Source organism: Xenopus laevis, chromosome 2L, assembly GCF_017654675.1.
Source record: "Xenopus laevis strain J_2021 chromosome 2L, Xenopus_laevis_v10.1, whole genome shotgun sequence".
Lineage (NCBI taxonomy): Eukaryota > Metazoa > Chordata > Amphibia > Anura > Pipidae > Xenopus > Xenopus laevis.
Genome location: NC_054373.1, coordinates 65,712,434 through 65,784,522, shown reverse-complemented (window position 1 = coordinate 65,784,522; position 72,089 = coordinate 65,712,434). Strand labels below are relative to the sequence as shown.

Here is a 72,089-nt window from a genome sequence, read left to right as displayed (position 1 = left end):
GTAGCATTCACTTTCAAGGTATTTGACAGATTACCTACAACATTTTCTGTTTTTGCAGATAAGATAGGGTCATGGATGGTCTGGCAAAAATTACCCCCCCAAGTGACACATTTTCAGATCATACAAAAAAATGGCTGCCACATAAGGTTGCCACCTTTGCCAGCACCACAATCCAGACAAAAGGGGTTGGGTGATGATGTTGTGGGGCTGGTGACTTTGGGGTGAAACCATGACATCAAGCATTGTGTGGTTTGACAGGATTTGTTCAGTTTTTGCATCCCTAAAATCTGAGCAGGTGATTTGAACTCGACAGCCCCTTTAAAGTAAGACATTTGGCAATCCTATCCGGACCATCAATACAGTCATATGAAAAAGTTTGGGAACTCCTCTCAGCCTGCATAATAATTTACTCCACTTTTAACAAAAAAAAAATAATAGTGTTATGTCTTTCATATCCCAGCACTGGGGTGTTTTCTGAACAAAGATTTTTAGTGAAGCAGTATTCAGTTGTATGAAATTAAATCAAATGTGAAAAACTGGCTGTGCAAAAATTTGGGTAGCCTTGTAATTTTGCTAATTTTAAAGCATGTTACTGCTCAAAACTGATTACTGGCAACACCAAATTGGTTGGATTAGCTAGTTAAGCCTTGAACTTCATAGACAGGTGTGTCCAATCATGAGAAAAGGTATTTAAGGTGGCCAATTGCAAGCTGTCCTTCTGTTTGACTCTACTCTGAAGAGTGACAGCACAGGATCCTCAAAGCAACTCTCCAAAGATCTGAAAGCAAAGATTGTTCAGTATCATGGTTTAGGGAAGGCTACAAAAAGCTATCTCAGATGTTTAAACTGTCAATTTCAACTGTAAGGAATGTAATCAGGAAATGGAAGACCACAGGCACAGTTGCTGTAAAACCCAGGTCTGGCAGTCCAAGGAAAATACAGGAGCAGCATATGCGGAGGATTGAGAGAATGGTTACAGACAACCCAAAGCCAGAGGGGCTACTCTAAGGTCAGGGCACACAGGTACATATGGGGAGATTAGTTGCCCAGCGACAAATCTCCTTTTCTTCGTTGTGACTAATCTCCCCGAACTGCCTCCCCTTCCTTCCCGAAGTCTAAAATGTAAATCCCTGGCGGGATGACACTCAGAGCTATTCATTTTCCGAAGTCGCCTGAAGTTTCCTCGTGAGGCAACTTTGGGCGACTTCGGAAAATGAATCGCTTCGAGTGCCATCCCGCCGGCAATTTACATTTTAGCCAGCGGGAAGGCAGGGGAGGCAGTTCGAGGAGATTAGTCACCCCAAAGAAGAGGAGATTTGTCGTGGACGATTAATCTCCCCGAATCTACCTGTGTGCCCTGACACTAAGGGGCAAATTCACTAAAGGACGAAGCGCCTAACGGTAGCGTTAATTCGCTAGCATAGCGCATTTTTCGTTATTTCGCCGATTCACTAAAGGACACTAGCGTAAATTCACTAGTGTTACTTCGCACCCTTATGCCTGGCGAATTTGCGCAACGGACGTAACGACTAAAATTCACTGACGCGCGCATTTTTCTGAACGCTACCTTTGACGCCAGACTTCCTTCCCCACCTCAGACCAGGCAAAGTGCAATAGAGTAGATAGGGATTGCTTCAAAGAATGTTAAGAAATTTTCTAAGTCCCAAAAAACGCTGGCGTTTTTTCTTTTTTTTGGGTGATAGGCTGAAAAAGATCGAAAAAATTTTTGGGGCTACCCTCCTTCCCCCCTACATTTCCTAACTCATGGCACCTTAACTATACAGTGGGCACATGTGTAGGGCAAAATAAAAATGTTATTTGCTGTTTTGAAGGTTTCCCAGGCTTGTGTAGTGATGCTACATATACCTCCATTGTAACTTCAATTTGGCGCCGTATGCAAATAAAGCATCGCTAGCATAACTTTGCTTTGCTTGGCGAATTAATGCTAGTGCAAGTTTGCAACCTTATGCTTCCCCTGAGCGCAACTTCGGATTTTAGTGAATTTGCGTAGCGCTGGCGAAAATACGCCTGGCGAAGTGCGGCGACTACGAATCTTAGTGAATTTGCTCCTAAGATGCATAGACAGTTTATTTGGCCTGTTGGGGGCCTATTTTAAAAGCAGTCTGGACCTGGCCTGCACTCATTCTACCAGTAGCATAAGTAACAGTGGTAAGCCCCCCTCCCTCCGCCAACTTCCAACAAACAAAGTTGTACTTGAGCACACTTGTGCATTAATTACATTTTTATTAACTGACAAATACCTGACTTATGTCTGTGCTATGGAAAATCTGCTACTATGAAATGGACAAACCACAATTTATTGGTTTTGTTGAGTGCAAAATTTAATGACCAGATAGCTTTCATTATTGAATACACCTTCACCATGCCATGTTATCTTCTTCTATCTGTGAGCATTTCTCACTTCATTCTTTGCACTCCTCACTTTATCACCTCCTTAATAACTCCACTCCCATTCTCTTCTAGGGTGTATTCCCAGCAGCCTACCCATGTTGTCCTTAGATGTACAGTAAATATACCCTGCCTTTTCCTCTCCATGTTATAAAACAAAAATAGTCATTTGGAAGAACCCATAATAGTACTCTGAAAATGACTCATGGTAGAAAATGTATTTTTATAGTTCATATATGGTACAAGTCACACTTACTGAAAATCATGGTTACTTTAATACCATGCACAACCTCAAATCATGGAATTAATTTAAAGGAACCATCAACAACAGATTCACAACCTGGTTTAGGGCTGGTAGGAGTGTAAACAGTGAACACAATGAGGACTGATCTATGCTTAATTACAATATGTGTGCAAACAAGGTTTGGGAGTACAGTGTGCTGTGCGTGTGTGTGTGTGTGGGGGGTCAAAATCTTTTGTTTTAATTGGTTGGTAAACTGGAATGTTCTCTGCAATAGAGGGAGAACAGTGGGGATAATTATACACTAGCATGCTGCTTGTTGCTGTTTTGCCATGTTGGTTGCTACCTAAATAGGATATTTCTGTGCTTCTTTCAGCAACTCTTAATATTAGACACTGGCTGTCGGGATGTCAGGGAACCTGTGCCCTTTTCCAGGTTACTCAATAACTTCCCACACAGATTTGCTCCTAAAACAAAACTAGAAAATAGGTAGTCTTTTCCTCGAACTCAGAATAACCAGAAATATATAATCAGAATATCATAAATATATAATCCAAGGTCACCCCAAAATAAATATCATTTAACAATGTGCCAAACAAGCATTTTGGGATTATGATTATGAATCCTCCAGAAAATATTTATCTGAATAGCTAGCCTATTCCTAACCCTAATACGCATAATCAAATTTAGGCTACATTGCCACCCAAAGAAATCCCTATTCTAATATTCTAACATGCCGCTAAGGAAACATAAATGGTGCAAAGATGCCCAAAGTTTCCTGGCAAAGCCTCTGGGGAAGCATTTGGAGGAGCTTAGTTGCCTGTGCTAGAGGAGATTAATTGCGGGTGACTAGTCTCCTCATTTGTCATTGCCCTAAGAGGTTGGATTCAGTTCAGCTATTTTAGCATTTTTTTTAACATGTTGACACTGTTGATTGCCTCAAGCAAGTATAATATCAATATATATTAATAGTGAATAGTGAATGAGCGGAGAGAGAAAAATAACTATAAGTGCCCTATTTATTAAACCGATACTTTTAAGAGGAGAATTTTTTTAATTGTATTTATTATACCCCAAAGCTGCTAAAAATCTGAAATCCGAAAACACTCCATCTCAAACCAGCTGAGGTCATGTAGAAGTCAATGCCAGATGTCTCTGAAGATGTTTCTTGACATGTTTGTTGATTTTCGTCCAATAATTTGATAAATTTAAGTTTTCGCGGTAACACTTTGATGGAGTAGAGTTTTCAGAGAGTCAATCATACAATTCAATTGACAACCTTTTTTTGCACCGACTTTTTGAGAAGAATTGTTGATAAATGAGTTAAATTCGTGGATAGTAGTTAGGCTGATTTTTTAATTAAAAAAGAGATAAACTCGAGTTTTTGTAAATACCCCCCAAATGTATTTGTTTCTATAGTCCCAGTGTACAAGTAGCCTCTTTGTTGTTATGGCACTGGCCTGTCTTGTCATCCCATCAGAGTACACATAATAAAGGATGCAGAGAAAGAATCTTTGGTAAGTTGAAGGTAGTAAGAGTATGCCAAGTAATAAATTAGCAGGTAGCATTTACTATTTAAAAAGCAAAGATCATATAAGTTCCTGCACCTTCACAAATGTAGTACCTTTGCTAACATATAAGGGGAATGACTGTTGATCTGGAGAGAAAACCAAGATGAAAAAGTTAAAAAAGAAAAAAAAAGTTGGGTTACTTCTTTCATTGCATGCGGTGGTGTAACTACCAATAGGCAGAGGGTGCAAAAACACTATGGCCCATTTGGAGACCTGCAGCACTGCAGTGGGAAGCTATCAAAATTCGGAGTAAATGAAATGTTGAGGTTTTCGTATTCTAATTTGGATTGGTTCTGCATTTTTATTTGTTCAAGTTTTTCATATTCATACTTTTTAATGAATCAGTAGACACTCATACAGTATTTAAACTGTGTGTCGATAAAACCTTTAAAAAATATACAAATTTGAATTTTGATAAATAGGCCTCTAAGGGACAAATTTACTAAGGTTTGAAGGTTTTCGAATTAATTTTTTAGTCAAAACTCACAAAAATCTAATGTAAAACCACCATCTCAAATTTGAAAACGAAAGTGAGAATTCTCACACCTTGACCCTGGAAATAGTTCTAATTCGACTATGCTCCACCTAAAACCTGCCGATTTCATGTAAAAGTCAATGGCAGAGGTGCCTTGAACTAGTTTTACTTCGAAAATTATGCTCCATAGACTCCAATGGGAGAAAAAAAAGTTGTTCATCAAAAAAATTTTGATGCACAAAAGTGGCCTATTTGATTGAATTTTAGATGTTCACATTTTTCATTCATAACATACCATTCATATAAAATCAAATTTATTACAGTTTTAAAAAAATACACATTACGCCTAAATTCGACCTTTGATAAATAACCCCCTAAGAGTCAGTCCTTGTGAGTCTTTATTTTATGTGCAGTGCCAGATGGACTGACTAGATTCCCATGGGTATTTTCATATTTATACAAATATATGCACCTTTATGTAATGAGAAAAACCTTTTTCTGTAAGACAAACAATCTCATGATATTTTCTGTGCAGATACATTCCTTAAATGCTGGTGGGTGATTTTTTTTCTGTTTGACACAAAGTTAAGACTTTGTGAAAAGTGAATAATGCGAATAATACCTTAAATGTCAACATAACATAACCCAGCGAAACTATTTGTTCACCAGTATTACCTCTTTTTAACTGTTTGATCAAAAATCATCTTTTGAGCACAGTTTGAAAACCATATGTTCACTTGTGAAAACTGTGCAGAGAGGTGGATGGTACAGAATTAGTACACAATTATGTTTCACACAAACATTTTTGGGTGCATCAAAATTTGTTCTGTGCACTGGCCTCAAAATATTTAGAGCTGGTAAACAAGGGCTGTGAGTGCGTATTTGATTTATTTACCTAAAATGAAAGCATTTCCCCCACACTTTGTAAGCAGCATCTGAGATGGAAGCACTGTACAATATATAACTTATTCTTGCCTTTCCTCATAGCAGAGACACCAACCCCCAGAAACCCCCACAAGGGTGCTGGTTAAAGAATACAGTATATAATTCAAGCCTAAATCTTATCACATATGTACTTATTCAGCATTCCAAAAAGGTCAACCACAGATTGATCTGTTCAAATTATTCAGCAACTTATTGATCCCCCTGTGCCCCATTTGGGTGGGGGTAGAGCTAAATTTGAGGCTAAAATGCCTCAAATAAAGATTAATTGAAAGCTTAGCATAATTCCTAACATTTTCAGTAATTTGGGGATTTAATTGTTGAGGTTCTTTTCAATGTGTGTACTTATACTGCATATTATGACCGTAGATATCCATGCCACTATCATTGGAACCTTTGTCAGTGTCTTTGTTGTGGTTACTGCAATTAATGTGTTACTAAGACTGACAAGGTTTTGAATAATTTGATAGGACAATAGTTTCCTGTCATTGTTGCCAGTAAAGGCGTTACATAGGGTACAATAAAATAACCTGATACAGTGAAGATGAGTCAGAAATTAGGGAGATGACATATGCAAGGCAGGTAGAGAACAGCGAAAAAAAGGGGGATTGATTAATGCACATTCCCTGGTCTCCTGTCTCATAAGTTATCCAGTCTCTATGCCCAGGTTAGAAGACACTTATCCTAAGAAATGCAACCATGCAGGGAGGTGCCTTTGAATACTATGACTGTAGGTAAATAGTAAGGGACCGCCATATGGGGTTTACCTTGACATGGTATTGTGGTTTACAAATTTTATGATCATAACTTTGTAACTAAAAACCCCTTTTTTGTAAATACATGCACTTGCATAGATACTGGATTAATTATGAGACAGGGGACCAGGGGATGTGCATTGATCAATCCCCCTTCTTTTTCTCTATGTTTGTAGTTAATTTGAAAAGATCAGTAGCAATTCCATTGTATTAAAATATATTTTAATTTAGCCTTGGAGTGCTTCCACAACCCCCCTCCTTTTTGCACTTTGTATTGTAGCAGAGTTATTCTGCCAGAAGTCTAGCAGTTATGCTGCAAGCAAAGAAAAAAAATACTACCTTTTTGACATGAGCTAAATCAGTTGGGCTTCATAAACACTAATAAACTGCCATATATATATATATATATATATATATATATATACAGTATATGACCAGCTCCATGTTGTAGCCCCCACCCTTCCCTGCTATATTCAGGTGATCCCACTAGTGTCTAATAAAAGGGCAGCCAAGTTTGGGCATTTTACTTTGAAAGCAGTGAATAAGTTGCAGGTAAAACTTAGTCCCTTTGTAAAATGCAAAAGGAAGCAATAGAATTCTTAATGAATCAAATGAAAATTAGGCGTAGGACTGGCCAGATATGGGATGACTTTGATGTAGTTGGCCAGCTTAAATATATTGCAATATATGGACAAACAATACCTGTTTTGTTTAAAGGGTAAGGCATTTTTCAGTAGCAGTATGCACAAGGTGTCTCTGTCTTAAATATATTCATAATGGGTTGAGTGCAGAGGACCTCTTGTATTTGTCTATATGTATTTTGTGGTCACAGCCTCATTGCATGGTATAAATAAGTGGTGAGCAAAACTTTTCCTTTTTTGTGATCAAAGGAGCTCTCCTAGCAGGTGAAACAAGCCATCCTTAAACTGCAAAAACAAAAAAAACCATCCAAGAAATTGCTACAATATTAGGAGTGGCAAAATCTACAGTTTGGTACATCCTGAGAAAGAAAGAAAGCACTGGTGAACTCAGCAACGCGCAAAAGACCCGGACGTCCATTGAAGTGATGGATAAAAAAAACATCTAAAAAAGCCAGCACAGTTCTGGAAAAACATTCTTTGGGCAGATGAAACCAAGATCAACCTCTACCAGAATGATGGCAAGAAAAAGTATGGAGAAGGTGTGGAACAGCTCATGATCCAAAGCATACCACATCATCTATAAAACATGGGGGAGGCAGTATGATGGCTTGGGCGTGCATGGCTGCCAGTGGCACTGGAACACTAGTGTTTATCGATGATGTGACGCAGGACAGAAGCAGCCTAATGAATTCTGAGGTGTTCAGAGACATCCTGTCTGCTCAATCCAGCTAAATGCAGTCAAATTGATTGGGAGGCGTTTCATAATACAGATGGACAATGATCCAAAACATACAGCCAAAGCAACCCAGGAGTTTATTAAAGCAAAGAAGTGGAATATTCTTGAATGGCCAAGTCAGTCATCTGATCTGAGGCCCACAAACAAACAACAACTGAAAGCCACTGCAGTAAAGGCTCACAGAATCATTCAACCCGTTCCTCACTTTGTTTTTATTGTTAAGTTATGGACGTAAGTCACTCTGCTTCCATTGTGGGTGGTACACATTTTCTCTAGAAACAGAGAAACTTCAAGTCCCAGAATCCATCACTTCACAATGGAACAAGGTGAGGGAGGGGTTGAATGACTATGAGCCTAAGGGAGGTTGGAAATGTCAAAGGCATTACCATTGTCTCCTTTTGATTACATAAATCATATATATATTTTTTAAAAAACCATATATTTTTGGAAGTTCAGATGTTTATGCGCAATGTTTACATAAGCCCAAAAAAGTGTTTTTCCCCCTTCAACAAGTTAGCCAGTATCGATAGACCACTTTTGATGCTTTTTTGGTCCTTCCCAAATAATTTTCAGTTCCCAGCTATGAGTGGAACTGATGATTTCCAAACAACCAAGTGGCTGCGGGTGGTGGGAAAGAAAAAAATAAGCCCTTGTTTCTTGTGTACTGGACACATTGCACTGTTTAATCTACCCTTCTGAGTGTCACTACGGGAAAACCATAAGAAGATTTGGAAAGTCAGCTGGCAGGACCTGGACATACCAATGAACACACAGGCTGATCCCTAAACAAAACAGCTGCACTCATATTTCACCAAGCGTTAATCATAGAGATCGCCAATGACATATTACTTACCTAGAACCTCAGTTCAGTTCAGATATAGACAGTTGATTTTTTTGTGCCCAAATTAACAGCATGCCAATTTTAAAAAAATGTTCAGTAACAAAATCAATAAAATAAGGCAATGCTATTTCAAATAGCATCAAACAAACAATGCTTCATTTTTGACCAGTTGCTTTCTGTAATAATACAATACCTTGCACTTGATGATAACTATATTAAAATAAATCAGAGCTGCTAGTAAAACAATCTGTTTTTGAAGAATGTTTTTAGTATCCTTAAAGCATGGTGTTCCAGATTATAAAAAGATCTGTAAAAGTACAGGATCTATTATCCAGAATACTTGGGAGCTTAGGTTTTCCTGGAAAAGGTTTTTTTCTGTAATTTGGAGCATTGTACCACTAAAACATCATTACAATTAAAAAAAAACCTAATATTGGATTGTTAAATATGGACTTAGTCCATCAAATACAATGTACTCTTTTTTTATTATTGCAGACAAAAAGGAAGACAATTCAAATTATGTGCTTAAAATGGACTCTGTGTAGATGCTTATCCCAAAAGTCAGAGCTTTCTTAATATTCTAAAGAATAGATCCTGTACCTGCATTATGCGTTATTATTTGCTTTCTTGTTTGATTACACAAGCAATACAAGTTAGGCTCAGAATAATTGAGTTGAACATAGGATATTATATATCCATGACTTGGGCCCTAGAACCATACAAAGCATTAACAAAGGTGTTTTCAAAAGTTCAGCCATCCTAGCTTCTTTAATAAACCTGTGTCCAGTGGAATGGCCCTACCTTTGGCAAGTTATGAAGGCTATGGGATTTGGTAACATATATTTACAAACGGTCCCGCTGCTGTACAAAAACCCTATGGCGTCACTACGCCTAAGTTCACTAAACACTCCTAGCTTCACACTATCTAGAGGTGCCCTCTTTCACCCCTGCTCTTTGCACTTGCCATAGAAACTTTTGCTCAAGCAGTTAGGACAGAGACCAGCCACTGTGGGCACTGGTGGAACTTTCGAGGGACTTCGGTCAAGTGTCAGGCCTACAGACAAACACATCTAAATCGGTGTTGTTCCTGGTAGATGAACAGAGACAAGGGGAAACACTAACTGAGTGCCCTCTACAAGTGGTGGCCACTTTTACCTACCTAGGAGTTCAAATAGCCTTGCCAATCTCAAAATTCCAAGCTCTAAACATTGACACATTTATTAAGTGGACCCAAAACTAACTCAAAACGTGGCCCGGCGGGTAGAATTCTGCTAATTAAAATGTTCATACTGCGAAATGGTTATACATACTATGGCACTTACCTGTGTACCTCCCTAAAAAATTATTATTCAATGGAATCAACAGTATGTTGAGTAAATTTATATGGGAACCTCCAGACCAAGGTTGAGAATGGCCAACTGAATGAGACCCAGAGAGGAGGGGGGCATGGCCCTCCCTGACATAAATTTACTTTGTTGCAGCTCAACTGCTGCACATTATGCCAATAGTTCATCAAGACATATACCCCCCATTATACAAACTGTGGGCTGATGCAACCAATAACCCATACACGCCCTGGGTTACTCTCCCCGCAAGTCTAGGTCGCCATTACCCACGTTGCAGGGCAGATTCATAAACATAGCACACAAGCTGATAGGCTATAATATGCTAGCCCCACAGACCCCGATCTGGGCAAACATGGAGTTTTCAAGGTTGGCGCCTGGGGCCCCCCCAGTAATTTGGCTCAGACTTAAATTAGAAACCTTAGCGGATGTATGGGAAGATGGCCAAATTATATCCCTACAGCAATTGCAGGATTCTAGGGACCTTCCCAGTACGCAATGGCTGACACATTGCAGGATCAGTGCATCCTTGACAGAGTTTTTTAGACAAACTGGCCAAGCAGTAGGAAAATCTCCAATCATCGAAACACTGGTGGAGCCTACCCATAGAAGGAAAATATCCACCCTATACAAACTGCTTAGTAAACCTCTATATGTAGACAGTGAAATGCTACTGTAAGCAGTTCATCACTAAGGCACTATTTCAGGCACGGCAACTAATCATGCTCCACTGCAAAGACCGAATCTCACCCTCAATACTAGAATGGAAAAAAGCCATGGAAGACTTGGCAAATCTTGAGCGGATTATTCTAGACAAAAGAGGACAAATGCTTAAATATATACAAATTTGGCGCCACTGGAATGACTCACTATAAATAAGGGCAACATAAAGGTGATGCTAGGTTACTAATGAGAATAAACAAGGTACTGGGACTATCATATAGGACAGGTCTGATGGGGCTGGGTGCAGGTGGTGGGAAATTCAGGAATGTCTAAAATTGTTGTATGCTTATAGATCTTTATTGTACTAAAGTCTACTAATGTACATGTTTAACACAACTGTATGTAATTTATGAACATGTTGAAAATGATCTCAATAAACCTTTCTTTGAGCAAAAAAAAAAAAATAAACCTGTGTCAATCCTGACAGTCAGGAACATTTCCCTGACATTCACGAAGCATGTTTTTATTTTTAAGAGCATCTAAACAGATGAAATAACATGCTGTTACATGTATGTATTATTTATTTATATAGCCTGACACATTTACACCATGAAATATCATGTGCAAAATATATATGCCCCTTAAGGGGTTAACAAATACATAAAAGCACAACTTCAAGAAAGGAAATAAGTGGACATAAAATAGCTCACAAAAGCAGGTACGTAGTTTTAAGGTGGGGAATGTAGCTGAAAGTGCTAACCTTTCTTGCCTAAGGCTTTTACTAAGGGAGCAAACCAGTTTAAAATAGCAATTAAAATGGGAGTATACACAACAAAGGAGTTAACTAAAAAGTTTTTACCGTACAGGACTTTGTTACCATAAAGGCCACACAAGGCATTTCTCTGCTGGGGTATCTACGCTAAGGGAGAAAATGCAGATCATCTTTCTTATGCCCTGAAATCATTGTACATTGACAAGCACATTATTGTCTAAGTATGCATTTTTGATCCTATATCTGTATTGTCTGTGCACTAATAGGCTGACGCTAAAAGGCACAGTGATTTCGGGCCAGTAGATTGGTGTTTGTGTGTCCGAGGAGAAAACCTTTTGTGTCACATTGGTTAAACCAGGAAAAGATCCCAAACAATGTAAACACTGACCAATCATGTAGGTATCCAGCCAAATGGTCACCTTTCTTTTGTTTAATTCATTTGGGTTGACAGCCCAGATATTTTATCAGTAGCTGATATATTACAGATGGGTTATCCCAACCTGTAAAATAAATAGCTTTAGTTCCTTTATCTATACATGATCATTCCAGTGGTAGAACCAGAAATCCAATCCGCATTATTACTAACAGGCGTAGAGGACAATTCATTAGCGAAACAGACCGTCGCTACCATAGTTTCGCACCATATCGGCAGGTGAATTATCGTCTAGGCAAACGACCGTTACTCCGCAAATTCGCCCGAGTTTCCTTCACCACCTTAGACCAGACGAACTGATAAGATGAAGCTACATCATAATCAATCTTATGTCAGTGAAATCATATCCTTTATGCCGGAAAGTCATAAAAGTTGTAAAAAATGCTAGAGGTTTTTCAGTTTTTAAAGCGGGATTGCCTTCAAAAGTCCTAACTATTAAAGATTTTTGTGTTAACATTTTTTTCCCAATGATTTGAGGGACATGCCACATTTGTTTTAGGGTGGGCTTATATCTAGGGCATGTGTAATAATAAGTAGCAAGCATTTTAACCAACATCTCTAATAAAGACGTTGTGACAAATAGTTACCCGGGTGGTCTAGTGGCCTACCAGGTTTATGCGCCGGTGTGATGACGTCATTGCGCAATGGCGAGAAATTCAAAGTATTTAAACAGGCTTTGAAAGAAGACTCATTGCCCGTTGTTAGGTTCAATTTAGTTTGTTCCTGGTGCTATTTCTAAGTGAATCCTATTCATCTTCTGGTGATTGACCCTTGACTTGCCTGAACTCTGTATCCTGACCCTTGCATGCCTGTTTATTCTGACCTCTCGAACCTGATCCTTGCCTGTCTGATTATTCTACGTTCTCCAATCCTGATTCTGGCCTGTCTAACTATTCTACGCTCTCCAATTCTGATTCTGGCCTGTTTGACTATTCTTAACTCTGCTTCTGCTGGCCCAGCCTGCCGTCCATGCTGCATTGTCTGGTCTGCCTTCCAAGCTGTGTTTCTTCCATCCAGTATCCTTGGTGAAACGATCATGCCCCTTTGCTCATCCAGAACCTTTAGCTTTGCTCCTCTCTTAGTAAGACCTGGCAGCATCCAATTAGCCGAGGGCTCCTCCCGAGGTGAAAGGCGGCTGTTAAAGGCAGAAGCAAGAGCTGAGACCAGGGAGCCTAACATTGGTTCTGGAGTTATTGTGCCGAACGTGACAGACGTCTATACGACCTATATGTACCCGTCCTATTCAAATTGACCTAATTGTAAGAGTACTAGCGAAGTTTCGATAGGCAGAACTAAACTCAGGCCCATGATTTGTGGTGAGGCCATAAAGGCCCGGTCCTAGGGCAGCAGAATATTAGGGGCGGCATGTCGTCCAGCAGCCACCAGGGGAGCACAAGATTGCTAAGAAATGCTTGTGCTGACGAATTTACGCTAGCTAAACTTTGCCAGCGTTCGGCTGCTGAGACGCAAATTTGCATTTTAGTGAATTAGCGTAGTGGTGTGGTGGAGCGTGAAGTGTGGCAAAGTGTTTGCTAGCGAAAATTCACCCTCTAGTGAATTTGCCCTAGTGTCTTAAAGGGCGACCATATGGGACTATGAGTTAAGTTAGTTTGCTTTTAAATTTGACCTGTGTTTTAAGCATCAAAAAGCAAACTTAACTAAACAGTTAAGTCTGTGTGCCCCATCCCCATTCAAGTCACCCAGGTGTAAGTGTCCTAAATTTTCAAAAACCGTTCAAGCTTTGAATTCTAACTCAAAAATGTATTCCATTAGAAATATATGACCCCCCAGATATCCCACCTTCTATTCAGGATTGGGCAGCCCTTGGCCTCTAATCCTGACCTACTTAATACTCTGGCACCTGCAAGGGGTAAATTATTATTCCACAGACAGCAAAGCTAATGCATTACTGTTCTAATTCTATTTAAAAAGTGGGGAGAAAATGTTGGGTTTTGTCATTCATGAAGAGACACTGACTAAAATGTAAATTCTGCTTAGAGGGAGATTTCTCTTTTGGAACAACCCTGTACATCTAAGGTAACAAGTGTTAATCAAATTAATATCACTACTTATTAAATAATATTTGAAGTGGTTATATTTATTTTTATGATTTTCTTAATTGCTTAATCCTGACCCAGCATTATTGCACACATGCTAGGAGATATGTTAATTCATCCAAGGGGTAGATAAACTATTCCTTTGGCTCTAGGCTGTACCTCACCCCCACCTCTCCCGAACACTATACGTGGGACATAGTAATAGGAGAATTTGTCCTGTTTCGCTTTGCCACAAAATTCGCAAATTTCCTGTGAAACGCAACTTTTGACGCCGGTGACAATTCGCAGCTATTGATTCAAATTACATTTCCTTTCTTAATTTTTTTTTTGTTTGTGTGAAAATGTGTAAATGGCAAATGTCTGTCTTTTGCATACTTAGGGCTCTTACACATGAGCGTTCTGACCTGCGCTCCCCTGCGTTCCGTTTTTTGGCGTTCAGCCGCAGGGGAGCGCAGGAATAGACTCAAGTCATTATTTGAAATGGGGCTGTACTCACTCAGGCGCGTGTAGGCGCCGAACGCAGGAAAAATGCAGCATGTTGCGTCTGAACCTGCGTTCGGCGCCTACACGCGCCTGAGTGAGTACAGCCCCATTTCAAATAATGACTTGCGTCTATTCCTGCGCTCCCCTGCGGCTGAACGCCAAAAAACGGAACGCAGGGGAGCGCAGGTCAGAACACTCATGTGTAATAGCCCTTACATACTGTCTATTAATTACAGTTAATTACAATTGATGAGCTACCAGCACCCCTGAGGGTGTTTCTGTAATTTGGACCAATACCATAAAGGTGTGGTTCACCTTTACATTAACTTTTAGTATATTAATGGCTATAGAATGGCTGATTTTTAGCAACTTTTCCATTGGCCTTAATTTTTTTTTTTTTTTTAATTATTTGCCTTCTAAAAAACAAATGCTCTGTACAGCTACAAATTAATTATAATGCCTACTTTTTTTTACAAATTTTTCTATTCAGAACCTCTCCCATTCATAGTCCAGTCTCTTATTTAAAGCAATGCACGGTAGCTCCAGTCAAATGGACCCTAGCAACCAGATTTCTGAAATTACAAACTGGAGTGTTGCTGAATAAAAAGCTCAATAACTCAAAAACCACAAATATTAAAAAAAGAAAACCAACTACAAATTGACTCAAATAATCTCTACATCATACTAAAAATGTATTTGAAAGATGAACAACCCCTTTAAGTTTACTAAAAGGTAATTTAACATTAATTGAGTCCAACAGGGTTGTTTTAGCTCCAATAAGGATTTATTATATCTTAGTTGGGGTCAAGTACAAGGTATTGTTTTATTACTACAGAGAAAAAGAATAGAATTTGTTAAAACTTGAATTACTTGATTAAAATGGAGTCTATGGCAGCCATTCTGTAATTTGGAGCTTTCTGGATAATGGGTTTCTGGATAATAGATCCTATACTAGGGCCAGAATGTAAGAAGGGAGATGTAAGAAGGGAGATGATAACCTAGGATCAGATGGTGGTTTAGCAGTGTGTGTAATATACGGAGTCTCCAGAGGGCTTTGTATTTAAAGAAGTTACAGAAGCAAGCCAGTGGATTTGTAACAGAAACAAGCAAGTGTATAATTAGATGTTATTAATTAGAAGCATAGGTAAGGAGGACACGGGATTCAAATGGCTGTCAAAATCTCCTGCCCTTGCCTCCCCCCAAACTTTGCCACCCGAGGCCTGGACCTTTGTGATACTTTACCAGCTTGAGAAAGGACCTGGATGGTCCGAAATGTTCTAACTATTTTGGTTTCATATTTGGATCCCAATAGGAATTGATGTCACACAAACACATATCAAATCATACAGTCTCATGACCCTAAAAAGGGATATCATTCTGAACTCTCGTTGAAGCAGAAGCCCAAACAAAGCTTTTAATGAACTGCATTGCATTTTTAAAGGGTTTGTTAATCTCAATTATCATAAAAAGATTAAAAATAAATATAGGACCTATTAAAGAGAACTGAAGTGACTTCAGAAGTGTAATTGTGTTTGTACAGTACCTTGATATATACTGCCATCTGCTGGCTATGGTGAAATTTAAAATGTACATAACAGCAAGGGCACAGGAATGAAGATGTAAACATGCATATCCTTATACTTTCCCTTCCAACTCCACAGGTTTTTATATTCAATAAGATCTATGTAACATACATTATAAATATAACATATTGAAAGCACAGTTTGTAAAATGCAACCATTACTGAGCTTTTATATAACTCACCAAATAGTTCTACACTGGGGGGACCCATTTCCTAAGAATCAAATTTCGTTAGTTTTCCTGTTTTTTTAAAAAAAGCTCTAAAAATTTGAGATGTATTGAGTGTAAAAGCCACAAAAACTTCAAATGCAAAACTTTGCTAGGTAGAAGTTATCCAGGTCCTATAGAAGTCAATGGGAACTGAGCGGAACCTATTGGATCGTTTTATATCGTCAGACTAAAATCCAACCTTTGATAAATAGGCCTCCGGGTCTGCTACCTATGGGAAATCTGGTAATAGGTTTCTGGGTTCATAGGCAGGGCCGGAACTAGGTAGGCAGAAGAGGCACCTGCCTAGGGTGCAATGCTGTGGGGTGCTGGGCAGGTGCCTGTTCAAGATTCTTCTGCCTACACCTAGACTGAATTTGCTTCCCTCTATAGGTCTTGCCTACCCCATCTGTTGCTCACTCCTCTGTCCCCCCTCCCTACTCTGTTCGCCCCCCTTCCCCCCCGTCTCTCCCTTCCCCTACCCCAATCATCTCCTCTGCTTCCCCTTCGTAGCACCTATGTTATTGTGCACATGCCAACCAGTTTGCCTAGGGTGCTCAGTCGGCTTGGACCGGCCCTGTTCATAAGCACCAAATCTCTTCCGAACACCATTGCCTCCACATTACCTGAAGAAAAAAGGGTTGTTGCTAAGAGTATGTAGGTTTCAAGTATGGTGTGTACTAAAGAAAACACTGATTAAAACTCCCACAGTTATCAGTAAAAGTGCATATATCATGCAAAAAGTAAATGATTTTCAAAAAAGGTACCTATTAGGATCCCAAATGCATGCCTCCCAACATTTGATAAATAGAAAGAGGGACAAAAAGATCTGCCACGTGCAGTGCAGCGAAATTTATTGTACTATGCCCATTTTACCACATTCATTTTACAAAATTGGCCATGTTATGGCAAGTTTGAAAACATTTTTGGGGGTTTTAGTATCAGGTTTTATGTATTACAGTTTTGTTAATGAAGGTGAATAGCCCTTTAAGCTTCACAATCTTTTTCTGGTGTCAGTGCAGGAGATCAAAGAGAAACTTGTGTATTTCAGTAACAATCCGTGACTGCAGGTAGAGCTGTCAAAATGCAGGACTGTCCCATGAAAAACTGAACAATTGGGGGCGTGGCCTGACTGCTGATGGGATAGCACGCACTTGGTAGAGCTCCGCAGCACACCCGGCTTATATCCTGATTAACCTGCTCTATTACTTCTACTTTTGGAGCTGGAGCATTCCGACAAGCCTCCTTTACCCCAAAGAGAGCTCATGGGGCAGAATAAAGCGCAGAAAAGGGCATCGGAGGCTGCAGCCCGGCTGGACAAGTATGCCAGAAACTCGTCTCAAAATGGCGGCGGTAAAGGCCCAACATCGCAACGCTCAACCCCTGAGAGGGAGCCTGCGGCGGCAGACCCCAACAGTAATGACGAGGTCGGGGACCCACATCCCGCAGAGGAACCGCTGGGTGAGCCAACACTTCGCGACGTTTTGAAAGAAATCCGGGCTGCCAATGATTCCTGTACTACGCTCATAGAGTCCAAGACGGACAAAATCAAAATTGATTTGTCCATTATTAAGCACGACCTCCAAAAGCTGCGAGAGAGAACTACAGCAGTGGAGTCGCGGGTAAGCACTCTTGAAGACGCATGCGGTGAGTTGCCTGCACAATATCGTGAAATGCAAAAACTGATGGTGGAATGTCAGCGCAAGTCGGACGATCTAGAGAATCGTTTGCGTAGGAGTAACCTACGTTTCGTGGGCTTTCCTGAGAGGGCCGAGGGGGCCGCTCCCGAAACTTTTATTGAAACCTGGCTCAAAACAACCTTTGGGGCGGACCAACTCTCAGCGACATTTACTGTTGAGTGGGCGCACCGGGTACCTACCAGGCAATCCCCACCGGGAGCCCCACCTAGGCCGATGATCGCCAAGCTCCTCAACGCAAGGGACCGCGACAAGGTGCTTGCACTGGCTAGAGTTCGGGGTCAGCTGCGGTATCAGGACGCCACGGTTTCCATATACGCTGATTACTCCATGGAGGTCCAGAGGCAACGCGCGGGATTCTAGAGCTGCAAGATCCGTCTGCGCAATGCTGGGCTCACCTACGCCATGCTCTATCCTGCCAGGCTCCGGATACAGGCGGATGATCGTACCTTATTTTTTACTGCACCACGAGATCTTAACCAGTGGTTGGATGCAAGAGGAGTGAATTAGATCTTCAATGGATATGCTGCACTCTGTATGTGAGTACTGTGCATGACTGCCTTCTCTAGGGCCTTACGGGAGTCTTTCTGTTACTACCTCCGCCCGTTTGGGCACTTTTACACTACCTATGCCCGGGCATTGTTGGCCTATGTCAGTTATAATGGATCCCTTTGAGTTTACTGAAGGACCGCTATCAGTACCCTGCCGCATATGTCCTGGGATCTCCCGGAGTGGGTTAATGTTTATTTGCATGTCTGAAGCTGCGGGTTCAACAGATCTCTTTTTTTTTGTTCCAAGTTGCGTCTTTTTTCCCTTTGTTTTTTCTTTTCAGACTTATTTTTGACTTTTATTTTGCTTGTTGAAGCCACTACTTTTATTTACCTCTAGTGGCGCCAACGGAGTGGCACGGCACGCCCCCAACAGGAATGTACCAATGGGTTAACTTTGGGGTTCAAGTTCTACCTTTTGTCAGTTATGAGGTGGAAGGGGAGGGGGGTTTTTCTTTTGGGTGGCTTAGTGATGTTTTTGTGTTATGCATCCCTAAGCCATTTGTTAAACTTTTTTATGCAATTTTTTTGCTCTCTGCTCAAAGAAATGGTTTGACTTGTACTGCAATGTTTAAGGTATATATGCTGTTACATCTGGGAAGACAGGAAAATGGCGATTAACCTCACTAGTTGGAATGTAAGGGGTCTGAACTGCCCAATAAAACGTAGGCTGGTCATGGATTTCCTGAAGCGACATGCCACCTCCATTGCATTCCTGCAGGAAACCCACTTGACAGGATCTAAGGTTCTGGCTCTGCGGAGGCCCTGGGTGGGTTGGGCTTATCATGCCGACTACTCGACCCATTCCTCTGGAGTGTCCATTCTAATTAGTAAATCTGTTCCCTTTGTTTTTGATAGCATTAAATCTGATCCTAAAGGCAGATATATTTTCTTGCATGGTTCTATTCATTCCCGGGAAGTCCTGCTGGCAAATATCTATATCCCCCCACCATTTGATACTCGGGTAATCCAATGCCTAGCTGACCAGCTAATTCAATACCCTCATGCCTTGGTTATAGCAGCTGGGGATTTTAATGAAGTCATGTGCCCAGAAATAGATAGACTGCTCAAGCGTATTGACAGGCCGCCCCCACAACACACCAAGCTTAGCAGAATGATTCAAGCACTGGAGCTGTTAGATATCTGGCGAGTCACAAACCCTGCCAAAAAGCTATACTCATGCTATACGGTTGCCCAACAGGCGCTTTCTAGAATAGACCTGGCCTTTGTCAATGCAGCTGCGGTTCCCCACGTCACATTTGCCTGTTACCTCCCTAGAGGTATATCCGACCATGCTCCTCTCCAACTTAAGCTCACTGCATTGCATAAGCCGGATAGACCTCGCCTCGCTATACATCCTGTGTGGTTGAACATCCTGGACAACCAGGAGGAAGTGGAAGAGGTGATAAAGGAATTCCTCGAACTGAATTCGGGAATCCCCTGCGTTCTACCGATTTGGGACTCCCTTAAGATCTATGTTCGGAATTCTATAGCGGCGGATATCACTGCTTATAAGAAACAGTCTAGGCTAGCGACTCAAGTTTTGGAAGGAAAAGTTGCTGAGTGTGACGCTCGAGTAGCTTTAGCCCCTACTCCTGAGAATTTTAAACTGCTACAGGTTGCGCAAGCTGACTATTCCCTAAGTCTTAAAACCAAAGCGCAAAATTATCTTTATTTTTCTAAAGTTGGAGTTTATGAGCATGGAGAAAAAGCAGGGCGGATGCTTGCACATTTAGCCAAATCTCAGCACTCACCCCCTCCGATTCCTGTCTTGAAGGACAAACAAGGAATCCTCCATACTGATCCTACTGAGGTTAAGAGTATGCTTTCTGATTTTTACACTGATTTGTACTCCAGCAAATTGAATGTCTCTAGGGAGGAAATTGTAGCTTTCTTGCAGAGGGGATGTCTCCCTGCTCTCACTCCTGATTATAGGGAGACTTTAGAAGCAGATTTGACTCTCTTAGAAATACAGGAGGCGGTGGACTCCTTTCCAGTGGGTAAAGCAGCCGGGTCTGATGGCCTCCCTATTGAGATTTACAAGCGGCACTCTAAAACCTTGACGCCGCAGCTTCTGAACTTGTACAATGAAGCCATTCAGCTGGGGCAGTTACCGCAATCCCTATATGAAGCTGCAATTGTGTTACTTCCCAAGCCGGGGAAGGATCCCCAGCTGTGTGAATCCTTTCGCCCCATTTCACTCCTCACGGCTGATGTGAAAATTTATGCAAAAGTCCTTGCTAGGAGGCTAAGTAGAGTAATTACCCAGATAATTAACCCTGATCAAGTGGGGTTCATTCCTCAGAAAACCACCAGTCTAAACACCAGGAGACTTTATCTTAATATGTTGTTGGATTGCGGGAACAAAGGGGGTAGGGCCATTGCAGCGCTTGACATTGCCAAAGCTTTTGATACGGTGGAGTGGCCCTACCTCTGGCAGGTTATGGATTCAATGGGCTTTGGCCCAAAATTTATCACTATGGTTCAGTTGCTGTACAAGCTCCCCACAGCTTCCCTGAGGCTTAACTCTCTCCATACTCCGAGCTTTTCACTTACCAGGGGAACGAGGCAGGGGTGCCCTCTCTCCCCTTTGCTCTTTGCGTTGGCCATTGAACCCTTCGCCCAGGCTGTAAGGTTGCATCCCCAAATCAGAGGGTTTGAAAGAGAGGGCCAAGTAGAAAAGATCCAATTATATGCAGATGACACATTAGTATATCTCGGTGATAGGGGTCAATCTTTGCAAGCCCTGGTTGAGCTCACACAAGTCTTTGGCAGAGTCTCTGGTCTACAGACGAATACGCACAAATCTGTATTGTTTTTGGTCGATGCGTTGCAGCCCGGCGAGTCATTGACTGCCTGCCCCCTACAAGTAGTAGATTCTTTTACGTACTTGGGATTGCAAGTAGCGTTCCCTATTGACAAGTTTCAGGAACTAAATCTGGACCAGTTAATTCTTTGGTCTCAGCACAAATTCAAGACCTGGGAATCATTGCCAGTGGGGCCGGCAGGTAGGGTGCAACTAGTTAAAATGTTTATTCTCCCTAAGTGGCTGTACACCCTTTGGCATTCGCCTATTCTTATACCTAAGAAGTTCTTAACAGGAGTACACAGCCTTATCAGCAAATTTATATGGGGGTCCTCTAGGCCTCGCCTGCGCCTTACTACACTAATGAGACCAAGGGATGAGGGTGGTTTGGCACTGCCAGATCTCTACTTGTACTACATTGCTGCTCAGCTTACTCATTGCATACCTTGGGTGCAGGAAGCTCTGTCCCCCCCGCTGTCACAGCTTTGGTCACTTGCGGCGAACCATCCTACCACCCCCTGGGCGGCGCTGCTGGTGAAACAGCCCAAGAAATCCCAAATGCCATTGGTGTGGCTACAGGGCACCATTCTACGAATAGCCCATAGAAAGGTCAGTTATGATAAACTAGCTCCCCAGACCCCTTTATGGGGCAACCCTGAGTTCTCGGGACTGGCAGGGCTTTCCCCTTCTCGGATATGGTGTGATCTTGGCTTGGTTTCAGTGGAGGACGTGTGGGAGGGTGTTCAGGCGATCTCTTTACTCCGCCTGCAACAAACTAGGAACCTTCCCCAAGCTCAATGGTTAATGTACCACAGAATTATTACTAGCCTACAGGCATTTAGGCGGCGATCTAGCATAGAGATGGAGGACTCTCCCATCATTGCTGCTCTAACCGCCAATACCCCCAAGAAAAGAATATCCACCTTATATACGTTGCTTTGTAAACCACAATATGTGGATACTGAAATCAAGGCCAGAGTAGCATGGGAGGCTGATGTTGGCATGATAACAGATGATCAGTGGGAATGGGTGTTGAGCACCCCTAAGATAGTAGCACATTCCTACAGGCACAGCCTACTCCAGCTGTACTTGATTCATAGGGCGTATTATACAGTACACAGATTGTTTGCCATGAAGCTGTTGCCTTCTCCCACGTGCCCCAGATGTGAGTTGGAACCTGCTACTCTACTGCACACACTATGGGATTGTTGCAGGGTCAGGTTATATTGGGAAGAAATTACTCTTTGTCTGTCCTCGATGGTTCCTGATTGGGGTAAGGGAGATGCTAGGTCTTGCTTGTTAACTATTGATCTCAGTGATGCGCTAGACTCACATACCAGGCTTTTTATCACCAAAGCATTATTTCAGGCGAGAAGGTTACTGACCCTGCACTGGAAAGACCTAACCCCACCTGTATTTCGTGAATGGCATCAAGCAATGGTTGATTTAGCTGCGCTGGAACGGGTGGTGTTGGGTAAAAGGGGGCAGATGCTTAAATACATCCAAATTTGGAGACATTGGTCTAGCCATGTTGAAGCGCTTGAAAATGGCTCTATTTAGGGAGTTGTTCTGGAATAAGGTTCTGGGCTGGGAGATGGGATTGTATAGGCCTTGCATGTATGGTACCCCTGTTACAACTGTCATTATTTGCAATTGTACAATTTGTCACAATTCATGTACACTGAATTTATTGATGTACCCTTTTAACATTGTTGTGAAGTATTTGTTTCAATAAAATCTTCTTTGAGCAAAAAAAAAAAAACTGAACAATTGGGAAGTATGCCAGTGCTTTATTTATGTTTGATATTCCTGTCAAATTATTTTATTTAAGCAGTGGCGTAATTAGACCCCTAAGGACCCTGGTACGTAAATTTACAACTTGGCCCCCCTACTCGACCGTGAACCCCCCCCCATTTGGACTGGAACACAGTCTCCCATAGACTCCATTATAATCAAATAATTCAGCTTTTTAAAAATTATTTCCCTTTTCTGTGTAATAATAAAACAGTACTTTGTACTTGATCCAAACGAAGATAAAATGAATCCTTATTGGAAGCAAAACCAGCCTATTCGATTTATTTAATGTATATGCGATTTTTCTAGTAAACTTAATGGGATACTGTCATGGGAAAAAAACATTTTTCAAAATGAACCAGTTAATAGTGCTGCTCCAGCAGAATTCTGCACTGAAATCCATTTCTCAAAAGAGCAAACAGATTTTTTTATATTCAATTTTGAAATCTGACATGGGGCTAGACATATTGTCAATTTCCCAGCTGCCCCAAGTCATGTGACTTGTGTTCTGATAAACTTCAATCACTCTTTACTGCTGTACTGTAAAGTGGAGTGATATCACCCCCCTCCCTTTCCCCCCTGCAGCCAAACAAAAGAACAATGGGAAGGTAACCAGATAACAGCTCCATAACACAAGATAACAGCTGCCTGGTAGATATAAGAACAACACTCAATAGTAAAAACCCATGTCTCACTGAGACACATTCAGTTACATTGAGAAGGAAAAACAGCAGCCTGCCAGAAAGCATTTCTCTCCTTAAAGGGATACTGTCATGGAAAAACATGTTTTTTACAAAATGTATCAGTTAATAGTGCTACTACAGCAGAATCCTGCATTGAAATCCGTTTTTCAAAACAAGAAATGGATTTTTTTATATCTAATTTTAAAATTTGCTATGGGGCTAGACATTTTGACATTTCCCAGCTGCCCTCAGGTCATGTGACTTGTGCTCTGATAAACTTCAGTCACACTTTACTGCTGCACTGCAAGTTGGAGTGATGTCATTACCCCTCCCTCCTACAAGCTGCTGTAATGTAAATAGAGCCTTGTCTGCTGAGCCTGTCAATTGAACAATAGGCAGGTATCAAGATAAGCTCTCACTGACACCACTTCAGAAGGACTGAAATAAGATAGTCCTGTGATCACTGCCCCCACTTACGTTTCAAAAGAACACTGGAAAAAATATTTTATATAGATAGTTTATTATATTTGTTTACACAAAAATGAATGGCAGAAACACAGGAGTACACTCCCAGGACTGGTGACAGGGAATAGAAGAAAAGGATAAAATAAGGAGGACATACTTGAAAACCAGGAAAACTTAGGAGGAAGTCTAGTAAGGGTTAAAATAGCTCAGGAGAAAGGAGGCAGTAAGTAGTTAATGAAAAAAGAAGTATTGCAGGCAGGAAAGGAGCAAGGTCTGTGTGAGGTGGATAGCAGAGGGAACTCACAGCTCCTTTACCACATCTAGTAACCAGTAAAACGAACTAGGAAGGCGGCATGGAGAGAAAGCTCCCCCCTCCAAAGGAAAGCAAAGAACAAACTTACAGAACGGCAGGAGCTTTGATAGTCGTCTGTGGGAGGAGGGGCTGCTATTGCAACTGTAGAGCAGGCAGAACTTAGGAAAGTGAAAGTAATTGCTTCCTTGCAAATCATGTGACCTCTCTCCTCCAGACATCACACGCATGGGCAGAGAGGGGAGTGTACAGCTAGATTCTCATGTCGTAGTGCGACCTGGCTTTTCATTAAAGAGTGGCTGCCTCCAAGCACACAGGTAATGCTGTGCCTGCTGTTAGAGCAGCACAGGATGAATGTGTAATGAGCAGAAATGGAAGCCCCAATGACAAAATACAAACTAAAATAACATGCATGGATTTGTGGATTAACATTTTATTTGCCAGACAGTGTTTATGGATGTGTGTTTTTTATAAAAATGCAAAAAAAAAAAAAAAAGTTTAAAATGACGACAGATTCCCTTTAAGTGCAGGCACAAGTCACATGACCAGGGGCAGCTGGGAAATTGACAAAATGTCTAGCCCCATGTCAGATTTCAAAATTGAATATGAAAAAATCTGTTTCCTCTTTTGAGAAATAGATTTTAGTGCAGAATTCTGCTGGAGTAGCACTATTAACTGATACGTTTTGGAAAAAACATGTTTTCCGATGACAGGATCCCTTTAAGGTATGAAAATCCAAATCACTGAAAGATCCATTATTTGAAAACTCATAGGTCCTGAGCATTCTGGATAACAAGTGTACTCAAAGGATATAGGCACATGAGTCTGAAATACATTTTTTACTGGGTTAATCAGTGCAGCATTATTAAAGGGGTTGTTCACCTTTACATTAACTTTAATATGGTGCACAGAGGGATTTTCCTAGAAACTTTGCAATTGTTTATTTAATTATTTTTTATTTGCGGTTTGCGTTATTTAGCTTTTTATTCAGCAGCTCTCTAGTTTGCAATTTGAGCAGTCTGGTAGCTAGTGACCAAATTACCCTAGCAACTATGAATTCATTTAAATGAAAGATTGGAATATGAATTGCAGAGCCTGAATAAAAAAACACCCCTTTAATGTTACACTATGGGGGGCATGTGCAAGGCCTCTCTGCCAGTTACATGACATGTGCAACCTAGAGCTATAGGTGAATTGGTGCATGACTAGGTGCAGACTTATTGGAATGAAATATTTACAGACAGAACCATGGCAAATATTTTAGACCTTTTAAGTTCACTAACAACATTAACAGAGAACTGGGGAACACCATAACAATAATAATAAATAAATGTTGGTGTAAAATTAGGGAAAACAGGATATAAAATCAAGAAAAAGCAATGCATTTTTTCAGACTGAGGGGTCTGTTCCTGCTGAATTATGCTTAGTACCAGGGAATATCAATGCTGCCATAGTTTTATGGGATCTCTCTGTACAGACTATGAGCAAACTTAGGGGACTGTTCCTACTGAATTGTGCTTAGTACAGGGGAATATCTATGCTGCCATAGTTTTATGGGATCTCTCTGTACAGACTAAGAGCAAACTTAGGGGGCCGTTCCCACTGAATTGTGCTTGGTGCAGGGGAAAACCTATTTATATATACTGCAGAAGTTAGACCATGCCCACTTTGAATATATATAGATAGCTAAGCATCTATTTTAGCTCTTTCTAAATTATCTCAGTGTTCTGAATAAAAGCCACAATTTCATTTATAATGCCCATAAAACACTTAGCAGAATGCAATTTCATGTAAAACATCCCAGAATTCATAGCAGGATGGCACAGTGGCCATTCTATGTATAAGTACCCCCAGAACTCATAGCAAGATGGCACCATGGCAATTCCATGTTTAAATACCCCAGAACTTATATTAAGTTGGCATGTGGCAACTCCATTTATGAATACCCCAGAACTTATATTAAGATTACACGTGGCAATTCCATGTTTAAATACCCCAGAATTTATATTAAGATGGCACGTGGCAATTCCATGTATAAATACCACCAGAACTTATATCAAGATGTCACTGTGGCAGATTTATAGCTAGTAACAAAAACAGTCTCTTCTGCTGCTCTGTTCTTAACCCTCCCCCCGCCCCTTGCCCCGATGCAGCCTGGACATAGGAGGTTCAAAAGCTCTGTGATCAGAGCCAGACCAGAGCTGTCAAAGAGGGGGGTAACGCAGGGCCTGCCAAAAGCAATATGAAAATTGGCGCCACAAGCACGTGCCACGGTGACGTCACACACAGCGTGCCTCAGGAGGAGGAGCACGTCTTAGAGAACCCGGTGATCTGGACAAACCTTTATCTATGTTGGGTTGCGTGCCCATCGGGGGTGCAGGGGCACGGGCCCTGGTGCCACTGCACCCCCAGTAGTTCCGCCACTGGTTGCTACTTTGCCAGTATTTTACTAGCCTGGCCGGTAAAAATTAGGCTTGATGTCAATGTTATTAACAAGAAAGAAAGAAAAAAATGAGGGGTGATTTGTGCTAGAAGAGTCTGATATAGAGGTAGGCTTGCTCTAGGTGTACCAGACAGGATTAGGGTAGCTAATTGAGCCAGTGGAGTAACATCATTCAGCAGACCACGTGACTGTGACGGAGTCCAGGGAATAGGGGAGTCTGGACAGTGGAGTCTGCTGTATGGTAGTGCCTCTAACCAGCCTTTTTGCCACCCACTGAAAACTAACTAGCCAGCAGATGGGCAGCCAGCAGGAGGGCGGGGCAGAGAAGGCAACTTCACTGATGTACATGTGCCAGGCTTCCCTACAAAAGAAAGTAGGTACCCCACTGAGTTAAATTATGAGAGTCTGTATTGTATTAATTTATGTTAAATGAATGTGAATTGCTAGATCCAGGGAATGTTTCTGATCACGCATTGAGGTCAGAAAGGATTTTTTTCCCTCTTGAAGCATAATTGGCACTGGCTTAGGGTGGGTTTTTAGCCTTCCTCTGGATCAAAACAGTGCACATATATTATATTTTAAGTTTTATTTGTCATAGCAGCGGTAGGACCTTGCCAGAGTACTGTGCAGGTAAGTTTAGAAGAGGGAGAATGGAGGTTCTCTCCTGTGACTGCATGTTGGATTGATTGATACAGATGCTACTACTGCTTGTGCTAGGGGGCAGCCTGCTTGGATTTCATGTCATCGAGACACTGCAGATGCAGGTCCGGCAGCAGGGCTGCTGAATGAACTTCTCTCATGTTCGTGGCACAGCATAGTAGCGATCTCTTGTTAAATTCTTGCTTTAGAATATTGCCTTGGGTTAAGCTGGCAAGGTCCTATTTATTTGATAAAATTTGAATAAATGCTGTGGCCAGTTTACACCCATCTCTGTCACTTGGTTCCATTAAGGTATATAATAATGGGGTTCAGTGGGATGGATCAAGGCAAAGGGTAAAATTGAGGAGTCCCCTTGTCATGACAATGTCAGAAGTATGTATGAAGTGATTAATGATTGTACCATCTGAACAGTAAAACCAAAGAGATTGTATTCAGGCTGGGAAACTAGCAGTACTTATCCCACAGTATACTGGGAAATGTATCTGGGAAGGCACAACCAGGTGCCCTATTACATGTGCTTTCCAATGTGAGTTTGATTTCCAGAAACTTGAGCCATTGGTTAAAAAATAAATTCTCCTTTGCTGAAGCCTCCCTAAAATTAAATTCAATGTGTATAAACTTTATTCCACATTTGCAGTTCACTTACTTGCAGCTCCTGTTTCAATCATCTTTGCTCAGTAACAATGTTTTATTTCCCTAGCCAAGTGCCATGGCAAATGGGGACAGTGGTCAAAAAAGAGAAATTTAGAAGGCATGAAAACATAAACAACTGTTGCACTGCATATTCCCACCTATTAGATAGAATAATAAACTATTGCTTAGAAACATGTTCATGACTGCATTGATTATGAAGTGGCTCTGTTTTAAGTGGACAGCAATAGTGTATGTGAGATGTATTACATTAGAGAAACTTGTAGCAATACCTCTTTCTCTAAGAGGCCTGATATTGATATGGCTACTACCTTTACCTTAAAGGTCAAGACTTTTTATATATCAAAACAGGAGAAATGATTCCATAGGAGATGAAAGACACCTGAGTAATTGACACAAGTAGGGACATGAGACAAGTACGGATACCTTCAATATAATTCCTGGTAAAGTGGAAAGGTCAGGAGGAGGAGAGTCCACATTACTGAATATTATCTTATCAATGAGAAAAAGGAGAGTACTCTGATGCAGATTAACTGCTTGTGATTTTTATTTATTGCAAACTGCTGTACACAGTGTACAGCAGTGTACAGCAGTCTCCATAGGCCTGCAGTATAATCTGATCCTTGTCATATAGATCAAGAATCATCCCAAATAATCCCAACCTTTAAGTGTATGGCAGTCTTTAGTTTGCTAGAGAAGTATTGGCTGATTCAAGGGTGCTTGTTTAACTAAAGGGGATGTAACCAGTGGAGTAATTTTATGTTTCCATTTGGATTTCCCTCTTAAAGGACCCCCCCCCACACACACACACACAAATTTAATCAGTGAACAGCCTCTTTGAAATCTTTAGATACCTGCCACTCTGATTGTTAAAAGGTTAACTATAAGGCTACAGAATCCCCTTAATCACTTAGAATTCCTTCTCCTCCTCTAACCCACTCTGCCCCTCCCTCAGGAATTTACTTTGGTTGTTGGCTAATGAGCATGCTCAGTTCTTCTCATCTCAGATTACTAAACACACCCTCCAGTCTAACAGCCGATGAAGAGATACTCAATGAAGAGAAATTCTAGCTGCCTGATCCTATTTTCTTCTCCTGAGCTCAGCTTAACCATTACAGTGCTCAACCATCTGGCTTCTGTAATACCAATTTGCCAGTGGCAAGTACAGTGGAAGACCATCTAAAAAAATACTTTTATTCAGTGGGAAGTGTGCATGGTACAGCCCAAAAAACTAGTTGGCAAGGTTTTCTGAGATATCACCCCTTTGCCATATGACCCATAATTCATCCGTTGAAACAGTAATAAGTCATACACTTTGTATAATATGGCTGTAAGACAGCTACCATCCATAATTCCTGATTATTTAAGCAGAAAAAGACCACACTTTTTCAGAATGAATCATTACTTTCAAACACTACTGTCATACATTACTCACTATTTTCATATTATTTTGATGATATGTTATGTCACGTTCTAGGCAGGTTTTCTCCCTCATGCCTAGAGTCAATTGTCCTTAGAGTGTGTTACATTTACCATAGAATTATTAAAGTTACTCACTTGTAAATAGCATGTCTTTGCTATGCATGGAAGTAGTATTTATATTGTCATATAAAAGAATCTATCAGGTCAGATGTCCTTTGCCAGAGTGATTCCATGCGGTATTGCTACATAATATAGTTATTAGAAAACCCAGGAAGTCCATACCATTTGTGCAACAATGTTATGTAAAGCCAGTCAGCTGTAATCAGGGCTGCTCCTGTCATGAGACAAAGTCAGAACCTTTAGAATCAATTTGCTTTATTTCTTATTATTTTTCTTATTATTTTCCTCACTGAAAGAAAATACAAACATTATGTTTATTTCAATAAACATAACAATATCAATAAAAAGCAATTATAAAAAATTTGCATAGATTGGCATGTCTTATATAAGTGGAGGTTGGGGAAAGAAAAATGAAGCAGGTGCCAGGAAAGGAAATGGGTCAGAGCATCTCGTTCCCCATAATGTATGGGGTTTTGGTCCACTGAATCGGGCATGTTAAACAGGGGGAGGCACATTTATCAAAGGTCGAATTTTGAATTCATGTGAGTTTTTAAAAACTCCCGTAGATTAGAAAACTTCAACCCGAAGGCTGCAAACAACTCCAAAATTGATCCCTGGATGTCTCGAGTTTTTTAAAAACTCAAATCAAATTTAAATCACTCCCTAGTCGACTTTGACAGTTTTTTTTTTAACAAAATCTTTTTATTGTTTTAAACAAAACACACTGCATAATGCAGTTGTTAAATAGGTGATGAAGCAATAAATTACCATAATGTCACAGAAATAGTATTACCAGTGTCATGACATAAAAACATTAATATAACATTGCAATACAGTAAGTTTGTGCAAAGCCGTCTTTTCTACTGTTGCTTATTTTTTACTATAAGAAACTATGCTCTTTAATATAACTACGTTGTATTATGATGTGTCCTTATCCCCATCGTGTTAGACCAAGCCAACCATTGTGTTTCTGAATTCCCCTTTTTAGAAATAAATCTGTAGTACAGTTGTTCCATATAAATCTGGTTATTAACCCTTTCTATAACTTCATAAATAGATGGTTGCACTGGAGATTTCCAGTTTCTTGCTATCGTAAATCTAGCAGCTGTTAGTATATGTGAAAGTATTGCTACAGAATCTTTAGAAATTTCACAGATATCAATATTCAAGAGAGCTAGAGCAGGAGTTATAGAGCATGGAAATTTCAATACCTTTTGTATTAACGCTTCTATTTCTTTCCAGAATTCCACGACCACTGGACACTTCCACCACATATGAAAACTACCCGCCGGGAGACCACAGCCTCTCCAGCATATGTTTGTCGTAGTCACACTCATTTTACTCAATTTTTGTGGAGTTAAATGCCACCTAAGCAGAATTTTCCTGCTTAATTCTACATGATTTATACAATGTGATGCTTTTTTCGGCCGACTTTGACAGTTTTGACCATAAAAAAAAATTTTAATTTTCAATTTGACCCTTGATAAATCTGCTCCTAAGTATACAAATTATGTTAACATTAACCATATTTGAGAAACAAGGTAACAATTGGGGGCACATTTACTAAGGGTCGAATATCGAGGGTTAATTAACCCTCGATATTCAACCATCGAAGTAAAATCCTTCGACTTTGAATATCGAAGTCGAAGGATTTACTGCAAATACTTCGATTGAACGAACGAAGGAAAAATCAAATCGAACAATTTGAAGGATTTTAAGCCATCGATCGAACGATTTTCCTTCGATCAGAAATTACTTAGAAAGCTTATGGGGAAGGTCCCCATAGGCTAACATTGGTGCTCGGTAAGTTTTAGGTGGCGAAGTAGGTAGTCAAAGTTTTTTTTAAAGAGACAGTACTTCGACTATCAAATGGTCGAATAGTCGAACGATTTGAATAAGAGACTGAAATATGAATAATATTTACTGGCTTTAAATTTAGTAATACTGACTTTAACTTTTAGTATGATCTAGAGAATGATATTCTAAAACAGTTTTCGTTTTGTATTATTTGGGGTTTTTGAGTTATTTCATTTTTTATCCTGCAGCTCTCCAGTTAGCAATTTCAGCAATCTGGTTGCTAAGGGATAGAGTCTTTAAAAAAGACTGAAATATAAATAGGAGAGGGCCTTAATAAATAATAAAAAGTAGCAATAACAATACATTTGTAGCTATACAGAGCATTTGTTCTTTTAGATGGGGTCATTGACCTCATTTTCAAAGCTGTAGAGTCAGAAGAAGATGGCAAATCATTCAAAAACTATAAAAAATGAATACCAATTGAAAAGTTGCTTAGAATTAGCCATTCTATAACATACTAAAAGTTAACTTGAAGGTGACCAACCCCTTTACCACCTTCATTAGCAAAACTGTAACTGTAACACATAAAACCTGACCCTAAAGTCTTCAGAAATGTTTTCAAACTTTCCATAACCTGGCAAATTTTGTAAAATGGATGTGGTATTTAGGGGGTATGGCCAATAAAATGGGCGTGGTCAAAAAGAATTCTCCCCGCGGGTGTACTGGCTACACGCCTTACCTTGGCGTATGTCCAGAACTTTTAAATATTTGTGTTTATTTTTAATATAACATCTCCCTGAGGAAGTCGCCACGTGTTGGGCCACCGTATCGGTTTTTATGATTTATATGCTGGAAAAACTTGCGACATGATGTAAGTGCATTACTTTTATATAAATAAATTATGCAATGAGAGCGCGGCCCTCTTTTTATGTTTAATTTTACGGATCAAGTCGCCAACTTTTATCTACCTCTGTATGGCCACAAGCCTCTCAAAGAGAAAGTCCATGGAACTGGCAACTGTATGTACGTATTACTTATTTATAAAGCACTACAAGGATATGCAGTACTGTACAATCTTACAATGTTAACGTATACACAGGGAGTATTACAATAAATACAATAAAGTATAAATAAACAGAGATTAAACGACTTGTGGCATGAGGAGGGACTCGGGAGGTCCCTGTCCTGAAGAGTTTACAGTTTAAGGTGGTGTATAACATACAGGCAAAAATCGGAGGGCAAAATGTGCACAAGGTTCGGTCACTGTGTAAATATAAGAGGGAAATCAGATGTTAGACAATAGTAAAACTAACCAGTGTTTCCCAACAGCCAAAAAATACTAGAGAGAAAGAAAAGCATAAACCTCTGGACAATAGGAAGCTTTTGGTCACTCTGTACGTCACCTACTCTGACTACATAATTACGGTACAACCTTCACAAGTCACAAACGTTTTCGTAGGCGTAGTGAACACGTGACATTCCAAAAACACCGGAGACCAGCAGAAGACAAGAAAGGACAACCTATATAGCCTTGTGCATTTTTAGAATTGCTCTACCATGTTCCAAACCTAAGAACTCATTGTACCCGCGTCTGGTACTTCACTACAGCTGACTAACCCTTGCGGCACTTCCTCCTTAAGAACGTGTGTTGCCCTTTAAGAGCGGCGACTCAGATCGAATTCGAGGCTGTGACGTTATTGTGGAAGTGATCCGCGCTGGAACGTTGGGTAATGGGTAGCGTTCTTTCTCTTACGTTCTAAAAAAGATTTCGGGCTGGGGCTCCCGATGTAGACTTGTAGGGTCATCTGCAGTACAGCGACTGGGATCCCCTTTCCTTGCCCTGTCCATAGGGTCCACTATATTGAAAAAGTGCCCTCCTCTTGTTCCGAAAATCTCGTACAGCTCTCTTAAATTATTTAGCGATCAAGTGACTGGTTTATAGGTCTGTTTCGAACTTCTCTTTCGGTATTCTGATTCCTGCTGTCTTTCCCAGTTCTTTGTAGAACTATTTGGATTTGGGATCTAAGATGATGAACCCTGGCATCCCATTTCCCAACCTTCCAGCCCTAAACCAGACCCCAGTACAACAACAACAACAACAGCAGCAGCTGAAGTCTTCTCTTCAAATCAAAAAGAACGCCATAACTGATGACTACAAAGTTACTAATCAGGTCTTGGGACTGGGGATCAATGGAAAGGTACTAGAGATCTTCAGTAAGAAGACTGGAGAGAAGTTCGCTTTGAAGGTAAAAGATAACATCTTTGATTGTAATGTGATACATTTATGTTGTTTGGAGTGATGTGTGACAGTGGGCAACAGATGGCTGGTATTGTTGGTTTCTGTTGTCAGCAATTCAAGCGCTTTATTTATGGAAGTACAATTGTCATTCAGCAAAGCTTCTTGCAAAATGTAATTGGGAGGCCAGTTATATTCAGGGTGTGAAGACCTAAGGTTAGGACTAGGGATACATAAAATCCATAATCTTTGGGCTCCTACTAATCATCATCCTCAAAAGATTTGTTTGACTGCTAAATCCTAATTAGTTTTTTTTTTTTTAAATTAGAAACCCACCCAACCAAAATGGAGTATCTAAAAATAGGTTTACATCAGCTGGCCACTGTTTTTAAGGAACTTGATAAAGTGCCTGGTAGGCCTGAAAAGTTACCCATTCTTTGTATGTATGTATTTGGGCCAAATAAACCTTTTGAAACATTTAACCTCTACAGTGTGCTTGCTTCACTCATTGGTATCCTTTAGCTGTCCACTGGTTTAATGTCACGTGATCATAAAGGTGGCCATAGACGTTCCATTTACGATTTTCCTGGAATAGATCTTTCCAGGAAAGATCATTCTTTCAATACACACGTGTAGAGCTGAATCATCAGATATACAGGTAGAAACAATAGTATTCTACCTCTATCTGATGATTCAGCATTAACAATAGGTGTTCAGGTGCCTTCAAAAGCGGCAGATCAAAATTTTTCAGCCAGCCCGATAGATCAGATATCCAAGTGTTCTGCCAATATCGGTCGGTTTGTCTCCCACCATACATGCACCGGATATTGTACAAAAGTTTGTTTCATACAATATTAGCGGGGCGTCTATGGCCACCTTAAAGCTGGCCATAGATGTTGAGATTTTTAAAAGTTCAGATCCTCATCGTGAGACCACAATCTTCTCAGAACGATCGTACGAATTTACCATCAACTAAAAAGACCAATTTGCCGGGAAAACAAAGGGGAGCTGCCTGCTTGGCCCTGCAAACATAGATAGATTGCACTGGGGCCGACAGATTTTTTGACCTGGCCGTTCAATTTCCTGACAGATGTCGGCCGAAAAATCGCAAGATGTACGATCGTTCGAATCCCACTAACCACACGAAGAATCGTCGTGTCTATGGGGAGCTTTAGGGCTCAGATTTGGTTCAGCTTAATCTGAATATTTAGTAAGTGCTGGATTCCAGAACTCTAGTTACATCATCATATTTTGTGGTTTAATTGTTGTTCTTACTCAAAGGTTTCATTGTTCGCAATTATAACCAGTGTGCTCAGTGTATGTCAGTTGTATAGCACTGATACATTTACGCAGTGCTTTACAGAAATTGATCATCCGTCCCTGCCCCAGTAGAGATTAAGACTAAACTGTGGCAGTTTTTGATGGATAAGAAAGGTCAAATGTACTGAAGCACCTGCCCTAGGGAAAAAATGTAAGCAATTTTATTTACGGATGGCAGGTCTGGACTAGGGTTCAAAATAGGCCTTGGCATTTCAAATACACAGGCTCAAATAGCTTCCATCTGTACACTAAAATAGTGACGGTCTATGGCTTTTTACAGCTGCCCTTCTGGCATTTGAATCCACAGATTGCCACTCTGGGGCTGTTGCCACAAACGTGAATAGGGACATGCTGGGTGATGTAGTATACTGTAGGTACTTCTGCATGCTATTTACTGCTTCTCTGGTTTTATCCTGAAAGTCAGATAAGAGAAACAGTTAACTTCCCCTTTAGTGTGGTGACTATTACAAGAAAGTTCCAGCCTCTGGATTATTAACCTTCCTCGCCCACACTACCACAAACTGTATATTGCACTCTATGCTCCATAGAGAATGTGTAAGCATTTTGGGAAACCATTGCAGATGATTCATCATGGCAGATTATTCTCCTGTGAGATTTATCTCTACAAAAGCCAGTTTTACTGTGATTGTGAGATGTCGGCGCTGCTCAATATGTTGGCACTCTAAAAATTACATAATAATAATTTTTTCCTCTCCAGCTTGTAACGTAAGGGGATTTTCAGTGTGTATTTGAATTCCAGTGTCACCAGATATATCACATTTTCTTCACAAAAGATGCTTTTTCTGCTTGTGTAAATACACTGGTGAAGAAAACTCTGATCCTTTTTAGCTCTGGCCCATAGCATCTGTCAGTGCAGAAACAGGGCTTACTTCAGCATAAAAATGTTCACCAAAATCTGCCTTATATGTGTACCAAAATGAGGGTACTGTCTCCATTAGTGTGTGCTAAATTCAGGGTGTAAGGCAGTGGATCAGCCTTTCTCATCTAGCATAGAAACACTGTGTGATACTAGTGTTAACTGTATTTTGAAAAAGTGTTATTTATTTCCCTGAATGAAAATAAAAATCCAAAATAGCTTTTCCAGGCCTTTTGCATAAGCTTTCTGCAGTTTCTATAAACACTTGTCTTTATAAGGTTACTGTATACAAATAAGGGCATAATATAGCATTAAGGTACATTTAAGAGTACTCTGTGCCATACCGTAATTATTCTTTGAAATGCATTCTTTGATTGTGTGGTATGTGTTTGTGCCAGCTTTTGAGTTGCTATGGTACCAGTCTTGCTTTCATAGGCCCAGATGTGATATTGACAGCTTCAGGGTGTACTTGACAGTTGTCAGAGGCAATCAGCTCTGATTACAGGCAGTGCAAATGACACCTGTCACAGATGTAACTTGCATACAGACTTTTAATGACTCAAGTGTAGTGCTATGATGAAGTATTTTACTGCAGGGCCTGAAGAGCATTGCTTGTTCTGTTTTTAAGTAAATAATAAACACTTTGCGAATTTGCGAATCTAAATCTATGTAGCTTTGATATTGCATAATTATATTCCAATGTATTTGGTGGCCGGGAATGTGAGTCTGGAAGTGGTTGATTGGGCAGTTCTCACATTTTTGGTTGGGGTTGTGTAGTCATTTATTGTTGGATATTGTCATAATTGTTTATATAGCACTAGTAAGTCATGGGAAAAAAAATGTTTTTCAAAAAGAATCATTTAATAGTGCTGCTCCAGCAGAATTTTGCACTGAAATCCATTTCTCAAAAGAGCAAACAGATTCTTTTATATTCAATTTTGAAATTTGACATGGGGCTAGACATATTGTCAATTTCTCAGCTGCCCCAAGTCATGTGACTTGTGCTCTGATAAACTTCAATCACTCTTTACTGCTGTACTGCAAGTTGGAGTGATATCACCCCCCTCCCTTTCCCCCGCAGCAGCCAAACAAAAGAACAATGGGAAGGTAACCAGATAACAGCTGCCTTGTAGACCTAAGAACAACACTCAATAGTAAAAACCCATGTCCCATTGAGACTCCTTCAGTTACATTGAGAAGGAAAAACAGCAGCCTGCCAGCAAGCATTTCTCTCCAAAAGTGCAGGCACAAGTCACATGACCAGTGGCAGCTGGGAAATTGACAAAATGTCTAGCCCCATGTCAGATTTCAAAATTGAATATAAAAAAATCTGTTTGCTCTTTTGAGAAATGGATTTCAGTGCAGAATTCTGGTGGAGTAGCACTATTAACTGATGCGTTTTGGAAAAAAACATGTTTTCCGATGACAGGATCCCTTTAAATAGCAAAACTGAGAGCTGTTGAATAAAAATAAATAGTAATAAAATATAAAATAATAAAAAATAAATACCAATTGCAAATTGTCTCAGAATATCACTCTCTACATCATACCGAAAGATAACGAACAACCCCTTCAACTAATTTAAAGTTATTGCCACTTATTGTTCGTGAGAATGAGTTGCCTTGTACTTACCAGGCTGTCATAAATGAAATTGAAACAGTCAGCAGGTATCTGTCTTGTTTTTTACAGTAATGGTAGAGATAAGTCTCATATCCGAGCCATGGATTTCTTTCAAAAACTGTTTTATCTCCATTACTATTAGACAATTATTGCATTGTCCGTTACTGCCTTAACAATAAGAGTGAAAAAACATGTGACCATGGCCAGATTTGGTTGGGCAGTTTTACCCATACTGCCTGAATGTGTGGGAATGTATTGATTGTCCCAAATTAATAGTATAAGGTAAACTACATTGGAAATTTGTGGGATGGTGTGGGTCAAATAAAGTCTGACCCCCAATATCTTATCCATGTAGTTTATCACTGATATGGAAGATGGCCACTTTCAAAGCTTATGTAATGCCTTTAAATAGAGCATCTTTGCATATTCTGACTTATCTGCATACAAATTAATTCATTCTTCTTGGTAGCTTTTTAGTAATTGTTGTAGCTTTTCTCAGGTGTTGCGCAGCTAGTCTGGTCAAAAGGTTATCCGGCTATCTGAATTTTTACATTAACAAGCCAAAGATTATTATGAGACTATTATTATTTAGCTAGTACCTTCGTATTCTGCAGCACATTACATTATTCATTAATGCAGCAGTCCCTGGCCTGCCCCAGTGGATATTATATTCTAAGGTCCCTATAACACATGTACACACAATAACATTTGTGTGGGAGGAAACCTTTTAATATGCACTAACATTTTGAAAAGCAGTTCTTTAGTGTCAGTATCACTTTAAGGGTGTTATGTAATAAAAGACACTAAGTAACCAGGAGCAGTAACCCATAATAACCAATCAGCATGTTGAATTTACTGGTCAACTTTGTTTAAAAGAAAAAACATTTTATTGGTTGCTATTGGTTCCTGCCACTGGTCAAACATAGTGTTTTATTATTACATATGGGGGTTTGTTTCTGCTCTGGTCCTTAGTGTAAATCAGCAGTTGACATAAGGGCTGAATGTTTGGGTTAGAACCATATTGGTTCACTATCTGTATGGACAACTTGTTATAGGATCTGCTAGTTTACCAACCTGGTCAGATGTGTAGATCCCAAAAGTTTCAATTACATTTAATAATTCCACTATAACCGCAGGCCTGATCTTGGGTTTATCATCCATTCTAAAACAAATGTATTTATTATTATTATTATGGCAAGCTGGCCCTCTAGGCACAGGCCGTTAGGTGCCTATCAATATATATGACCTTATATAAGCCCATTTATTGTACGGTGCTGCGGAATATGTGTTAATACAACTACTAATAATAAATATCTACGTAGACACCTTATTATGCCCACGTTTCATACAGAAAGTATGCAAGCAATGTTAAAAGTTAATCTACACGTGTCTGTGACAGTTGGCATGTGACATCTCTTCTATTATTCATTTATTACTTTTTATTTCCTCATTCCCAAGCTACACAAATATTTACCAATGCCGTATCTTTATATTTAGGTTAAAGATAGATGGTTGCTGTGTTTGAAAGTTTTAATTATGTATGTAATGTTCTTGATGGGTGAGAACTTTACCAAAGCTGCTTGACCAAAGATCCATTGAAAAGCACATCCAGTTGTTGTATTGTCTGTATCTTGTATTCTGTTGTGCTTGTGGTATATGAGGTTACGACACGCATTTGTAAAATACACTTATTGTGCCATTGTTAGAGATTCCAAATAACCTGTCTGATTTAAAATAAAGCCAATATATATATAAATTATAATGTGCTAAGTGTTGAGTGTATTTTTAAAGTTGCTACATTTTCCCGTTAATAGAGCAGTGTTCCACATGAGCTATATGTTAATAGGGCTTTTGCCCAACATTTTTGCCTATTCTTTTAATCATGAAAAAGCTAAACATGGCAAACAGTAATGCAAGCTACCCTAAATCTTTGTGAGCACTGTTCCCTCTAAGCTGTGCAACAAATTGTGGGGTACACAAAGGATTTTGTACAAGAACACAAAAGTCTGCACTTATTCTGACCTGCACACAGTTTTTAAAAATGTGCAGACAAGTTTAAAATTTTTCTCGTGAAATAACAAAAAAACAGGTAAGGTTTGTTCAACACAAGCAATATTCATTGCACTCATGTTGAACAAGGGGGGTATACTGGTCCTTTATTATTGAAATGGTTTTTAAGGCAGCTGGTAAAAACTGTGGGGCAAAACGCAGGCAGTCCGTCGTCTTCTCTTTAGCATATTTTCCCAGTCATATAAGCTCACAGGCTAGTAAAATGTGATAATCTTCTATGTAAAGGGTTTTAGCTGTATTTAATGACACACTGGATTTAACCATTTTGCTAGCAAGTTCATGTGGCACACAGTGGAGATTATTTAGTTTTCACTGGAAACATCCAGGGTAGTATTGTCTGGTACTAGTGCCTTACAACCATCTGAGGATTCAGTAGTGGCAGAGCTGCTCTGCTGATACCACAGTCATTCTGCATGACACTGAGGTCAGGTAACATTACTGTTGCCATGCTTTTCTGTTTCCACTCTCGCTGTTTCTTAGAAATGAGGATTTATTTTATCCTCATCTGTAAAATTTTTTTAGTTATTTTGATTTTCTTTTAAATTTCTCTCCAATATTTTCATGCTCCTTTTTCCAGATCTATCCATTTCCCTGCCTTCTTTTTCTATATTTTTCCTGTTTCTTCCAACTACCTATTAAACTGATTAAAAGTTCAGCTATGTGCTGGTATACTGACCCGGCTTTCATTCAGAGAAGCAGGTACGTGTTTTCTCTGAATTAGAAAAAGAAATGGAGCAGGTCTACTTTTTAACAAAACAATATACCTGTGGCTTTTTAGGAGGAAGTTCTGTCACATGAACTTTTACAGAAATATATTACTCAAACTCCCTTATTATTATCTCTCATTCACTTAACGTGTTACTCTGGCATTAAAGGGCCTCCAGTAGCAAAATGTGTGGCTTATTAAGGTGTGACTAAAGATAGGCCAATCTTAATCTTCCAGGCAAACTTCATTTTCCCCTCTGGTTATAAGTTTATGAACATTAAGCTTTGTTTGCACCATAGATGGTTAAGCTGGGCATATACCTTGTTTGGCACAGTAATTAAACATGTGCAATGCTTTCAAAGTTATTTGTAAATTGCTGTTAACAGCGGTTTCTCCCTGACCTTTAATGTACTGAGACAGTGATGTGTTGAAACAGTTGTCCAGCTGATGGTGGACAACTGACGACATCTACGTTTCAAAGGAGAAGGAAAGGTTAAAACTAAGTAAGCCTTATCAGAAAGGTACATCTAAATATACCAGTAAACCCCCAAAGTAGTGCTGCTCTGAGTCCCCTGTCAAAAGAAACACAGCATTTCTTTCCTTCTATTGTGTACACATGGACTTCTGTATCAGACTTCCTGCCTTCAGCTTAAACCTCATTGCCCTGGGCAAGAGCATGCTCAGTTTGCTCCTCTTCCCCTGCCCCCTCCCTTTTCTACTGTAATCTGAGCCCAGAGCAGGGAGAGACTCAGGCAGGAAGTGATGTCACACCACGTTAATACTGCAGCTCCTATCCTAAACAAACAGAGAGCTTCTAGAGCTTTTTACTCAGGTATGGTAAAACATTCTACAGAATAAATATAGCATTCTATCTTGCACTATTGCGGCTAATCTATTGGCAATAAAATGCCTCCGTAGCTTTCCTTCTCCTTTCAAGAGTCCGAACCAGGTGACATTGTAGATAACAGAAAGGGATATACAAATACTACTTTTAACTGCAGATGCATTTGCAAATCCATTTGTTTGTTTCCAAAAGTACACCAAAAATAATTACATTTTCCAATCACTTTGCAATCACTTTATATTTTTTATTTTTAACTGTTTTTCTAAAAATTTAACTTTAAACTGATATTCTACTTTCTGGTGTTTGTCTGACAGCTCAGTAATCCAGACACAGACTCTCAACTGTTACAATTTGCTGCATTCATTGCTAATGTTTCACAGATGCTGCTGTGAAATGTACCAAGTATATCAAGGGGACTGTAAACCTTTCAAACACTTTTTCAGTTGTTTTCAGATTATTCTCCAGAAATAAGGACTTTTTTTAAATTGCTTTAATTGTTTTATTTTTGACCATTTTTCCAAGTTTTAGACTGGTGATTCACCTTTAAGGTGAAGTATATTATAGAATGTTCAATTCTAAGCAACTTTTCAATTTTCATTATTTATTTTTATAGTTTTATCACTGCCCCCCCCCTTCTAAAAAGCAAATGCTCTGTAAGGCTACAAATGTATTGTTATTGCTACTTTTGTATTTCTCAACTTTTATTCAGCCCCTGTCCTATTCATATTCTAGTGTCTTCTTCAACTTCTTCTTCACACTAGGGGAATTTGCTTAAAATGCAATTGAAAAGATGTTGAATAAAAAGCTAAATAACTCAAAAACTTTAAATAATGAAAACCAATTACAAATTGTCTCAGAACATCACTCTCTACATCATACTAAAAGTTATCTCAAATGTCAACCACACCTTTAAGGGCAATGGCACACCAGGAATCTCCTGGTGTGCCATTTCCTGCCTAAAGTTTATTGTTCCAGTCTCTGGTGTTCGGTAATCCAGGTGCAGGTTCTGAACAATTACAATTTGCTACTTTGGTGATACATTTTTGAGCAGCAACTGTTGAATTTTGTCAATTATAACAGCTGCCTTTAAACTTAGGGATTCTGTTCAGCAAAGCCAAAGATAAGAAATGTATCAACTACTGTATCAATTTAGAAAGTTTACAGATCTACAAAACAAGCAGACGAGCCATTGTATCCCTAGATCCCAAGCATATCCGATAATATATCCTTTTATCTGTATATTAATAGTGTGCATCAGCATTCTTTCCAGTAGGTCCTGTTTTTTCAGTCCTACATGGTGGGCCCAAAAACTTGTGGAACTTTAAATGAATGGGGACAGAGGTTAGGCAGATTGGTGGATTGCCAGGGTGTAATTGGTCATGGTTAGGGTACAACAGTGGTTGTGGTCTAACTTGTCCTTCATATAGTAATTCAAATATTGTAAGTTATGCATCAGTGAGGAGATCTACCTTAAAAACAAGAGATACTTTGTCATCAATAAAGCATATCTTCCAGGAAGCAGGAAACAAACTATTGCACTAGGGACTCACTTTCCTCTTGTTCTGTACTGGTTACATAAACTTTATGCAAACTTAGGGATCTGATCACCAGCCTTAAATTATCAATGTGCAAGTATATCTGAAAGATATTACGATTTGGACTGATTGGCCTCTTGGCAAGACAATTTGACTGTTCATATTTGATTTTTTTTCTGGATATTGGGGAATTCAACTTGTGTGACCAAATCTTAGATTAATATACAAATATATTGCAAATGACCAGAATGTCTAACCATACCTCTGTGGGTCCAGCTTCAGCATCATATCTACTAATATTAAGGGTGGTACACCTTCAAAAGTGTTTTTATCTGGTACGGTGGCCACTGTGGGTATCACCTGAGAAACACCCAACAATTTTAAAGAATTATACAAGGCAACTTATAAAGTAAAAGTTAGTCACAATGTATTCTTACATATTCCTACTGTGATTTGATTCCAGAAATATATATCGGTCTTCTTCAAGGACTTAAATAATGCGGGCAATAATTACAGATATGTGACCATTATCTAGAATGCTCAAGACCTGGGTTTTATGAATAAGGGTACCACTCAGAATGCTAGGTCACAATGAAAACCTATGTTGAGGACGTTTACAAACTAAACATGGTCACATAAGATGAGGGCAGCCATGGCCAGAGCATACCAATATAATTAATATATCATTAAGAATAATTAATAGATCATACACTATAAGATAAGTCAGTGAGCTCACCTTTGAAGAGTTATGGGAACCGATAACACCACTGTATGCAAAATGACTTTACCTATAACTTCTGGCACCCACCTAGGTGCCCTAAATGTGGATTCCAAAATAATGAAGTAAGCAAGATTTAAGTAATTTATATAGTGTAAGTAAAGATTATTTTGCTTGACAAACCTAATAAAAAAGACTTTGGAATTATTTCTTAGAGTGACAGGTTCCCTTTAAGACATAGATGAATTATAAAATAACATAACCTTGTAGCAGAAGGTGCTTAACTGATTCAGAGTAACACATTACCCTAAAGTCAAGATCTAGCTTTTGCGATGCCACAGTTTCTGTAACTTCAATATCTGATTCTGGTGGGAATGTCCCTGACTGGGAATCTAAAAATAACTTAAGGACTGAGGCTTACGCTCCCCTCTTTAACCTTTTTAAATGCTTGGCCTTAAAGGGAAGACGAGCCACACTGGATCGTACAGTAGATGGATAATTAGACCACCCTAATAAGGCATGGGAGTGGGCTGTATAATACACAGGGGCCCATTTACTTAGTTCGAGTGAAGGAATGAATAAAAAAAACGTCGAATTTCGAATATTTTTTTGGCTACTTCGACCATCGAATTGGCTACGTCGACTACGACTTAGACTTCGAATCGAACGGTTCGAACTAAAAATCGTTTGACTATTCGACCATTCGATAGGCAAAGTACTGTCTCTTTAAGTAAAAACTTCGACCCCCTAGTTCGCCACCTAAAAGCTACCGAAGTCAATGTTAGCCTATGGGGAAGGTCCCCATAGGCTTAGCTACCTTTTCTAGGTCGAAGAAAAATTGTTTGATCGATGGATTAAAATCCTTCGAATCGAACGATTCGTAATTGTTGATTTTTCATTCGATTGTTCGATCGAACGAATAGCGCTAAATCCTTCGATTTCGAAGTCGAAGGATTTAACTTTGACAGTCGAATATCGAGGGTTAATTAACCCTCGATATTCAAGTAAATTTGCCCCACAGTGTTGGGGGGGCTATGGCAACAGTCTGATATGGCTTTAGCAGACTGGGTCACATGAGTAATTAGCTGTCGGCATAGTTTGAATCTGTGTTTGGTTGCAGGCTAGTAATGCTAGTAGATTAGTGCTTCGTCTTGGAATTATTAGAAGTTTTCTAATGAGCCCTACAAATTAGTAAAGGTAAATTAGGTTGAAGCTGACCGCAAAATCCAATCCACAGTTTGTGCATTGTATATTACATATAGTAACTTTTTAAACAATGTTGCAAAAATGTTAGTTCCCCAGCAAAGACAGGTCTATTAATCAGCTGCCTTGTCTTACCTTGTATCAACAGTCTGAGCCACCAGGACGGAGAGTAGAAAGGGACAGAAAAAGCTGCTTTCAATAAGAATACATATACAAAGTGAATGTATATTGCAGAGTTGCTTAAAATGACGTTTTCTTTTATTAGGCAAAATTATTTTTTGGGTTGACATTCCCTTTAAGGGAATAGTATAGGTGTTCATTATAGTCAATAAAGTTAGCTGTTGCTTTTCCTAAATCAGCTCTTTTCTTACCCTGTATGTGGTTTCTCTGTGAGTTTGTGTGCTGCACCTCCCAGATATCCTTTTAATCCATTTTTATTACAGTAGAATGCTTGTCATAGGCTAGTTCTAAAGCTAGGTCTGAAGCTGAGGGCAGTCATAACATCATAATATTAAAATGTTTACAATATTGTAGTACACTTGTAGCAGTCAGTGGATATAATGAATTATTATTGTTTAATATAGTAATCTAATAGGGATGCACCGAATCCACTATTTTGGATTCGGCCGAACCCCCGAATCCTTTGCGACTGATTTGGCCAAGTACAGAACCAAATCCAAATTCTAATTTGCATATTCAAATTGGCGGTGGGAAGGGGAAAGCATTTTTTACTTCCTTGTTTTGTGACAAAAAGTCATGCGATTTCCCTCCCCGCCCCTAATTTGCATATACTAATTTGGATTCAGTTCGGCGGGGCAGAAGGATTCAGCCGAATACCGAACAGAATCCTGTATTCGGTGCATCCCTACAATCTAATCTAAACTATAACATACTAAACAAACTAACGTTTATTATATGTATTGATTGGGTGAAATAGGAACTGATTCTGAGTTTGCTACAATATTGTTGATGTTTATAGTTGCTAAATTCAATAGCTATTTATTGGTAGCTATTAGGATTTATTTTAAACTATTATTATCTTTTTAAATAGTTATGTATATTTTTGTGTTTCTATATTTTTTAGTTTTGACTGGCTGTTTTGTTGAGGCTTTCTAACCGGATTTTGATTGTCTTTTATAAAAAAAAAAAAGATGTATTGCCCAATTAATATCTATTGATAATGTATGCCTCCTGCATTGCTAGGCTTTGTGAGATCTTCGTTAAACAGTGGGGATATTAAAGACCTCACCCTCTTTCAGTGAACAAGTTATAAACCACTTAATTTAATTTGTAATATCAGAAGTACTCTTCTAATGTAGCTTGGGCCACCATTTAGCCACCTGAATGTTGCATATTGTTTTGGCATGCATAAAAAGCATCTTAAACAGAATTACATGGGACGGACTAATATTTGGAACATGGTCTTGATGTAGTTTGTAGCAAGATAAAAGTTACCAGATGTGATAGACACCGTTTACAAAGTACACATTTAAAATTTTATAATACCATACATACTGTATATAGAGTATGTATTCCTTGATTCTAAGTACTGTTTAATAAGATAATATTTAGGGGGTTATTTATCAAAGTTCGAGTTTATTTTTACATGAAAAATGTTAGTTTTCCAGGGTATTTATCAGTGAAAACTAAAATTTTCAGGATTTTTTTTTTTGTTTAAAAAAAAAGAAGAAAAACACCTCAAATTTTACGAGATTTATTATACCCCGAACCTAGAAATAGCTTGAATCTGAAAATACTCCAGCTAAAACCTGTAAAGGTAAAATTCAATGGCAGAGGTCCCTTCAAACATTTGCAGATGTTTGTAGCCTTCATGATGTTTGGGTTTTGCTCAAAAACTCGATTAAGATTGTCCTAAATTTTTATTAAACTACATCACTTTGCATTTCTTGACTGTTTTCTCCTATTGTTTAGACTCCTTGCTTTATAAGTGTTAAGTAAATTGTCATAGTAATATTTCATAGCTTACTGAACTGGTAAGATTGGTTTGATCTGTCCGGGCAAGGGAGCACCCGAAATCCTGGACTACAAATACAGCTTTAATGTGGAATTCTGTTTGTGTACAGGTGCCACTTAGTTTTCCTTTGCTAGAGCCCTACCTCCCACTCAGACGTGTGTGTTACATCAGCACAGGAGGGTTGCATTCCTTCCGCATCAGCTCATGAAGCTGCTGAGATGTTTGAGCTGGCTCAGTGATTTCACACTGCCAGGATCTCCTTGTTTGAACAAAGATGTTGCATTAAATCACATAGAGAGCCATGTGTGCTAATCACTTGTCGTGTGTCTGTGTGCGGCCTTTCTCAAGACAGAACGGGACCGAAACATTGACAATACATTTTCTTTTCTAAACTGCATTATGAAGCCATGGAGTGAGTCAAACTTGGGGAACTACTATCTACAATACATTTGACAGCACCCAGGCATGAAGAGAATGCTTGACTGGAGTGCACCACAGCTGGAACTTCAATCTGATGTTTCGGCCATATCCAAGGCCTTTCTCAAAGTGCTGAAACCAACAGTGTCACAATGATGTGTCAGTTAAGTTAAAATACATTAACCCCCTAGTTACACATACCTCAAGAAACATATACCCCACAAAAGAATCCATCAACAATAATACATATAAAGAACATAAATGGTTAAAAACAAATCCCAAAGTAGCATGTTTGTATCTAATTATTAAATAATAATATTGCTACTATGTAAAACTCTTGAGCAGATAAGTTCGATCTATTAAATATATCCGAGGCTGTCAGCTGCTCTAAAAGGCTAAATATATAGTGATTTGTACACTTCCTCAATTATTTCGATCCATTGGATTAACCCATTGCGGGCTGCTCCATTAATTTATTAGTATGGCCCTCCCCACGCCCTAAAAAAATGTGTTGAGAACCCGTTAGTATACTATAATAAACTTAATGGGTCATGCTGGAAATAGAATGTGCCGGAAATATCCTACACTGTTATTGTTAGTCGGGGGATTCAATTGACCGCATCTACTTCCAAATGACTACAGGGATCAAATTACTGTTACACAGCCAGAAATTAGACGGACCAGTCCCTGTGTTATACATACACATCAAACTAATCATAAAGTGATGGAAAATATATTCATAAGTGAGGCCAGTCGCATCTCTAGACGTCAAAACCAGAACACCATAAGTGTATTAACCCATATATCATAATCTCTATATAACATATCACAATGTGGAACCCACCTATAAAAAACAAAATTATATCAACCACCCCAACGACCACTAATTGCCCCATACTACATAAAGTTACTTTATAACATTTTAATTTCTGTTTTAAGCTTTTGTGTTAATCTTTAATAATAAGTAAGTAGTGTCTCCACTCAATAATTAGATCAATAATGTGATAAAAATTACTAAAAGACAAAAAATACAAAAAAATAAAAAAAATATAAAAAAATGTTCAAATGGTATGAATGTCCATTAAATAAGAATCCTTCTGCCTGGCCGAACCGAATCCTAGTTTGCATATGCAAATTATGTGTGGGGAGGGAAATTGTGTGTCTTTTTGTCACCAAACAAGGAAGTAACATTTTTCCCCTTCCCACCCCTAATTTGCATATGCAAATTAGGATTTGGTTCGGTATTCGGCGAATCTTTCACAAAGAATTCGGGGGTTCGACCGAATCCAGAATAGTGGATTCGGTGCATCCCTAGTACTTTATTATAATACACAAGTTTCAGTGAGTCATGTGACAGAAATGACATCAGAACTCACCGTTTATAAGGATATAATTTACAAGATATTCATGGCTTTTGTGTGATATATAGTGAATAAAGTACCCCCTATTGTAAAATATAAGGATATTATAAGTTACCGAGGCCGAAGGCCGAGTGTTTTTATACAGGTCATGGAACTCCAAGGTAACTTTTAATGTCCTCATATTTTGCAACTGGGGGTACTTTATTTAGATATAGATTTACATTATGAGGAGTCAATGCCGTGAGTGCTTTCGCTGGACTGATATTTACGAATTTGGTTAGCACCTGGCCCTTAACTATACGAATGGTGAGTGCCGATTTTTTTTTTTTTTGTTGGTGCATTACAGTGGCTCAGTTAAAAATATATTGCTGCTTAATTTTTTTTTTTTCCAGTTTTCCATAAGTAGTATCTACGTAGTAACTGGAGTCTTTCTAAACATTTCTTTAGGTATTATATTTACTACTGCAGAATGTAGTACAGACAGTAATAGTTTATTGCCAACCTATCTATCTATCTATCTATCTATCTATCTATCTATCTATCTATCTATCTATCTATCTATCTATCTATCTATCTATCTAATCACACATATACATTTATAAGACTGTTTACATGGTGACAATGGATGTCAGCAGGTGGAGAGCCTTTTCCTTTAATGGTGGTATCATGTGACCCGATTCCCCTTCATTTATGGCTATCCAGCATTTTAGATTGACTGCAGTCGGAAGGCAGTGTATTTTCCTCCCACCATCTGTGCCCTCTTGTGTTAAAGAAGCAGGCACTGGTCAAGTTATTTTGACAAAGTTCAGCAGCTGCAAATTTTGGTCCCATATTGTTTATTGGTTGTGAGGAAATGGAGCCCCTTTTCCAAGTTTTCTGCTGGAACTGAGCTTGTCCATGAACCATGAATAGCGAATGATCATTACACACAAATTCTACTTTTGTATCAAATCAGGAATTCATCCTTACAACTTATGTGTTATGTGTGTGGGGTATTATACTTTCAAAGATTATGTTGCACATTAACCTTGTTAAAGTCAAGCAATTGTTCTATCATTTTTCATGAAAAATTCACCCTTTGAGGGACTGTTTCTAATTGCAGACTTTTGCATACATTTTCCTTATTGGTGCCACACTTAATTGCTAATAGAAAAAATAATGCACATCAGTGTGGCTGCCTGTGCAGAAAAGGCTATTCTGTTTGTTTCAAAAGAAATCCAACAGACCTCCCTTCTACTTTAGAAATATTGTTATATTTTCCCTGAAGTATGCATGTGCTGCCTGTTGCATGTTCACAATGCATGAACAGGTTTTACAAGCTTTCTGGCCTTTGTTGATCTAAGACTCCAGAATCTTGTAGCATGCCCCCTGTGACTTAAGAAAGGGATACAGATTACTCCCCCCAGCATTTGAGAAAACAAAGGTTGGTGTTAAAAGGATGGTTCACATTTAAGTTAATTTTTAGTATTTTATAGAATGGCTATTTCTAAGCAACTTTTTTCATTGGCCTTAATTATTTATTTATTCGTTTTTTTTTAATTATTTGCCTTCTTTTGATTCCTTCCATCTTTAAATGTGGGTCACTGACTCCAGCTAAAATAAATGGTATGTGAGGCTGCAAAATGTATTGTTACTGCTACTTTTTATGACTCATCGTCCTATTCAGACCGTTTCGTATTCAAATTCCTGTCTCCTATGCAATTCAGTGCATGGTTGCTAGGGTAATTTGTACCCTAGCAACCAGATTCCTTAGCTTGATCCCTGAGAGGTGCTGAATAAAAAGCTAAATATATTAAAAAAAAACCACACAAATTAAAAATGAAAACTAATTGGTAAAAGTATTTTGAAACCTTGCAACTTTCCTTTGTGAGCTCTCTTTCGCTTTTTAAGCACTTCCTGATTGGTGTGTATGAAGCTGAGGATTCTACAATAGTGAGAACTGCCTCCATTTGTATAAGGAATAAATGCTGGTGGCTGCAGCTGATGGTCCGGCCCAACCAATAATGTGGCCAAAAACCAGCCAGATATCCATTGGGCAAGCTTGATATTCCTTTTGGGGCATGTTGATGAGGTCCTAACCCCAAGGTCCAGATGATCAGATCAGCCAGATATCACCCACCTAAAGGATCTGCCAAATAAGCAGATGCATGGCCACACCTGGCAGATATCAGTGTTAGGGCAATGGCATTTGTGAAGCAACTTCTGGCTACTTTGGAAACAGGAAGTGAAGTGTATGCCTTTCCACTGGTTTTTTACATTACTGCCGGTGGGAAGGAAACGAAGGATGTTTTGTCACCTGCAGTAACACATTTACTGTGGGCAACAAAATATCCTGTGTGCCATTATCCTTTGAATACAATTGTGAACATATATCCCAGTGAAGAACACCACTACACTAATCCGTACACCCCCCCTGAGTAATTAATAGAGTAAATATTTCTGTTTATGTTTCAACAGCTTCACTAGAAGGCTCTCAGGACACACAGGGCATATGGTCCACGCTTTGTAAACAGGTGAAGAGAGGCGGATACACTACTGTGTGTAGCTCCAAGGACACACGGTAGCCTAAGTGCAGCTACACATAGCAAAGATTGACCTCAATGAAAATGTTTAAAAGAAATGATAATATAATGTACTGTTACCCTGCATTGGTAAAACAGGTGTGTTTGCTTCACAAACACAACTATAGTTTATTTAAACAAGCCGTTGTTCAGCCATTGGGGCAACCATTTAAGCACAAGCTACACAGTAGATAACAGATACGTGCAGAAGAATCCCATTGCATACTACATAACCTATCTGTTATCTTCTGTGTATCCTGTGCCTTTTCTCATTTTCAGCTTTGAATGGCTGCCCCGTGTCTATACAGCAGCTTGTTTATATAAACTATAATAATGTTTCTGAAGCAAACACACCAGTTGTACAAGTGCAGTGCAGCAGTATATTACATGTTCATACTTTAAAACACTGTTCCTTTAAAAGTTCTGGCATTTTACAGCTAGTTTCCTCTCCGCTGCATTCAGGCCGACGCAGTACCAGTCAGTGATGCTATACACAAGAGCTGATGCCCTTCTATCTGCCCAAGTACAAAGCACAGGCGAAGTGAAGCTAAAATGCCCTGTGTGCCCTCAGCCTAAATGTATGATTCACTTGCATGTTTCAATCTGAATTTTACTTTGCAGAAGATGGTAGTGCTGATAATTAGTTTCTTTAGCATTATGTTCTTACACATGTTTAGAGATAAGAAGTGTAAGAACCAGGTCTGGACTGGGAGTCAAAATAGGCCCTGCCATTTCAAGTACAAAGAGGCCCAAGCAGTCTTCAGCCAGCCCACTAAATAGTGACTTTCTATGGCATCATACCTTAGTCCCTCTGGCATTTGCCAGAACCCACAGATTGCCAGTCCTGGCCTGGTAAGAACTATGCCTTAGGTGTCTTGTATGCCTCATATGCAAGTAATATGAATAACTATTTATTAATTAGGCTTATATATTTTATTTATTCTTTCATTTTTTTCTCTCAATGTGTGCAGATGTTACAGGACTGCCCAAAGGCGCGTAGGGAGGTGGATCTGCACTGGAGGGCCTCCCAGTGTGCTCATATTGTGAAGATTATTGATGTGTATGAAAACCTTTACCAGTCCAGAAAGTGTCTCCTCATTATTATGGAATGGTAAGTTGACCAGGAATTGTTCAAAAAACAAATTTGCCTGTAAGCACAATGGTCCATGTCCAAAAACCTGGCACAGTGCAATACATTTTGACTTCCAATTAATTTAATGCAACATATAGATGTGAAGTTACTTTGTGACTTGATGCAGGTTTGGGAGGTAGCACAAATACATGGAAAGTCAGAAGCAGTTTTGCTCCATAATCTTTTTGTTTTAAATGAAACTTCTCATCCATGTTTCTTGACTCATGATTCATTGTACATTAGTACAGAGCTTTTAGCAGTTCAATTATGGGGCCTAACAGAAGTTGCTACTTTTTTTATCCCTCACTGTCAAAAAGGTCTTTAAATCTGTGACAAACATCTGCCTTATATTTTTTAGTCTGGATGGTGGAGAGCTCTTTAGCAGAATTCAGGACAGAGGGGACCAAGCCTTCACCGAGAGGGGTAGGTGGACTTTGATGGAATGTTTGTTTTATTGTTGTCATCTCTCATTCAATTGTACTGCTCTATACAATCACTATTACATTCACAGTAAAGTGTTACATTTTAAAGTACATCATCAACATAATTCAATAAACAACGTATGTGCTGAACATATTTTTGCCTATTGTTTTATTTTATTCAGGCCGAAGATTCCTTGTTTAAGGGGCTTGTAGAGCATCCTTTCTATCAGCAAACATGCAAATCCCTGCTGAGGAAAAAAGGGACATTTTATTGCACATTGAAAAAGAGATTAAACGTGGGTGACAAAACCTCCCATGTGTCATTGCCTAAGGGGGCATTGATCCAACCCTTGAGCCAGATTTGCTCCTGGGCGACCAAATAAATGCTTGATTTCTTTGTTCTGCTTGCAGTTGCCTGATAAAGGTTAATTCCTGACTGTTTGCTGCGGGTTACTGCCTAGGTATAAATTTGACCAGTGTTGATAAATGACCCCATTGAGTGCTTGCACCATAGAATTTGCTCTTTCTGTTGCTGGTTTTCAACTCCTAAAGAAACAAACAGAAATAGAAGCAGCTGCCAAGGAAGCAGCTCCGCAAGGTTTCATTTGCACAAAATGGTTTAATTTAATGGTTGTGCAAGGTTTTTTTTTTGTTTTTTTTTAACTTCAACTATGTTACTATATAAAGGGTTTACATAGCTCATAAAATGACCCAAACATAAACCCATTGCAAACAGAACAAATTAAGCATTTCATCACCCCCACCAAAAAAACAACCAAACACTCAAACATGAAGTTAATATTTTGCAGGCCACAAAGCCATTTGGGTGTTTTATTATGGCCTTTACCATATTGCGTCACATATATTCACTTAATTGATATTCACTTAATTACTTCTGAATAATCATCCGCTACCACAGCAAAGGCTCATTATTTCTGCATTAATCTTTTAAAGCCAAAAAAAAGTACTTTTGTAGGGAGTACATTTTGTTCACTGGATCAAAAGGGGAAGCTTTCATTGTAGGTGGATGAATCGGTTAAATAAACAAAAGTTCAAAGAGAATCCGCTTGACTAATTTGCCTTATTTTGCACAAAAGTCATATGTTCATATTATAAAGTGCACCTTTTTAATAAGGCATAATGCATTTCATTTTGTACATAATTATACATTATTTTATAATTTTAATATAATTTTAAAATTTTCCCCAATTTTGAGGATTCAGATTGTTGTTGCCAAATAAATGTTACTGAATCTTTTGGGAAAGATTTGGTATTTGGCTGATTCTAAATATTTTAGCTTTGGTTCATCACTAGTTTCACTTTTAGCCATGCCTAATCAGCCCAGCATATGCTCATCTAGAGTATAAAAGTATATAATGGAAAATAGACAGCTAAAGAAATATTACTAAGTGGGTATTTTTTTTTCTTTCTCTTATCTGTTTTCCCTTTTGTTCTTACTTTCTCAGAGGCATCAGAGATCATGAGAAGCATTGGAGAAGCAATCCAATACTTACACTCTATTAATATTGCACACAGAGATGTAAAGGTATGTTTAGTATGGCTGACCTGGAATGCCTAATCTAACAATCAGGGAGGAATAAGTGTCTGGAATTAAACTTAGAACCCTAATGGTACAATGCAGCATTGCTACCCTCTGCACCACCCATTTGTTTGGTCGTAACACTAATATAGTGGGTAGGTGACTCTACAGACTATAGAACTGCCCTTGGCAAAGTTGTAACCACTCAGACAGAAAATGCAATCATAGTAGGCACCCCCCCCCATTGAAAGCCATCTAATGAAACCAGAGCTTAGCTGGCATGTTGCTGCAGACATGGCTTCTCGTGTAACATTTATTTCAAGTTGCACGGTGTCTAGGTTGTAAGCACTGCTTTGCTGACCTGTATTCGGTTTTGACATGGATCCCATCTTCTAAGAGTTTGTATATGCGAAATTAGTGTTTGTGTTTTTTTACATGTATGGTTTCCTCCCACACATCAAAAACAATCCGAATCCATTAACATTCAGCTTAATTGGCCCCTGATGACAAGTCTGTGTATGTGTGTCTGCTTGTCTGATTGTGATAAGTAACTTATTATCAAGGCTTATTTACACTGGTGGAGATTTGCTGAATACATATCTATCAGAGAAAATAAATATTCTGACAAAAAGGCATATTTTTGCACAAAATTCATTAGTTTTACACATGGCCTAATACTTTCACAAAAGATTTGGCTGAATAAAGCCTGGTTGAATATTTAAATTTGACATAAAAATTGTGTTCTCTGTGAAAAGATTGTTGTCTAGATATTAAAGTCGCTTCGTTTTAAAGGGCACCTATTTTCCGGGTCAAGAAAAAAAAAAAAAAAAAATTAAAAAATAAATAAATTTTAAATAAAAATATAGTGTCCCGGCTTGTACAATATGTGCATGATATGGAATCCACAATGAGCATGTGCATATTCAACCAGCCAAAACACACGCTTCTCCCACTGGGGGAAATTAATATTTTGTGCTCCTCAAAGCCGCAACCCTATATTTCTCTTTCAGAATTTACATTTTTCTGTGTTTCTTTCTTGGGGGACCCAAGAAAAAATCCACTTCACATCCCAAACATTGGTTTATATATTTGAATGCACAAAACTTTCATTTACAGGGGTGCTGCGCTAATAAGGCGAGTTGTAAAACAATCCTCAGACAGCAGCGCAGAGCAGGTTACCAGGGGTGGCATAAAGCCGCTCCTGATACCTTTTAAGAGCCGAACTTCCCATCTTTAACCTGTATATTCATCTTTTCTAGTGCGAAAGAGCAAAATTGTACTCTCCGAACAAGAAAGCTAAGTGGACATTAGGGGTGGCATTGCAGGAACTGGCACAGGCAGCTCCTTCCTCAGAAACGCCCCTGTTCATTTATTTACTAGACTCTTGGGGGCAGATTCATTAAGGGTCGAATTTCGAAGTTAAAAATACTTCGAAATTCGACCCTCGAATTGAAATCCTTCGACTTCGAATATCGAAGTCGAAGGATTTAGCGCTAAACGTTCGTTCGATCGATCGAAGGATTTTTCGTTCGATCGAATTGGATTGGATTTTAATCCAACGATCGAAGGAAAATCCTTCGATCAAAAAAAGGTTAGCAAACCTATGGGGACCTTCCCCATAGGCTAACATTGACTTCGGTAGGTTTTATCTGCCGAAGTAGGGAGTCAAAGTTTTTTTTAAAGGGAAAGTACTTCAACTATCGAATGGTCGAATAGTCGAACGATTTTTCGTTCGAAACGTTCGAATCGAAGGTCGTAGTCGAAGGTCGAAGTAGCCCATTCGATGGTCGAAGTACCCAAAAAATACTTCGATATTCGAAGTATTTTTCATTTGAATCCTTCACTCGAGCTTAGTGAATCGGCCCCCTGGTATTCTCGATAATAAGAGTATTAATAGTATTATTACCCATTTTTCTTTTCTATGTGCATAAAAATTTTCCTCAAATGGATGCACATGGAATACATTTGTAATATTAGCTAGGCCTCCCTTTGTTTATAGTTCAGGTAGGGAAGCCATTATCTGGAAACCCATTATCCAGAAACTTCCAAATTATGGAAAGGCCGTCTCCCATAGACTCCAAAGAATTATGGTGTCCAATTGATAGATTTCTTGCAAAGCAGCACATTTTGTGTTTTGCATGTGTATGAAATGTGTGTGTCTAATTGTGAAGCCTCACTCTAACAGTAATATTTCTGTTGCAGCCAGAAAATCTCCTATATACATCGAAACGGCCAAACTATGTGTTAAAGTTGACTGATTTTGGATTTGCTAAGGAAACCACAACACACAATTCACTAGCAACACCATGCTACACACCTTATTATGTTGGTGAGTATGTGAGAGTGCATCTGGGAGGATTTTAAAACATTTATGCTGTTTTTGGGTAATGGGATATTTGCAAAGATTGCAGAGTTTAGAAAATGAAGCTGTTTATAAAACACAACAGTAATGTTATGTATAAAAATAGTCCTAGTTTTATGGTAGGATAACTAAGCCTCAGATGCGTAATGACTTAGGTTGTAAATATTATGCTTTGGGTTGGTCTGCTGCACATCTTTCTGGATCCGACTGTAAGGAGAAATAACTAACAATAGCTTAGAGAGTACACCACTACTCTCTGCACCCTCTAGTAAGCAAACAAAACCGTCAGTGACTCTGAGTCACTCACCCAGTATGTAGAAGGTGCCTCAAATAGCTCTTAGCTTATAGTTTTCTTCATTATGCCATGTTTTATAACCTAAAAGACCATCTGTTTAATAATTGTAATAAACACATACCTAAATCCCCCTATTTTTATCTAGCAATATAATAAAAAATTGTCATGGAGGATTTTATAAGCATTGAAACAAAATATTGAGTCCTGTAACCCAGACACTGCCTTACATGGGAATATTAAACCCTAAGCTTGCTGCAGAGTGTTATATGTTTCTATGTATTACATTTTTATTGTTACTGTTTTCGGTATTATTAGGGGTGCACCGAGTCCACTTTTTTCAGATTCATCCAAATAATCCTCCACAAAGGATTCAATAGATTCTTAAACTAAAACAGAATCTTTTTTGCATATGCAAAAAAGAAAAAAACATTAAAGCACACAGAGAAAAATCTGTGGTCTAGAGTCACTTGGTCTAAAACCATGAAATTTTAAGTGTTTGCAGAGTACAACAGACTTCTGCCAAAAAAAACGATATCCGAAACCGATCCTGGGATTTGTGTCTCTTATTACCAGCTCTTCTTTAGAGAAAAAGTTGAAAATTTCTAAAATCATTAACAATACTGAAAAAAGTTCCTCTGTAAAATAAGCTTCTGCAGTAGTATGCAAGTTTCTATATGGGATACCAAAACAGAAAACAACACCCTGAATACTTTAGTGATCCATTTATTTCAGGCCTGTCTTGAATACATTTTTCTCTTTTAGCTCCTGAAGTTCTCGGGCCAGAAAAATACGACAAGTCGTGTGATATGTGGTCTCTTGGTGTTATCATGTACATTCTGTGAGTAAAAAAGAAAAATTTCATTTATAAGAATATTCAGGACTAATCATATACACATTATCAAGAGCCTGAGCAAAATGGCAAAGAATATCAGAACTTAATTATTAAAATGTTAAACGCATTATTTAAAAAAAAAAACGTGAAAAGTATTATTTTGTCTTTTAGCGCTCACATTATTTTAAGAGCATGAATTCAGTTCTTCTGAATTCTTCTTAAGGGCAAAGTTGGTACACTCGGACTCTAATAGAATAAACAGTCACGCTACTTATGTATCTGCATTCCGTCACTATGCTCAAGACCTATTTTATTCTCCCAGATTGTGCGGTTATCCACCATTTTACTCCAACCATGGTTTTGCCATCTCCCCCGGAATGAAGAAACGGATCCGCATGGGGCAGTATGAATTTCCGAACCCAGAGTGGTCTGAGGTTTCGGATGAAGGTAAGACAGTAGCCTCAAAATATTATTGGTTATCTGCTTGACTGGTTTGTATTGTGTTGCTAACTAACCTTTGTGTTGAAAATAGGTTTGTGTTGTAGATCTTTGCAGTGCAGTGGTGCTGCACGTGCTTATTTTGCAAGGCACCTGTAGAGAAACTAAGCTTAGGGGTTGTCTGAAATCATCAATCCTAAAATGAGGTTCATCTGTCATAGAAGCTGATGCTGCAGGGCTCATTTTTACAATTTGATCATGGATGCACTGGTTTTTGAGTTACTAAATAATGTGAACACGAATTATATACGAATACCCTGTGTAGTGACTTTTTTAACATGCGAGTTCCTAAGCTCAGGTAATTTACTGCAGCCGAGAGCATATGCTGAATCAACAGAAAAGAAGTTGGGGCAGATCTTTACTGCTCAAGGGATGGTTGCCTTTGGGTAAATTAATATTGCAGAATATGTATGTATGTATAGTGGGGTTTTCCCAAAAATTCAAAAGGGCAAAAGTATATTAAAATTATATAAGTCATTTATTAGGACAAAAAATGGCCCAACGAGTCGGAGACAGTCGGGTAGCAAAACTGAATAATGCATTTACTGTGCAAAAGAAAACTCTGAGGAGAAAATCATCTGCATGACCTAGGTAGGTTTAGATGAAATATTTTTTTGGTGTCCGCTTCTCTTTAAGTTTCCCCAAGAGGCACGAAATGCATTAGGCCATTTTTGTCCTAATAAATGCCTTTATACTTTAAATATACCTTTTCACTTTTGAATACTATACATACATATTCTGCAATGTGATTTACACCCTTGGACTGGGTGGATTATGGGATTCCCTCAGATTTATACTTTATACAAAGATTGTTTGATATACAAGCCCAAAATATATATTGTGTAGCATTTATAGCCTACTCTTTTGTTTATCTCCTTTGATATGCAATGAAAAGGGACATTGTTGCAAATACTTCAGACATCACTTACCCCAGTCCTATCAGAATTCTTATTACTTATCTCTGCATAGGTTACAATAATTGGTAGCTCTTATAGGGTACTTAAAGGGGTGGTTCACCTTTAAGTTAACTTTTAATATGTTAAAGAGTGGCTAATTTTCCGCAACTTTTCAATTGGTCTTCATTTTTTTTTATAGTTTTGAATTATTTGCTGCCTTCTTCTGACTCCTTCCAGTGCTCTAATAGGGGGCCACTGACCCCATCTAAAAATAATTGCTTTGTAAAGCTACACATTTATTGTAATTGCTACTTTTTATTACTCATCTTTCGATTCAGGCCCTCCCCAATTCATATTGTAATACAAATCAAGGCCTGGTTGCTACGGTAATTTACACCCTAGCAACTGGATTGCTGAAATTGCAAATTGGAGAGCTGCTGAATAAAAAGCTAAATAACTCAAACACAAATAATAATAAATTGAAACCAATTGCAAATTGTCTCAAAATATCACTCTCTACACCATGCTTAAAGTTAATTTAAAGGTGAACAACCCCTTAAATGTCTGAATCTGACATGAAAGGGTCTGTGAGAGAAGAATGCTGATAAACCTGCCTCAGTCTACCTACAGGAAGCTCATCTGCACTCCAGGAGATAGACAAAACTTTTCAATCTGAAAAAAAATATTTTTTTCAAAGTTTATTTTCTAGAGATAATTAGAGGGGAGGATAAATATGAAAGAAAGAACAGCCTCCAAATCAAAGCTTTAGCAGCGTCAAGGAAATTAGGTTTGTAACTCATAAACATCACATTAAAATAATGAGTCTGTAATAGAACATTTGTTTAAATTGATTCTACTGGAGTTACAGCATTTTGGGTGACCAATTATCCAGAATACCCACACTGTAAGGCTAGTCAGATCAAGCGGACCTTGGCCTGCAGAGGAACGCAGGCTGAGAATCTGCTTTTCCACTCTTTCTTTGCTGCTGCCCAGTCTGCACCTAGAAACATTGCTTCCGCTTGGGTGCAGGCGGATTGTTAGCAGCTTTTATAGGCCCGTGTATGGCCACCTTTAGTAATGACTTGCCACTTCTGGATTGCTGCTTCCTTGTATACCTTTCTTTATCCGTTGTCACATCAGTCACAGAGTTTATCCATAGGGATACATCAGTATCCATTTTGCCAGGCTGAACAGCACTATAGCTTTGTTTGCTTGCAATAGATTTTTCGCTTTAATAAATAGTACATTTTCCAACCATCTCATTTGTAAGTAATAATAAATAGTACATTTTCCAACCATCTCATTAAAACCTTTTTTTTATCTTTTTTTCCACAGTAAAGCAGCTGATCAGAAATCTTTTGAAGACTGAACCAACGCAGAGGATGACGATCACAGAATTTATGAACCATCCTTGGATAACGGTAAAGCCCAGGTCTATGCCTGAGCTTCATCCTTGAATCTGGCACTGTTCCATTCTACATCTGTGTAATGCTGACCGTTATTGATCAGTAGCTCAGTGCACTCACAGGCTATGGTAGATTTCAGCAATAATCTCTTAAAAAACTAAGCTTGTTGTGCCCTGATTTAGGGCTTACTTTGGTAATACTATGAGCATATACTAAGGAAATAATTGGTAAAATACAGTTTGCTTATGACAATTGAATTTTCATTAAGAACAAGACTGCAGAATTATAAAGTTTTTTTCCATGAGAGTGGGAATGTTGGTATAAAGAAAAAGAGCAATGCATATCTGAAAATATTTACCTCAAAAGTGTCAGAACCAACCATTTTGAATAGAAACACAGCATTTTTTCAACACTGGGACTATGCATTGGTAATCCATCTCATTGTAACCAAATGACCTTGAAATATTTTTCCTGACCTGATATAGAATACTAGAGCACACTTGTATATAGAGATACTTCATTGATGGGTATTTGAATATTTATGTGTTATGTTATGTCCTCTAAGTTCATATTCACAGTGTAACAATGTCAGCAGCAGCAGTATGATTTAATATCAGCAGAAAATATTCTTCTGAAATCCGTTAGATTTTGTCCTTGAAATCCTCTGCCAAAAGTTTTAAAAAAATCATTGACTTTTTATGTTGATGAATATAAGCCCCTAATAATTGTAGTAAATTTGCTTCTGCAAAAACTAGACCCTTAATTGTTTCTCTTTGTTTGTGTCGTTACAGCAGTCTATGCAGATTCCACCAACACCTCTTCATACCAGCAGGGTCTTAAAAGAAGAGAAGGATTTGTGGGAAGATGTTAAGGTAATTTTATTCACCTGCTCTGGTTATCTGAGGTTGGCTGAACAACTCCTGTTTATTGGTAATGAACAGTTAAGGGATAGCATATTTATGCGGTGGGTATAATTACATTTGATTGAAAGCACCGGAATTACCAAGACACTATAAATTTGTAGACCTGTTAAGAGTTCAAGCTTTGAGTTTGAAATCTTTTGAAGGCCTTTGAATTCACACTAACTATTTACCTTTCTGTGTACCAAGTGCACTTTAATAGCAAGAGTATGGCTGCTGTAAAAAAAAAAAAAAAAAAAAAAAGATACTACCACCCCCTGTACTAGAAATTGATCATTGATGTGCACTGTAACTATGGGAGCATATTGTACAGTAATAGAGGGCACATCTCTCGCAGTAGTGTGTAGTGAATCACAGGGCAAAAAATGTTTACTCTTTCATATTCAACTCTAAGCAGGATTATCGTAAATATAAAGGTACAGAAATAGGGGGCACTTCGCTCTCAATTGTTTGGAGCGCTCCACGGGGCTTAAAATATTTACTGTTTAGTATTCAACTATGATTTATATTGTGATAAATATAATTTGTGTGAAGTTCTCACTGCGCGCCCAAAAATCTTTGATAATTTAAGTTTGGACAGCCCAGAAATTCTTTGAAAAGAGTAAGTAATATTCCGTGGCAGACTTAAAACGGCTACACATTCCAGATTTGGTCAGACTGTTTTGCTGATTTTGAACATGTGTGTACATATCATCAGCAGGGGGATTGTTTATATTAAAGGGGTTGTTCACCTTCCAAATATTTTTTTCAGTTGAGGTGTTTTCAGATTGTTCTCCAGAAATAAAGATTTTTGCAGTTTCTTTCCATTTTTTATTTTTTACTACTGTTCCAAAATTTATGTTTAAAATTTAAAGGGGAACTCCGGCTTCCAAACCAAAATTTTATAGAGGCCCACATAACACAGAAAACCCATATATACCCATCAGAGTTCAAAAAATATGAATAAATGCCATTTTCTATGCTGCAATCCAGCTGTTTAATGGTTCTTCTCTTTCTGCGTCATTTGAAATCTTGGCAGGAAAGGAGGGACTAAAACACTGATGTTAAAAATTGTAACAACTTCTCCACAGCTTACAGACAGCATGCAGGAACTACATAACCCACAATGAATTTCACTATGACGTTCTGTTGCTTATTGAAACCATGTGTGCAGGAAATTGTGGGGTTTGGAAGATGCAGCTGGCTTTTGATACAAAGTAACAGTAGTCAGCCAGCTCAGTCAGTCAGAAAGATCATCAGAATAGCAGGGGGCTAGGCTTAGGGAACTGTTCCAAACCATTACAAATCATGAAAAGTCTGCATATTTTTTAATTGATGTATAATGCAAAGTTGTTTGAAATTATGTTTACTTTTCAAAAAGCTTAATTTCTGTTTTTGTGGCATTCCCCTAAGGTTCCTATCTCTGGTGTTTTAGTCTCAGGTGCAGATTCTGTTTTGCAACATTTAGTTGATACATTTCTCAGCAGCATCTCTGGAGTATTAGCAACTATTGTATCCATTCTAACAGCTGCCTTTCATGAAACTCAGGGATTCTGCTCAGCAGGGACACAGATAAAAAAAATGTATTAACTAAATGTATCAAGTTAAAACAGTTTAGAGAGTCTGCGCCCCCTCCCCCCGAGCATTTAGAGAGGTGAAAATAAAAAGTAATTGGAGAAAGTCTTAATTTCTGGTGAACTATCTGAATCCAACTGAACAGAAAGAAGTGTTAAAAAGGTGAACAACTTTAATCCTGCAATACTGGGGATTGTTAACAGGTCAGCTGAAAAAGCTGAAGGAAAGTGAAGAGTAGCCACAGCTTGGCTGCTGCATGTGTCTATTCCACCCATGTATGGCAACCTTAAGAATTATAATGATATAATACACAAAAGCCTTGAATATCCTGTAAATTATATCCTTATAAACGGTGAGTTCTGATGTCATTTCTGTCACATGACTCACTGAAACTTGTGTATTATAATAAATAAAGTACCCCTTGTTGCAAAATATGAGGATATTCGAAGTTACCTCGGAGTTCCATGACCTGTATAAAAACACTCGGCCTTTGGCCTCGTGTTTTTATATGGTCATGAAACTCCTCGGTAACTTATAATATCCTTATATTTTACAATAGGGGGTACTTTATTCACTATATAATGGATGGCATGCTGCTCCAGCAAGCTTTATCAAGCAGGGCTTAATACCTAGCAAAGGGTTGAGCAGGCCCTGCAACTTTGGGCCTCATCAAAATTTGCTTGTAGTGGTAAAAAAAAAAAAAATGCTGCATAATTCTGACTTGTCTTCAGTGCAGCAATCTGTTTCCTGAATTTCTAAAATTAAGGGGGGTATTTACTAAAACTCGAATCTATCCCATTTTTTGATTAAAACAAAGTCAACCTAACACCCATTCACGAATTTAACAAATTTATGAAAAAATCAGCTTGAAAAAGTCAGTGTGGCATAAGTGTCGACAAAATTGTGCGAAAATTTGAATCGTACGACTTTTTCAAATTCGAGTTTTTCGGATTATCGTATGAAAACCAGCACAATGCCAAGAAACATCTTCACATTATAAAAGGGATATTGACTTCTACATGACTTCAACAGGTTTTGGGGTTTTTGGGGTATAATAAATCCCTTAAAAAAAATTGTGTTTTTTTCCCCTCTAAAAATTTGAGGTTTCCCCCTGAAAAACTTGACCAGAAATAATCAAGGCTTCATAAATAGGCTCCTAAATCATGAAGGGGTCACAGTAACATTAATGCTATAAGTTTATGCAAGGCAGCAATTTATTTGTTTTAGTAGCCACTAACTGACCCTGCCTAGTATTACGCAGCTTATTATCCTGTAAAATCTCCAAATCCTTCTCAATTAAGCTCATTACCATGTTGTGTATAACTATCATTAGGTAACAATGACTTTAATCCTTTTAATTGTTCTTTGGGGTTTTGTTTTTCTGCTTGCTTAATATTTTCCATATGTAAATCTTTTTTTTTCTCTTCAAATTTAAAGGGGTTGTTCACCTTAAAATTAACATGTAGAGATTGATTCAGAGACAACTGCAATCGGTTGTCATTTTTTAGTATTTGTGGTTATTGCGCTTTTTACTCAGTAGCTCTCCAGTTTGCAGTTTCAGAAAATTGCCCTAGTAACTATGCATTGATTTTAATAATATGAACAGGAAAGGCCTAAATAGAAAGATGAGTAATAAAAGGATCAATAACATTTACAGAGCATTTTTTTTTTAGAGGGGTCACTGACCCCCATTTGAAAGCTGGAAAGAGTCAGAAGAAGCAGGCAAATAATTCAAAAACTTTTAAAAAGAAAAAATGGAGACCAATTGAAAAGTTACTTAGAATTAGCCATTCTATAACTTACTAAATGTTAATTCAAAGTTGAACCACCCTTTTAATTGCTGCTTATAATGTTTCTAATTTCCCTTGTCTGCAGGAAGAGATGACAAGTGCCCTTGCCACCATGAGAGTTGACTATGAGCAGATAAAGATAAAGAAGATTGAAGATGCCTCTAATCCTCTCCTCCAAAAGAGACGAAAGAAGATCACTCCTCATGTAGCAACTCACTGAGGTTTCACTTGTGTACGATCACCATTGGTGCCAATCATGCCTTGTATTCTTGAGCCAACTCAGTGTTAGCTGTAAAGGTGGCTTGTAGTGCCACATTAAAAACAGAGGGATGGACCTGCAAGTCTGTCGGATTGGTGCCAGACGTTGGACTCATTCTTGTATACTTCTGTACTCCAATTTTAGGAAGTTTTTTTTTTTTTGTTTTTTTGTTTTTTTTTAGATTTTTTTTTGTTTTTAGAGAATTCTCACAATCTATTTTATATACATATTCAGATTTGCACACACCCACAGGAAAACAAGAGGGGAAACATATATTGTTGAATCTTTTGGCTATAAGCAGCAAAGGGAGAGGAAAGTGAAGGATGTAGGTGCTCCAGATAATGTGCCATCATTAGTATTTCCAAACATATCTGTCTAAGAAGTTATTTTGTGGAGCTGCACAATTCAGGGACCACTAAGCCCAAAAGGCAGTTTAATTACCTTTGGTACCTAATTTGTTATAAATAGTTCCTGTCCCAGCCTTGCTAGAGTCCCTTGTTTGCTTTTAAAGGCAGACTTGTTCTTTATTTTTTTTATAATTTTAAAGGCAATGTAAATATAGCGCTTTTTAATAGAATTTTTGGATATTTTAAATGTGTCCCTGAAATTGCAAATTAATTTATTTTTGTTACATCTATAAGGCCTGTATGTAACGTTAGTGTCTTTCTGGATATTTTAAGTTTCTAGTTTTGGAATAATTTCAAAAAGGCAATCCTTAAAATATCCGTGTGCATGATTTTGTTGCACCTGAAGGCCTACACGCAAAATGTTTTTTAAGGACCTTTGTGCCTCCATATACATCCTAGTTGCCTTATATGCAACCAAATGTTGACCTGATAACTGTATTTTTAGGAGGGTGCATTTTAAGTGTGGTGTGGGTGTAACACTGATGCTCAGGAAGGAACACAAATCAGCCTGTGAAACTTGCAGAAAAGGCCCGTTTAATTGAACTCTAGACGGTTGCCTGAATTCCGCATATATGACACTGTGGTGAGAATGTATTGCTGCTATTAATAAAGTTAGCTTTTTATATATTGATTCAAATAGGAGACACAAACGGGGTAAAATAATATACACTCTCTCTACTAGCAGTAGATATGTTGGTTCCTCATCTGCATTGTCATGAATCAGAAGTTCAGATTATTAGTCCATTATACCCCAGATATTTTGGCACTTTTTCCCTCTGTAAACTCTTGTATAATATACCAGCCTCTGACTCAAAAATGAACAGACACTATTTTCTTAGAGCTGCGATCTAAAAGAACCTTTCTATTGATTGCAAGAAAACCGTGATTTCATTATTTTTTTTTTTTTTTTAAAGAAACTGAATTATGCAGAATGAAATAGCAGAACAGTCGGCCCATTACTGATGTATTACTTTGTAGGATTTGGGGAGAATTTGGAATATGTGGCTGGGTTACATTCTGCTTTATTTTTGTAATTCAGCTGTATAGCTAATGACATTTGTATTTTTCATCTCTTTCCCCAGAAAGCAATAATTTTCTCTGGAATTGTCATAAAGTTCTAATTTTGTATGATCAAACTGTTTTACTAAAAGGTTTTAAACTTTGCAAAATGGTCCTGTTGATTCTAATTTTTCATCACATACAAACTTTTGTTTGCTGGGGGGGAGGGGTGGTATTCTGCCCGTAAAGGAGCTGTTTAGTTTTAGTAAGTTGTAGCGAACTGGCCTTCATTTTTCTGTTATTTGTAGTTTTTTGTTCAGCAGCTTTCCAGCTGTTCAGGGACATATCCGATTGCTAGGGTCCAAATTACCAGGAAGTGGTTTGAGAGATGAGTATATGAATAGGAGAGCACCTGAATAGAAACATTAGAAATAAAAAGTAACAATAACATTGTAGCCTCACAGAGCAATCATTTTTTGGTTGCTGGAGTCTGAGCCCTGAGTCACAAGAAGAAGACAACTAATCCAATATCTCTAAAAAAAATTTAAAAAAATGTATACCAATTGAAAAGTTGCTTGGAAATGGAAACTCTATAACATATTAAAAGTTAACATAAAAGTGAACTACCCCTATAAAGTGTCAGGATTTACTTTACATGTGTCTGTTATTGCTAAAAACAATGTGCTTTCAACAAAAACATTGATTTTAAATGTGTAAATGCTGAGTGGCAGCAGTAATCCCTGTCTCCTGCATGCTGGCTGGTATTTACAAGGTTACATTGTAATGATGTGCGGGTCGACAAAATGTCCATCTGCACCCTACCTTACCAGTAGCGTAACAGGCAGTTGCCGGGCATTCCTGCATGAAAATCTTTGGGCGACCTGGTTTGCATAGCAATTTATTCCCATGTCCTTGCCTCCCCCAACTGCACATGCATGCACCTTACAGATGAGTTGTGCGTACAAATTTCCTTTTTGAGATTAGATGGGGAGGGAGCATTTTAGTGCTGTAGACCCCGTGATCTGGGTTCCCAGCCCATGTCTGCTTTCTCTATAGTTATGTGTCTGCACCCTAACCCACCCGACCCCCTCCTTATTTATAGACCCACCCTACTCTGACATCATTGAAGTGTTGGAGCACGTAGGCGCGAGTCTAAAAAAAGCACAGACTGGCGGTGGCAACCGGCCCAGTAAGGTTACAGGCGGTTAGAGCACAACCCGAACCCCATCATGGCAATCTTGTGCGGAAGTGGGCTGGCCCGCACATCACTATTACATTGGTTGTTTTGACAATGAATCATACAGCCTCGACAGAAAATACTTATTTACCCCAAATCTACCTAATTGACATTAACGTTTTAAAATACTTTGATTTTCAAAACCCTGGGACTCATTTATAAACACTGGGGCAGTAACCGATCGCAACCAATTAATAATTAGCCTTTTTTTAGACAGCTGGCAGTGGTGGCCAATAAACGGTCAACCGTTTGGTAGTTTTAATCTTGAAAGCAAGCAATTTTCCAGGTAAAACTTAGTACCTGTGTAGCATGTATAATTAAGCAGTAGAATTCCAAATGAATCAGATGAGTGTATAACTGGCCAGATCAGAGATGATGTAGTTAGCCAGATTAAATATATTTCAATATATGGACAAACAATCCATGTTTTGTTTAAAGGGAAGGGGCAGCATTTTTTTTTTTTTTTTTTGTAGTTTAATGCACTAAAGGGGGAATGTAATTAAAATCGCAACCAATATTTAAAATTGCATTTTTGAATGTTTAGAGCTGCTCGCAATGTAAAATCTTTCGCTGGCGAATATTACACCACTCATTTTCTCTAAGCAAAGGTAAGCGTTAACACTTGCTCTGGAGTTTCATTAAAGTGATACTGACACTAAAAAAACTACTTTTTAAAATATGAATGTTCATTAAAAGTTAAAAGCCAACCTGACTGTCCCATCTCAGCCTGTCAGTTAAAGTTTCCAGATAACGGGTCCAATACCTGTACCAACGCCTAATTTTTTTTGTAATACTTATTTGAAAGGCAGTAGTTACACATAATGCACCACTATGACAAATTTAAAGAACAAGCCTCATACACCATGTGCTGTCATTGGAATGAGCTACTGCTCATCCCAATCACTGCACATGATGGGTGGGGCTTGTTCTTTAAATTTGTCATAGTGGACCCTTATGGGTGACACTTGAGAAAGGGTTAAAGGACAAGGAAAGCCTAAAATAGAATAAGGCTAGAAATGCTGTATATATAATGTTGTATACTAAACATAAGCATGAACTTACTGCACCACAAAGCCTAATCAAACAAATGATTTATGCTTTCAAAGATGGCCACAGGGGGCTGTGATCTTGTAACATTGTTAAACATCTTTGCCTGACCCTAACCCTGCACATGCTCAGTGGGGTCTGGGCTGCTTAGGGATTGTCATAAACAAAGCTGCTTGAATTCTGCATGGCTGGTAAGTAAGGCGGGGGCTCATAAGTATGATTGTTTCCCTGCTCAGCAGTTAGGGACCATCTGACAATTCCTATCCACCGCAGTAAATGAAGGGAGAATTTCACTGCATACAGTCAGGTTTCTTATAAAAACGGTACACATTTTTTAATTAAAGTATATTGGAGATAGGTTTCTTTTTCATTAAAGAAAGTAAAAATGGGGTTTTATTTTTTTTTCTTGTCCTTTAAGCCCAAAACACTTCATGTGATTAAATGATTTGCAGTTTGAACTTTGCAAGTACCGGTCTCTACTCATTTTTGGACTTGATAATACAACAGCCTTCTTTGGACAGGCAGAGAAACAGGTACGCAGAAGGCACCTGGCAGAAGGGTGATTGTAGTAGTTGGTCAACGTATCTGTGCGTCTATGCGGTCCATTATGATCCAATCGTTGTGCCCTAGGGATCAGCCCGATATCACCCACTTCAATGGGCGCATATGGGGGAGAGATCCACTCATTTGGCAACATCGCCAAATGAACAGATCTCTACGTCCATGGCCACCTTTAGAAACCACTGATATATATTAAGCAGTGGCATATAACCCACAATAAGTAACTGATATTTGCTGTAATCTGGCATGACAGAACTTCTGGTTTGTAAGACAAATAAAGTATGCCTATCTGCTTACACTCTTTCTCGTGCAGAAAGGTTATTGTAACATATTCTAAATTAATCATTTGTTTCTATGGAACTGCTTACTTTTTCCTTAGTGAACATTACACACATAAAGAACAGGCTTATTACTAGTGATGGTATGCAGGGATCTTGAATCGGTTCAAATCATAGTGATAAGTAAGGGTAAAACAATCCACTCTTTGCTTGGGATCTAATTCAAGCTCTGATTCACAAGGGATTTGTTTATGGATTCATTAAGTAACAAAGCTTTTTTTAAAGACAGTAACAAAAGCTACCAACAGATGTTCCCCCTACTGCCATTCAACCAAAATACCGGAGCAAGAGCACAGACACTGCAAATTTCATTACAAGCTTGCTGCATTTTTATTAACATGTATTTATATAGTATTGGTAATGTCATTTTTTTCACAAACTAAACAGTACAGCCTGGTCCCAATTCTCCCATTGCTACTTACTGTGCCTAGAAGCTGAATTTTTTTCCACCCACACAATGAATGTACATTTGACATTAAATACAGAATTCATTTCAATGCAAAAAAGTGACTGAACAATTTATTGTACAGAGTGAATCAATTTACTTTGGAAAAACCACAGGACAACTCAAGATACTCAAAAGAATCCGCATCAACAGGCCAAGTATCGGCTGCATATGAAACTGGCATCTTAATGCAAGGGGGGTTTGTGATGAATCTATGTAATTTTCTGTGTTCCAGAAACATGGCAGCTACTCACATTCCACAGTTACATAGAGGTAGAGATAAAGAAGATGCTTCTACATCAGTGTTGCCCAACTGTTCCATGTGGGTGGGCAAATAAGCTGACATTACTACATGTGTGAGGGCCATAATATTATTATTAACATGTATTCCAACATATTCCACAGTGCTCTTCCATAGATGGATAAATCGTACATACAGAATACATAGGGTATAAGGAGGGTCCTACTCAATGGAGCAGTCAAATTTTTTTAAAAAAAAAAAGGTGTGTAGAGAAACAAGGTGTTGGGATGGACAAGATTTGGAGTCAAAAACTGGGCATTGCACAGGGTTTAAAGCCATATAGTGTATTATGAGAGAATGCTAGGCTAGAAGTTAGGTTCTCTAAAGAAATGGGGTTTAAAGCTGTTGAGAGAGTCTAATACATTAAGGGAGGGAGTGCCTCTTATGACATGGCATGCCATTGGTTGCGTTATCAGAGGTGGATCTGTTCCTCAACATCTCACTCATTACCTCTGGTCAGTGAGGCACTGAGATAACACTTGTTATGACATGATGTTTTTCATATTTTTAACGTGCACCAAATAAATGTTTGAAGTGTGGAGCTGCTGCTTGTTTCAATGGATTTATCTATAGGTGGGGATGAGCGAAAATTTTCGCAGCAAAAATGGCGCTGATATACTAATATACTAAAAATTTGTTGTGCGTCAAAAAAAAAGTTGTCCCCCATAGACTTCAGTGCATTTCGCCAAATTTTTGCCTTTTCGCGAATTTCTGGTGAAGTGAAACAGGTCAGATTCATCCACCACTATTCATAGAACCTTTAGCTCTATGAGCACTGCAAGACAGCTACATTTTATAATATTTATTTCAGGTTGAGGAACAAATAAGTTCAGAGATGTAGGGGGAGTAGAATTTTGAACTGCTTTGAATATTAGGTTTATTACTTTTATCTGGCACTGGGAAAGTGGCTTGGTAGAGGAAGAGCGGATTGTGAGTTATATAAACCTGCACAGAAAGCATTTTAGGACATCATCAGGAGAATACACGGTCCTGAATGTGCTCTCGTAAAGAAGAAGTATGCAGTCACTTATTCTACTCACTTATCCGAAGAAACTGCCGTCACGTCTCCGTGCTGCCCACATTTGCCATTGCAATGTCCCCCCTCGTGCATACTTCTTCTTTACGAGAGTGACTGCAGGAGAGTGTGTTCTCCTGATGATGTCCTAAAATGCCTTCCGTAAACCTGGCAGCTGCACTTATGCACTGGAATACCAATTAACTTGATGTGAAAGCAAAAATTGTGGTGGCATTTTGTAAACAAACTGTCTCTTTCTTAAAATATGAGACATTTCTTGGCTGGCACTTGTCGGCTAGGGTAAAATGCATAGCGCCCTTTCAATGTATTATTAATATTCACGGAAAAAAAATTCTGAGGAAGTGGCCGGTAGCCTCAAAACACATAAAATGGGCAGCCTACAATATGTCATAGGCATGCCTTTACCATTTTTAATGATTCCTTAATAAATTTCTATTTTTTAACGAACGAATAATCGGCTCCTTTGGTGCTCCATTTTTTCTTGTACTCTATATAACAAAAAACTCTGACCTGTATTACTGGATAGTGCACAGTTTCATTGAACTGTATATACTTTACTGTACTGTACTGAACTGCAATATATTATACTACTGACTTGTCTGGGGTAATATGCACAAATGCCATTGTACTGTGTTACAAACCAGCCTGGGCTGTCATACTTATAGAACGGTGCTGTTACATCTGGCTTGCGACGCCCTGTTTTGTGGCCCCACATATCAAAGTTTGCCTGCTGTGACTGCTTACCTTGTGTAAATTTAAAAGTATCAGTATTCAGATTAACTGGCCCCTGCTTTGTTTACGCCTCAAATTCAGACTGTAAACT

At 38.7% G+C, this 72,089-nt stretch overlaps 1 protein-coding gene across 2 annotated transcripts; it reads left to right on the top strand.

Moving 5' to 3' along the window:
- Positions 1-33,017: 33,017 nt before the first annotated feature.
- Positions 33,018-66,466, top strand: mapkapk2.L (MAPK activated protein kinase 2 L homeolog). Of its 2 annotated transcripts, none has more exons than XM_041580952.1 (11): positions 33,018-33,280; positions 33,540-33,792; positions 51,961-52,100; positions 52,480-52,544; positions 54,010-54,089; positions 56,286-56,412; positions 57,503-57,578; positions 57,895-58,019; positions 60,302-60,387; positions 61,164-61,244; positions 64,722-66,466. In XM_041580952.1, the coding sequence occupies exons 2-11, from the start codon at positions 33,574-33,576 to the stop codon at positions 64,854-64,856; spliced, it is 1,134 nt and encodes a 377-aa protein (XP_041436886.1). In that variant the 5' UTR covers positions 33,018-33,280; positions 33,540-33,573; the 3' UTR covers positions 64,857-66,466.
- The last annotated feature ends 5,623 nt before the right edge of the window (positions 66,467-72,089 follow it).

Excerpts from the sequence above, each read along its gene's own strand:
- mapkapk2.L (XM_041580952.1), top strand. The coding sequence starts at position 33,574 with ATGATGAACCCTGGCATCCCATTTCCCAACCTTCCAGCCCTAAACCAG. Across the intron at positions 54,090-56,285 it reads TTGCACACAGAGATGTAAAG|CCAGAAAATCTCCTATATAC; the intron begins GTATGTTTAGTA and ends TTTCTGTTGCAG. Across the intron at positions 57,579-57,894 it reads GGTGTTATCATGTACATTCT|ATTGTGCGGTTATCCACCAT; the intron begins GTGAGTAAAAAA and ends TTATTCTCCCAG.